Source organism: Larimichthys crocea, chromosome I (genome assembly GCF_000972845.2).
Source record: "Larimichthys crocea isolate SSNF chromosome I, L_crocea_2.0, whole genome shotgun sequence".
NCBI classification, from domain to species: domain Eukaryota; kingdom Metazoa; phylum Chordata; class Actinopteri; family Sciaenidae; genus Larimichthys; species Larimichthys crocea.
The window spans coordinates 21,976-85,926 of NC_040011.1; the positions used below are offsets into that span (position 1 = coordinate 21,976).

A 63,951-nucleotide genomic window follows, 5' to 3' on the forward strand; every position below is an offset into this window, starting at 1 on the left:
ACCTCAGCCTCACAGTGCTCATTCTACCACCAAAGAGAGCGTCGCGGGGGCACAGAGGTTCGGGAGGGAGGAAACTCCCGAGAAAAGCTTTTACACCTGCATGCACATTTTTCAAAGCCGACCATTCATGCTCCCACAGGACAACCGTCTGAACGCCGTAAACAGATTTCAAAGCCTGCATTTTCTCCCCACTAGCCGCATGCAGCTCCTCAAAGGGGACTCGCCTCAGAGGGCAAGTGTCGTGGGGGTTAAAACAAGACGGGCAACCGTGGTAAAAGCACCCCAGAACCTCCCAAGCATAAGCAACACCCTCTATTTTGGCAAAACCGTCAACAAAGTACGGTCCTACCCGTTTCTCCCCCTTGTTTAATGCATGCTGGATAAAAACATTATTGCTGCATGCTACCCACTCCAACCACTGAATGGAGGCGTGGGAGTAGCTTTTGGACTGGCACCTGTAGTTATCCGGCGAAGGTATGGCCAGGGTTTTGGGTGGGAGGAATTTTGTGTGAAACACCTTCATGCATGCGGAGGCGATGGTGATGCAGCTAAAAGGATCTACGCCCGTGTCAGTGAGGAACTGATTTCTGAACAGGACACAGCCCTTAGCAAGAATGTCAACATCATTTTCACAGTACAGCCGAGCTTCCTTCTCAAAGTCAAACGTACCCTGACTCACCTCTCTGTACCAGCCGTAAAACTCTTGCTGCTGAGCACGAGTCATACGTTCCACGCCATAATCATGCGGCGGAGGATAAGCTCCGATATACTGCAAATTCTTCTCTGAACTGAAACCGTGAGGGAAATGACCCTTGGTCTGATCAGAGAAACCCAACGCCTTGGGCATGGCGCTGAGACGCATGGTGAGGAAAGACAGAGAGTCGATGAATTTTAGATTAAAATCAGGGTCTTGGAAACTGGAATTTTACTGCCCTGCATGATGAGAGAAGGTTGCATTCCCATCTCTATCATGGTGTTGAGGATCAAATAGCTGTCAAAACCTTTAGCATTGTAAGCTACAAACACACTGTTTAGGTACACAGGCCTCCTGAAATGCAAGAGAAAGTCCCTGACACAGTTCAAACCATAAGACGCCCACCGCACGCCACTCAGTGTTTTGGTGCAGACAAGAAAAGGTTTGTGCACGTTCTGTTGAACAACGAATGTTTCACAGTCATAAAAAATCAATTTATCTGTATGATCTCTAGTTGGAGGAAAAGGCTGAATAAAGCAGAGGTGATCACCGGCGTCAGAGTCTAATTTCTCTCCGCAGATGTTGCATTTAGGCCGCTGGCATTTGTGATTATGAGATGTGATAATTTTTTGGCAACTCTGACATCTTTTGATTGTGTCGCATATACTGCTATGTGTTTCACCCAAAGGTCTTTCTCTAGGCTCCTTGTGCCTGTCAAAACACAGAGGAGTACGACACGTCCTGTTGCAGTCGCTGCATGCTATGGGTTTGAGCTCCTGCTCAGTGCACTCAGGGTTGTTATACACAAAGCAGTGACCTTTGCATTGGTGGGCGTAGGGGTTCGTGTAGCTTTTGTAGCAGTAATGACAGACGTACCGAACCCCGAGAAAGGCTTTCAGATTTTTTATACCGTAATAATGGTTCTGGAGCAAAAAGAGAAACAGAGGATTTGATCTATCGGAGAATGCCGTCTCAAAATGAGAGAGCGGCTGCTGATCCGGACTTCTGTAAAAAATAACAATTTTGCGGTTCAGAATTTTTTCAAATTTGCACACGTCAGTAAAGGTGACGGGGGTCTGATAGCTCAGACCGACGAGTCTCTGAAACTCTCTCCCTTGTTCTAAGGCCTGATTATCAGTGATTAGAGGGTCGTTTACATGGGCCAAGTTGATGGCAAAGCAGAGGTGATCATTCCTGTTGTCTACAATGTACAGATGTTGTCTTTTAATTCGTATTATTTCACAGTCTAAAGTTTTATCCAGTTTGCGTTTAACACCGCCTCTAGGATCATGCACAACCTGAACCACTAATTCTAACCTAGCATCTGATGCTATCTCGGCGTTAGATTGAACCAAGCGCTCCAGCAAGCCCTCAAAAGCAGGTAAGATAGCATCACCATGTTCATCCTCAACAACCACAGAGACATGATTCTGAACATTCTCACCAATAAGCTCTAGCTGTATTACATCATTACGCCCAACCTGTGCTCTGACAGCGCCAGCCATTTCTCTAAGAATCAACATCACATCGTCATAAAACTGTGCAAGATCCAGTATGTTTCTGGCAGGGGGAACGGTGAACACTCGTCTCAGCTCCAGATTGTTGAACCGGTCGCGGGACACAGTCTCGATGTTGGAGAAGGAGGAGGTGGACGGCCTGGGGGGTGAATCAGCCTGACCTCCACCATGCTGGACATGGACTTGAAATGAAGGAGCAGGTGGGGTAGGAGGAGGAGAAGGAGGGGGGACTTGGTTTTCATTCGACTGTGAGCAGGAGGAGGGGGAGGGAGAAGGGGATGGGGAGGAGGAGGGGGAAGGGGATGAGGAGGAGGAGGGAGAGGTCTGGTCCATCTGATGCATTGCCAGTTCTAAAGGATGGAAATAATTTTCAACATCGGATGAAGATGGGTTTTGATTTAGACGCAGCAGAGCGTCTTCCAATGGTTGGAAATAGTTATTAGCAGTCAATGATGACCGTTCACCCACATTAGCAACGGCTACATCTACAGGAGGAGGTGGGGAGATTTGATTCAATTGCTCAACCATAAACTCTAAATCAGACAGACCAAAAGAAAAGTTTTCTTCATCCATTTTTAGTTTATTTTAAATGTCACACCACACGTTTAGGACTTTTTCCTCCTGAAATCAGCAATTTCACAAAGCACGTCCAACCTTTGCAGTGTCTCACGATCGTCCGGTTTCTTAATGAAATCAGCAATCTCATAAAGCAGGTAAAAGCTTTCAAGTCTCTCACGTTCGTCCGCACTCAGTGGGTGTAAGGCGACTCCCTCCCTCGCAGGCTGCACTGCTGGCTCCACGGATCGTGTTTCACAGCTCTGTGCTTCAGGCTCTGCGGATCCAGTCTCACAGCACCGGCCTTCCCGCGTCGGCTGTACTGCTGGCTCCAGGGTTTCGGTCCCACAGCTCCTTTGTTCCACAACTGGGGACAAAAAACATATTTTAATTCACAAGACAATTAAGAGACAAGACAAAAAAGATCATTTTATATTTAGAAAACATTGCCTACCTTTATAATGGACGTAGGGTTTTTTTGGTCTAGGTAGCTCTGACACAGGACTCCCGAGAGGAGAAACTGAAGGCCTGGGCTCTGTATAAAACATCATTAAAATCCAAACGTGTGTGTGTGTGTGTGTGTGTGTGTTGAAAGTTTTTACGACTTACCCGATGCTCCAGTTGTAGTGGCGGCAGAATTTCCTGCAAAAGTAGGGCGGTTGCGTCGTCCTAATCGCAGACGGTTTGCACGGGGATGAGTCGTTGCTGGAGGAGTGCTCAGAGTGCTTCCTGCATCACCATCTAATAGATAGTTAGATACAGGCGTTCTAACACTCTGCAGCAGCGTCGCTCCGTCTAGAAGATCTATATATGAAAGTCTGGAGACGAGGAAAAAGTTTTAAAAAAAGTTACATCTCATCAGTTTACTGACAAAGTCAGAGAAAATAATAGACCCACCGGGGTCTGTTTGTGTGGAATCGATGCCCTCAAACTCTTCAGGAGTCACTTCAAGAAATGAAAAAGACATTCAGTGTAGAAAACAAAATCCTGGATACAAACAACAACAACCCAAAAAGCACCCAAAATGTCTTATAACACAGAAAAACATGTTAACATTACTGGCTAGTTTCTAAAATGTGTGTAAACTGTATACTAGTGCAGCAATGAACTCTTTCAGAAGTTACTTAAACTCGTCAGAAGTCACTTCAAGAAATGAAAAAGACATTTGTTGCAAAGCAGAATAATAAAAAAAAAGTTAAATCACTTACCGGGAAATAGGACTTGTTGGTCAGAAGGAGAAGTAATAGGCTGAACCTCGGATGAAATGTTATTTTCTAAAATAAAATAAATACTATAGTTCACTTTTTTGGTAGAAAGACAAAAGTCAAAGTTAAAGCTCCATACCATGCTCCATCTTCGTCAACCGTACGTTCCATGCCTTTGTGTCCCGTCAAAGAGGTTTAGGTGTTTTATACCCAGAAAACAAAGAAGATGCTGAAGATGATTTATTACTTTCTCATCCATTTTGGGGAGGGGGTTAGCTCGCATCTATTTACATTACATCTACTATTTTAAAGCTATTTTACAGATTTTATTTTTTATTTTTCTACAACATTGGGGTCGTAGCTGCGTGCGCACATGCGCACTTGCGCGTTCCCAGAACTTTAATTCTAAAACTCCATCTATTGCAATGTCATGCCATATGTGTGTGTGTGTATGTGTGTGTGTGTGTGTGTGTGTGTGTGTGTGTGTGTGTGTGTGTGTGTGTGTGAACCCCTTTCTGGGTTCAAAGTCGTAAAACTTGGGGGCTAGCTTGTGTCTCTCTCTGTAACACTAGATCTTTTGCTGGTTGATTTGTTTTCACAACTGCTGTTGTAGCTGTAGCAGAGCTCACAACTGTTTTCCCGCCGTTTCCCTTCTAGAATATTCTTAAAATTGGTGGCCTTATCGTGTGCGCATGCCCATTCCCCATGCCCATTGTGTGTGTGGAGTGCGTGTGCGTGCGTGCGTGTGTGTGTGTGTGTGTGTGTGTGCGGGTGGGTGTGCTGTCAGCACAGCCAATAGCAGTACAGGGGGCGGGGCTGGGGGGGCTTTCTAGGTAAAAGGTCAAAGTAGTAAAACATAGTAGTCAAAGCGGGGTCAACCAGAGTTTGACGAAAGGTGGTAAGTATATCTCTCTGGTAACATATACTGCAGATGGATGCATGGCACCAAAGACACAACAGCACAGACTAGCTCTTCAGAGAAGATGACAGCGATGAAGAGCACCTAGAAATAGCAGAGGATGGTTTCGATCCATCGACCTCTGGGCTATGGGCCCAGCACGCTTCCGCTGTGCCACTCTGCTCATGTTCTCTAATCCTGGGTTAAAAAACAGCAGCCGGGGCATCAAAACAAGCGGCACTGGCTTTCCTTTTAGTTTGTGCTTGTCCCACAATGCTTGTCGCCATGCGATAGAGAGGTTGAGACAGGGGAATTAGCTCAAATGGGAGAGCGCTCGCTTAGCATGCGAGAGGTAGCGGGATCAATGCCCACATTCTCCACAATGATGTCTGCGCACACTAGCTATATGGTACTTACCTTCTTGCTGTTGAATCTTGTCCATCTGCTGTTGAACCTTTTTACAGCATATACTCATCTCCTTGAAAAGAATCCTGTCTTAATGTCTGAGATGCTGTTTCTTTCTAAAGTGCCCAGTCCAACTACAATTCACTACTGAAGCTGTGTCTGACTGTGTGTTCACTGACTGCAGCCTGTAATATAAGGTTCTGACAAGGTTCTAGAATGATGATGTAACAAAGGTATGGAAGGTTCTACAGAATGCTTTGATGTATATTCTGTCTCACACACACACACACACACACACACACACACAGAAAGACTTGAACATCTTATTGGCATTAAAGAAACCGCACTACGATAGTTTAAGTCTTATTTTTCAGATCGATCTCATTTTGGACATGTTGATGACGAATCCTCCATGTACACCAAAGTTAGTCCTGTCTCAAGTGGATGTAAAAAAACTAGTCCATGCATTTGTTACTTCTAGTTTCGATTATTGTAACTCCTTGTTATCAGGCGGCTCTAGTAAGTCTCCGAGGACTTTGCATCTGATTCAGAATGGTGCTGCACGTGTACTGACAGGAACCAAGAGCAGCGAGGCTACCTTCTTGAGAAGCACGGGGTTTCCCTTTAGTCCATGCTTGTCCAGGAGCACCTTGTGTTCATCCAACGGTTGTTACTCTGCTTTAGACTGGCGTCATGCGCTTCCACAAACATTGGGGATGGGATGTTTCCTTGCACGTGGTCTTATACAATAAGCAGGACCAAGGGAGCTTATTGATGTGGCAGCTTAAAGCGAACGCATCAACGACGAGGATGGGACTCAAACCCACGTGTGCAGAGCACAATGGATTAGCAGTCCATCGCCTTAACCACTGGGCCACCTCATCTGTGAGGTGAAGCTTCCATGGTGACGGCCCGGCGTGGCATCCTACCTGTACCTAGCTCTGAAAATATGAGAGAAAAGTGAAACTTGAAATTATGATTTACAAAGTGGGAAAGGTACTGCCCCTCTCTGAGGCAGTGAGACAACAGTTTCACTTGCTTTGCCAGACAAAGTCTCTACATGGAACACTTGAATTGACTGAGAGGAGCACACACAAGGCCATCACATTGACGTATAGCTAACATTGTCAAGTGGCAGTGGTGGGATTTGAACTCACGCCTCCTGAGAGACTGGAGCCTTAATCCAGCACCTTAGACCGTTCGGCCACACTACCTGAAAAGTTGAGGTTTTCCTCCAGCGTCCACGCTTGACACGTCAAGGACTGAGTGATGATACCTGGAGTATTAGTTAAGTCAAGGGGGGCAGACACAGGAGAACCATACTGCCAGCTGCTTTTTTAAGAACTAAAAACAGAATACATTTTACTTGACAAAACACAAGATCCAAAGTGAAGTACTTGCTTGACTTTGCAGTGAACTTCTTTCTTCTGACTTTTCCCTAATCCCTCAAAGACTCATCAATGCAGGTCTGAAAGTCACTGGCACAGACTAGCTTTTCTAAGAAGAGGCATTCATGGGGCAGTAACATTTGCTGGAGAGGGATGCATGGCACCAAAGACACAACAGCACAGACTAGCTCTTCAGAGAAGATGACAGCAATGAAGAGCACCTAGAAATAGCAGAGGATTTCGATCCATCGACCTCTGGGTTATGGGCCGAGCACGCTTCCGCTGCGCCACTCTGCTCATATTCTCTAACATTACAGAACTTCCAAACATTCTAGAACTTACCAACATTCCAGAACTTGCCACCATTCCAGAACCTAACAACATTCCAGAACTTCCAAACATTCCAGATCTTGCCAAAATTCCAGAACATGACAACATTCTGGAACTTCCAAACTTTCTAGAACAAAAGCCTGATAAGACCAGATAGAACAGATTTAAAAAAAAAAAAAAAAAAAAACATACATCAACAGTGACAATGCATTTAGCAGTCAAATTGCAGCCGTAATTACCCCAGAAATAACAAACATTTTAAGAATAGCACGAGCTTTATTATACAGGAAATGAACCAGTCTTGTAATCAAGGAACAAGACCATACCATCTTTAATGCTAAGTATGCTAACTAGTTTGTAAAAAATAAACAACAAAAAAAAGCAACATAGAAAGCGAGTGAAATTATATTTGTCCACAACTTAAAGGACATCTAAAAAAGTCATTTTTGTGTGACAATATTATGTATTATGAACATTGTACTGAGAGCTCGACTTTAAATTTTCCAACTTTGTTACAAAGGTAACATTTTGAAATATTTTGAAAATCTTCCAGTGAAATTCTTTGACTTCGGACTATCAATTATGAAAAAGTAAAAAAATATAGTCAAACCCAAGTCTGGCATGAGTGCCAGCAACCTCACAAACTTCTACATTTGCACCATCAAGACCTTGCTGACAGGCTGCATCACAGTAACTGTACTGCCCACAAATCACTACAGAGTGGTTGAAGCACATCACTACTAACAGACTTTCGGCCATTCAGGATGTCTTTTACCATTTATGTGTGTATATATTTTTTAGAGACTGTATATATTTGTCACATTTACACACACGTTTTCTGTATTTTATTTTGTCTTTGTTACATATCCTCAAAGGATTCTATCAAACAAATACATATACATATTTTTGTCTTATTATATGGGTCATGGAAAATTCAACAGTAACTATTCACAGACATCTGCATGAGCAGAGATATATTTACTCCTGTGTAGTTTGTTTGTTCATGAAATATGTAGCAGCACATGTTGATGCCTTGCTTGTTGGAATAATCCTTGTCAGAGACTTTTCCTCTGTCTTTTACTTCTTCATTCAGATATTTAACATTCATACATATGTGGCTATTGAATTTGGAACTTTGACAACAATCATTACAATGTCATGATAAATATTACAAATTTTGGACAGTTTGATGTTTTAATGTCATTTATTAATTATTTCATGTGTTACGACCCGGCTCGTTTGGTGAGCCGTAACATAGAAAGGGATAAGTAATAAAAAGAAAAATGACACTTGTTTCAGGTTTGTCCGTTTATTTTCTTACTTTAACAAAAGGTGGTGAGGGAAAATGGAACAAAAAGGGCGCACGAGTGCTGTTTAAAAGAACAAATTAATATAACAAAAAGAGAACTCTAACAGAGCCTCTATACTAAGTCACTTTAAACATAACCAGAAACAAAAACCTCACTATTTAATCTACTTTTATTAATAACCAAAAAACATTGAAAACAGCACCCCTAAATCTAATGAATCTAACAGAAAGTCTTCTCATATGTAATCAGTAATTAAATCAAAACTAAACCTGCCCAGTCCCAGAAATTCCATTGGCCGGTCGGGAGAGGATACAGAGGACCAATCCCAATCCTCTCGGTTTCCAGGAACCAATCCGTTAACGGCCACTGCACACCTGCATTTACCTACTGGGATAGACACACACAAGAGACCTCATGGGGTGAAACAGCAGCGGCCGTAACACATGTGTTGTGTGGCCATTATAAACAAATTTGTGATAACCATCTTGTAATTGGACATTCTTTTTGGTCTTATTTTCAATGTGTCAGACCTGGACTCAAAGAGGACAGATGCAGAGTAATACAAGTTCCGACAGACTTTATTTAAATCTTCCACCTCCCAGACAGAGTGATAACCAAAGCGGCTATCAAATAAACTATGAATTAACTAAAGATCGCTCCACAAGGAGGAAAACAAAAGGCTATGAACTCAAAACTCAAAACACTCTCAAGGGAGGAAAAAACTACTCTGGTATAAATGACAACAAAAGGGGCTCAGCACGACACTACGAAATTTTAACCTAGAACAAAAAAAAAAATCACTCCAAAAGGAGGCTATGAGAAATTACAAAACGTGGATGAAGGGTGGGGTGTATGGCAAGGACGAGACACACAAGACAAAGGGAGACGCAGACTATAAAACACGAGGATAATGGGGAACAGGTGGACACAATCAGGAATCAGGGAAGACACTTGGACCAGTGACACATGAAGAAGGGCATGTGATGTGAAATGAGAGGAAAGTTAATTTTCAAAATAAAACAGGAAGTGTTTTTTTTTCTCAAAATAAAACAAAACAAAAATCCAGGACAAGACAAAACTTTACCACGGTGTGACACAATGATGCTGCTCCTGTTAGTTAATAATAATACAACAACATGATTGAAAACTTTTGTCACTCTAGAAACAAAGGGAAAACAAAACATAAAGGAATGGAAAAAAGTATTTTCTTGCTAGCAACAGATGAGTATGAATGTGGGGATCACTAATTGTGTTTCATTTGATTTAATGATTTTTTTAAATCAGTGAACCATTCATCAGACAAAATCTTTTCCCGTTCCTACTCGTCCATAATGTTCTCAAATGGAAAATAGAGTAGGTCAGGGGGTTTCGGGCTCAGCTTTAGTTGGTTTCAGACCCAGTAGCTGTAACAAAGTGAAATAAGAGTAGATCCACGGTCTGGAGATACCCTGAGTTTTCTCCAGACCTTCAGCTTCCAACACAAGATCTCTTTTGAAAGCCAACCGCTGCTGCAACAGCGCCATCTGTCTGAATGACAAACAGAATGAAAGAGAGAAGAGCTATATAATAGACAATGTATTTCTCATTTATTGTAATTTGCTGAGCTACTGTTTTTCCTCCAAAAACTATAAATAAAAAGAATATTTATGTTACAATTCATTGAGAGAAAACAAGGTGCAATGCTGTTGAAGTATCTGAATGTATATAGATTTATGTGAAATAGCCAAGTGGTTCTTAAATTTCCCTCACCACACCTCACAGTTATTATCAATCATGAACAATGATTACTAATGAAAAAAGAAGATCTAAGTTAAATTTAGGTGAAATATTAGTTTCACTTCATATTTTCCCCAGTTCATGGTTTTATGCCCCCATTTTGAGAACCATACTCAGTGTATACCTGGTGAGCAGTTCCGTCTGCAGCCTGTTCTCCTCTGCGGCCTGTAAGGCAGCCTCCTCTTCTATCCTTTTACGCTCCTCTTCTTTATTCTTCCTATCCTCCTCCTCCTGCTTCTTCCTACAAAGATACTCTATCCTCTCACTCTCATCCATCTCCTGTAGCTTCTTGTTCTCCTCCTCCTGCCTCCTCTCATCTTCCAGGCGCAGACACTCTAATTCATCTGGTGGGGACACATCATTTTCAGCCAACAGGATAATGCAACTGCAGTTTAAAAGTGCCAGTAGCCCTTTATCAAGCCCCACTTGCCTCTCTTTTAAAACTCCCTCTGCGGTTTACTTTTTAGGTATTCATATAGATAAGGGATTAGCTGTTTGTTTGGTCTATATGATTGAACAGCCAATGACATGCAGGGGCTGAGTCTGTTCTATTTGCCTTGATTGACAGATAAAAACTTTGTGATGAAAAGTGACATTATTGAATAAGAAAGTATTTATGTGTATTATAAACATAATGAAGAAACTTCAGTAAAAATGACCTGCAATATAATCTGTTCTTGTGAATATTGAATTATGTAACAAAAAATATATTGTTTGTTTATATCATTATGTATTTCATCATGTCTTCATGATTTATTAAAATTGAAGACCTTAGGTCTTCGAACATTGTATTCTTTCTTTTCCTGTTTTATCCTCTGTTCCTACTCTCCTCAATGTCTTTCTTCCTGTTCTTTTTGCCTCCTCCTCTCACTCTCACCTTTCTTCCTCTGTTCCTCCTCCTCTCTCAACCTCTGGAGTCGCTCCATCTGCCGTCTCTTCTCCTCCTGCCTCCTCCTCTCCCTTTCTCTTTGTGCCTGTTCCCGTCTAGCTCGCTCCTGCAGCTCTTCGTCACGTTTCCTCTGCTCCTCTTCTTCTGCCAGCCTCTTCAGCCTGGAGTTGGAGATTAAGTATTAATGAATTAGATAGTTGAAGCTAGTTTGAATTTTGCGTCCTACAGAGGCTCCTCCTGGTTAATAAAAAGCTGTCTTACAGTTACAGAGGTATGGTAGCTATGTTTCTATCTGAATGTGTTGCAAATTATGAAGAAAATCACCAAAAAGAATTGTGTAAATGCTTGTTTCCATCCAATATAGTTACTGGCAGTCATAATTGTTCCCGTCAAGATAAAGAGATTACATCATTTTTGAAGAACAGGAAGCAAACAAGTCGAATCTGTTCTATGCTACTGTGGAAACCTGATCCTGATCCAGCTCATTGGAAGCTTAAACTATACAACGGAATAAAAGAGATATTGATTTTGATCTTCTTTTTTTTTAACTGTTTCTCACAAAGTCAACCGACTTTGTGGGAGTTTAACACCAAATAACTGGGAAAAGATCCAGTTGCTTTGAATAATCTCATAATCTCAATATCATGTGAAAACAGATGTGCTGTTGTTGTGATCATGATACAGTACGTGCTATGTGATGATGTGAAATGACCCCTGTTTCAGGTCTGTTTTAAGTAATCACTCCTCCCATCCATACTGTTAATTAATTAATAACCTATTATGAGGCTTCCTTAGTCTAATTAATCAAATGAAGTGAACATGCTTTTGTACATAATTCACTCTTTATGTTTTCATGGAGAAATAGTAAATGGTAAATTCAAAGTCTCATTTTAGCTTTATACAAACTTTTGCACAGGTCTGTAGAATAGACCTTTTTCACAGCAGCCATTTTGACATGAAACAGTCAACACAGGTGTTTCCAGTGATACTAAATAAGGTTCTGTTCCAGTTGGTATCATTGGTAACACCTATGTTTACCCTACTATTTCATGTCAAAATGGGTGCTGTAAAGATGTGAAGATTTATTGACCCACTGCAATCCTAAAGCGCTTCACTTACATTGGTAGTGGATTAGGAGGAGATCTTAATGGGCGGTATAAAGCGGGAGTGATTACTCCAAGCAAATCCTGTTTCAATGATCATATAAGCACCTGACATCTACTTCAACTTAATAATTTTGTTTCCTTAAAGAAAATGTATGACCTGAGTTCCTCAGTTCTCTTCATCCTCTCCTCCTCCAGCTCGCTCTTCATCCTTTCCTCTGTCTGCTCCCTCTCCTGCTGCTTCCTCTCCTCTTCCTCCTGCTTGCTCCTCTTCCTCTCCACCTCCTGCCTCCTTTGCTCCTCTCGCTGAGCCAGATGCAGAGCTACGGCCTCCTCCTGTTGCTCCTGACGCTTTCTGTGCCTGGAGGACTAAAACACACAGACACACAGCTTTTGAGTAAAATAAGTGGAATAATTAGTGTTATATCATTAATAATAATCATAACAGACCAAAAAAACATATGTTTATGGAAATTAACAGTTGTTTTCTGTAAAGTTGTGGACATTATCTATAAGGGGGTTAGGGTTAATTACATACAAAATGATATAGAATAACAATAAGGCCCTTTAACCCACTAAGCATAAACACATACATGCCAATGAATAAGACAATAAAGTAAACAAAAAAAATGAGGAAGGTCAGGAAAACAACAAACTGAATTAAAGTGTGGCTGTGGCTTAGGTGATAGAGTGGGTTGTCAAGTTATTCTAGCAGAAGTCTTGAGGAAGATATTGAACCCAGACAGCTTTGGAAAATCTGTAAAATAAAAGTGTTTCACTGGAGAGAAAAAAATCAGTAAATTTGAAGATTTTGACATTTATTTGTGTTATGATATTCTACTTTAATTTTATGGTTTTAATTTGGCAGCTGGTGCTGCAAGCAAGTAAGATTGCTGTGCACTCTGTGTTTGCGTCCTACCAACCTCTGGCTGCACTGGGTTCAGCATCAGCTGTTCCTCTCTTATCATGACAGTTGAACATGATGACAGGCGGCCACATGATGAAGTGAGTCCCATGGCGCTGGTTGGCACTGAACCTTCACAGGAAGAGGCAGCAGACCTCCTTAAGCTCCTGTGATTGAACTGAGATGTAGCAGCAGTAGACCTGAGTGAGCTCACTGATCGGATGCTGCTGTGTTTGTCAGCATTTGTGGAAAGATGGTCTGTGTCTTCCTCTGAATTTGGTTTGGTATTGTCGCTGTGTGTTGTGGACCACCTTTTGGTGGATTTTAGGTGAGACAACTCTTTAATTTCCTGATTAATATCCACCTCCTCTTTCTCAAGGGGTTCCTCAGGGTTTCCTATGAGAAAAGAAAAGGAAAGAAAAATGAAAACAACAACAAAAACAGGACCCATCTTTTCATCCACAAATCTCCAAATGATATTTCATGTTGCGCTCTGGTAGATCTATGCTGGCAACATCTTTGTGGAGACCTTTTATCGTTCTTGTTACCTGGAAGTCGTCTACAGAAAGTTCTTTTGTGCCATCATTTTTGTTTTTCCCTCTCGTCCCTCCAATTGCTGCACATCAACACTTAGTGGTTTACATAATTTTCTGTGTTGGTGTTTGTACTACATGTGTTTTGGATCACAGGGAGGAGGTTTCCATAAACTGCTGCTTTATTTTGTGGTGTCACTGTTGCTATTTAATAAAGTAAAGATAAAACTGCCCTTCTTTGTGTCATTACTTACCTTTCAAGATTTACTTGTTTCTTACCCAGAGCTGCCCGCTGGCATGAGTGAGCTATTCGGTTGCTTAGGGCCACAACTGCAGGGTCACTCGCTCTTCACTTTGTATGGTGTTAAGTTGACTGACTCACTCAGAGGCTGCCAACTCTCACGCAATGACCATGATACCCAGGGAAATTTAATGAAGTTTTTATAAACTGGGTTTGGGAATAAAGGCCACGCCTCGTACTCATTCAATTTCCGTTCTCCACGTACTTAAGCACTCCTTTTCCATCCACTCCTTCTTTGACGCCGCTGTCACATCCCACCCCCCCAAACCCTCTTTATCACTTTGTCTCCCCTTTTCTCGTCTCCATTCTCACACAGGAACCAGGGGCTCTAATCCGTAGAGTCGGTTCCCCCCACTCAGAGTCTCCATCCCCCCCAGGTTCCTTCCAAGATCCCTCCCGTCAACCTCAGGACCACTCTGCCGATAGTCCCGCCTCATCCCTCTCACCTTTCCTCCCCTCATCCCATCATCCCTCCATCCCTCAAACCCTTTAACACCCCCCCCCGCTTTTCCCTAAACCGTCCCCGCAGCATATCACCCATACTTCCCGAACGTCACTTGTAATAAACATGTTTAAATTTCATCTGTGCGGGCGTGGTCCTTAGTAAAGCCTTTTTATATGGTCTTACGCCACACGTCCATTAACATTTGAAAATGTTTTATGTCATAAATGTATTAGTGGTGTATATATAAAGAATCCTGTGACAATTTCAAACAAATGTGTCAGTGTCAGAGTCATGTCTTACCAACAACCAAATCTTTGTGTTTCAGCCTTCCTTTCCGCCTCCTCCCTCCTGCAGACTCTTCCCTTTGGCTCGCCACTTTAGCTCGCTCTTCTTTCTTCTCCTCATTTATCTTCACTTCTCCTTTCACTCCTTCCCTGTCTGTCACCTTCTTTTTCTAAAAGAAAGAAAATTAACTGTAAACCTGAATTAAGTCTTAATGTATGCATTGTCTTAGGTAGATGGAGGTATTCTATTTTCTTGCTATTTCAGAGTGTATTTAAAACTTTTACAGCAATATTTTGCTTTAGAAACATGTTAGGTGGTGTTTATTGCTTTTTTGGATATACTAAGAATTTTTTATGATCCCTTCATGCTGTGCTTGATTGATATGCTCTCCTCAAGCTGACTAGAAGCAATGAACATAGCTACCTCACTGCAGTACACTGTATGAATGTCATTAGTAAAATATTCAGTAATAATTAATTACCACAGAATGGAGAACAGCATTGTCCTGGCCCTCCTCTGCTTCTCTGTCAGTCTTCTCTTGTTTCTGTTTCCTGGTTGATTGAGTATCACTTCCAGTCTTTTGTCTCTGTGATCTTCCTTCCTTCCTCATCCTGGATGTCTGTCCGTCTGACTCTGCACTTGTTTTCAGATCCTTTTTCCTAAATAAATGGAGTGTGTGAATGTATGCAGCTTGTTACTCAGTGCATAAAAAAATAAAGGGCTTACAAACCAAAGTGTCTACAGTGTTTTAATCTTTTTGTGAGTATTCATAGTTCACCCTGTAGTTTTTGCAGCTTCCTCAGCATCTTTCCTCTTAGTATTCGTGCTCTTTTTGTCCACAGCATCCTTTGTTGTTTCTTCATTTGGATTGATTTTCTGCTCACTACATGATGAATTGTCTTTAAACTGGAGCTTTCTGGACAAACAGACAAGCTCTAAATGTTTAACATTTTAACACCAAACATTTTTTGGACCAAGACCTTTGGCAACACAGTTCTGCTAAGCACAGGCAGAATGAAATGATTGTCAGACTCAACATTCACATTCAAAGTTCAAAGTGAAGTACACGAACCCTGGCTGATCTGATCCAGACGAATGGCTGGTCCGTCCATCTCTGCCCAGCTCTTCCTCTTCGTCCTCCTCCTCTGCCTCAGTGTTGCCTCTGCTTCGCTCCTCCTTCCCTACACACTCCCTGAGTGGAGGCATCCTAATGTTGTTTTTGGCATCTCTTTTAGGCCTCTTCCATGTTTTCGTCACTGTCTCTGTAGTCTTTGTTTTTTTCTTGGTCACAGCCACTGGAGGTTTACCTGGGTCTGTGTGGCTGCTGGGTGAGCATGCATTAGTCTTTGTTGATCTATGAGGATCCAAGAGCTGGTTGGAGACCACAATTGAAACAAATAGTGACAGAGGTTAAGACAAAGAATGCTTAATGTCTAAATACCACAATCAAATCTTGGATTTTTGTGTGTTCTTGTGTTTGTTTTGTTCAGCTCCATTAGACTGTACTGGTGAGCAAAACATCTGCAAATGAAAGAGAACTAAAATGAGAAAAAAAACACCAGTTCACCTTATGTATAGACTGATCATGCTGGTCATTCACAGGAACATCTGTGTTCAGGTCCACTCCTCCCTCTGCACACATGTAGAATGAATAGGCAGACAGATTTTTGAGCAGGTTTAATGCTGACTTTCGAACTGGGAAACCACACCGGGCACGGTGCATCCCCTGTTTTGATCTGCTCTCCCCTTCAAACCCCACCAGGAGCATTGTAGCACCTGCCAGACTTTGTTAACTTTTTTCTTTGCTACATGTGCTTCTTAATATGCTTCTAAATATATATAAATGTCCTACATAGTTTCCCTTTTTTTTAAATCTGAATTTTTCACAAGGTGTTTTATTTTGAAGATTGACCGGATTCCTTGTGTCTGACTTCGGGCCATGTCAGGCTGCTCTTGGAATATTCCCAAGATAAAATAATAACGTGTGTGTGTGTGTGTGTGTGTGTGTGTGTGTGTGTGTGTGTGTGTGTGTGTGTGTGTGTAGACCTGTATGTGTATGTTCAGGCTGCAGGACAATGACCCAGGGTAACTTCTCTCCTTCTGCGGACAAAACCTGGAGAGCTGAGAGGCAGACAGAGAGACTTAGTGATAATTACTGCAGCTCTTTACATTCCCTAACGTTGTCTGTGAGTCTCTCTTCCAGATAAGTGTGCAGATTTTGTATTTCTTGAACATCACGCATCATTGGAGTACCTTGCTGCTGTGTGTCACTATCACCCTGTGGTGGCTCCTGGCTGTTGTCGTGCAGTGACAGCTGTATGATCTCCCCATCAGGACCTAGGATCAGGCTGCCAACAGATTTGTCATTCTGCAAATCTGACAAAACAGAACAAATGTGAGAAACAAAGACATATTGTCTTTGACAGGTGAACGGAACTCTAACATCATCTCTCATCCATATATTTATTTCAGAAAGGAGGTGAACTTGTCCAAGAAGTTGTGTAACCACATAGTAAAACATTTTATTTACAGTATAGACACTGTTGTAAGTCACTTTCCTAGTTTATCTTTCTATCTTAATTCTGTAGCTTCTATTTCACTGACCATTACTAATCATAAAATGGAAGGAAGTAGAAAACCCAAATGATAAAGATATGCATTAGGATTTTTTCATTTCCTTTAAACTCCAAAGTCATTCAGATTAAGTGTCGCCCTGTGAACAAGTTAGAGCTATCTGTGTTTAAGGATTGGAGGGCATTGAATGCTATGCAGATTGTAAAGCCCTGTGAGACAAATTTGTGATATAAATAAAACTGACTTAACCTGACTATCTGTACAAAAAAATTGGCACACGCGGCCCATTGGACAGAAATAGTAGTAAGAGTAATTCTGTTACAGTTCCTCATACCTCTCAGCTCCAGAGGCAGAATGCCCCTAACCACACCTCTGTTGGCCTCAGTGGATTCACAGGGGTCTTTGAGGTCAAGTAGTTGGTTCTGTAAGAAAGCCAAAGAGGTCTGCTTCCCCGGGCCTTTCCGTCCTGCAACACAACCCAACACTCCTACTGGAGGTGGAGGCTCTGAAGGAGATGACACATGTGAGTGTATCACTTGGGATGTAGTTTGTAGCCTTTCCACGTCCTTAGAAGTAACAGATGTCATCCCAACAGAGTGAAATGAAATGCATAGTGTTGCATGTTCTTGCATATATGAGATCTTCACCACCACCCAAACTTCTAAAATAAGATCTTTAGAGAGGTGCCCTGGTAGCTCACCTAATAGAACATTGACCACATTCTTACCACACCAGCCCACAACCCTTTGCAGCATAACCTGTTGCCCTCTTCCCTATTCCTGTCTCTCTTAAGCTGTCATCATCAAAATCTAGCTCAAAAAAGTCCAAAAAATAAGATTAAAAAAAATAAATTATTTTATTAATCTGAATGGGAAATTGCAGCACTCTAGTATTGAAAGTAAGACCAGGATCTGTTATACATCCATCTATCAGACTGAATTCACAATTTCACATAAATATGTCAGCTTGGTAAGTGTATGCGTGTGCTATACCTTCTCCTGGCTCCATCTGAATTATAGAGCCTTTCTCAGAGGGAAGCCTTGCTCCTCCTCCACCTCCTCCCTGCCCCACTTTTTTAGAGTATCGTCTCTCTATTTTTTCTCCTCCTCGTTGCTTCCCATTGATCTCTTCTGAAAGACAGAGAAGGATCAGAGTATAACACAATATAGTTCAAGTTATCACTTTACAAATGGAGAGATTAGGCTTGACTAAACAAGAATAATTGAGAATAGTTTCAGTTACATTACAAATTAACAAAACATTATACCTATACTGAAAATGCATATTGGTTAGAATAATATATCCCTCTGACATATCATAAAAATATAAATATCAAACATATTTAATATACAACTAAAATACACAAAATAAAATGGTGTACAGTAAATGAAGAGTGATTTCGGACACAGCCCAGGTGAATAATTCTTTATAACTAGCTGTTTAAATAACTCAGAGATTGTAAAATGCTGGAATATTCCCAAGATAAAATAATAACTTGAATTTAAAAATGTCAAAATATTTCTCCTGAGCTCTACAGTGTCTTCCTCGCTAATTTTATTTAAAAAAAACAAATGCCTGTGGCATCAGTACCAACATTTATTGCTGGATTTGGTCTTTTCAAGAATATACTGACTTAGTGTGTGTAGTTTTCCTCTGTGTATTACCCTCCTTCCCAGGAAACACCATAGGAAGCTGATGGAGTTGTGACGACACTCGATTCAGATTTTCTTGGCATTGATATCCAACTGTTTCTGCCTTTGGCTGGGCATCCTTTTGAGTCTGAGACTGGATAGCCCGGCCCGGGATAACAATACGACTCTCTTCTATGGGAGGTAGGTGGTGTTCATGGTGTTCATCATTGCTGGGGCCCTCCCACCTTGTCTGAAACATTTAACAGACACATGTCTGCTATTTGGATGTTTAACTCTCAGGAAATGTAATGCCACATTAAGAAAAATTAAGAATTTCATCAGTATTTCAAATAGACATATTAAAAAAAAATGCATGTGCATATTTGTATATTTCTAATTTTGCAGTGAGTATTCTACTCTGATATTTAAAGGAGCAGTGTTTGGAATTTAGTGGAATCTAGAAGTGTAGCTGATTGTAACCCTCTCATTTCACCCTCTCCTTCTTAGTGTGAAGGTGAAGCTATGGTGACTCTGAAACATGTTAAAAAATTTAAAAAAAAAACACAAAAGGCCTCTGTGTTTAGTTTGTCCATTCTGGGTTACTGTAGAAACAAATTCCTAATCCTAAACCTTGCAAAAAAAGTGTTTCAATCAAGGTAGTACAATAAATTGTTAATTAATTCATTCAAACGTTTTACGTCACACATGCGGTCCCTCTATGTAGAGCTCTAACAAGAAAAAACAAGTCATACACAAGTGCACATTTATGTATCATTTTTAGGTTAAAACCTACTAAATCATATATTTGCAAACTGCATATACAGTACTGAGCTACTGTGAATGCTTATCTTTCTATCTTTGCTTACGGTTGTCTATTGTGATAAATAACACTGTAACATATTTTGGCCCTATTCTTACTGTCTCACCCTGTCTGTCTTCTCAGAGAGTCCATGACAGACTGAATGTGCCACTGTCAGAGGAGGAAGGAGGCCTGTGCAGAGGAAAGCAATCAGAGCATCAGGGTTACCAGCATATACTGAAAAGTTGTAAAAGGTAAAGGTTTGGTTTTAAAAATTTGCCGTTACTACTACTACTACTTTTTTTAGTAGTCCATCTCCTGCTGTAACATCTGTTCCACATATTTTGACTAGAGAGCAGTCAGAAAATACGGTTTTTAATCCAAATACTAAAGTGGAAGGTAGACACATGATGACTGCTTGTATCTCAGGACAGCTAACTGACTCACTGTACATTCATTACACATGTTCCAAGCTCATTTTTGCCTATTATGACAGACACACACCTGTCCTCCCATGTCTGTTTACACTCATAGATGTTTCATAGTTGCCTTCATCACTGGTCGTTTCACCATCTTGAATGGAACAACCTTGATCTTCTGCGGCGCCACGGACACAGATCACATTTGGATGATGGTGCTCCGCTTCCATATCTTGATGGCTTATTTCAATTTGTCCTGAATTTTTAGTATGTTGCTGACTCGCGTCTAAATACGCCTGCAGTTAGTAGAAAAGACATTTGGCTAATGGATTAAACAACATCAAAATAGCATTGTTGCAATAACTCACACTTCCTAAGATAAAGGAGATGAAGCTAAAGATAAAGCTCTTTAGATGTAACCTCAGACAATAGCATGTCACCTGAGGTTCTTCTTCAGGGGAGACTGCTACGTAGTGTAACCAGGGTTGAGGCTCCATCTGTGGAGGAGGCGTCATGGAGGTACTGGGTATTTGGAGAAATAGATCCAGCCTTACTCTCTTCTTGTTGCACACGTCTCCCTTTTTATCTACAGAGAGGCTAAATATTAGGATTCAATCATAGTGTGTTGGTTTCAATAGGTTTGTGAGAATGAACTTGGTTGCATTCTTCCACTTTGTTCCAGTTTAATTTCAGTGGGAAGCAAAGCAGTAAAACAGTAAACAGATTTACACTAATTAATAATAAATTATGTTATTCAGCTTGCATAGTCGGTTGTTTTTAAATCAGATTTGTTCCATTTTCCTCGATCACAACAGCATACTATAAAAAAGTGATTGGATCAGGGTTTCCAGTGTCACAACATATCTACACAGGCTCATGCATATTTTGCCCCACACTTAATGTTGTGGCTTCCAGGCTTTGTTTTGGACTTTGAATGTCCACCTGTACCAGTTTATCAGAATCAGGTTTATTGCTAACCAGTTTTTCACATACAAGGTATTTGTCTTGGTGTTTTTGTATCATTTTTTACCTTCAGGTTGATTCTTAAGTTGTTCAGTGTTTCTCTCAGCAGCAACCCACTGGGGATTCAACTGTACAAGCAACTCTGGGCTGGACTGTTCTTGTGTGGTGTGAATTAATGGAGGATTGGGATGATGAAGGTCTGGAGCAAGAGGGAGATGAAAAGGAGGAAAGGAGGTTGCACCAAGTCTGGAGGATGTGAACTGGAGGGAAGACAAACATTAGATTTGTAATATACTTCTAGCAAAAGATGGACAAGGCTGTAAAATGACTGAAAGCCTGACTTCTTCACGTAGGGGAAATGTTTATCTTGTTTGCTAAACAGAGATGATGAGAATTCCAAGCTTGAAAACAATAAAGGACACTGGTGGGCATTAAATAAACTGCAGTCAGCAGTGTTGTTGTTTGTTCTGGTGTGCACACTTGGTCTCCATCGACTCTATTTCTCAGCTCAACCTCGCCAGTGTCATACACACTGGTGCTGTAGGGGAAATAAAGAGAGGCAAGGCACTCGGGATCTGGCTTACAGGTCACCTCCATTTTATTTTTCATTTCACAGCCTGTTACTGAAACCAAGAAAGTCAGAAAGATCTAATTGTTTAAAGTTATATTATGCAAAGCAATCTATACATGTAATTACTTCACATAGTACCTTTAAATAAATATATCAAATTGATGAAGTCAGTAAATAATGTTGACATTGGTCCTATCAACAGCAATTGTCTTACATGAACATACATATACATACTATATATATATATAATAATAATAATAATCATAATAATAATAACAATAATAATAATAATAATAATAATAATAATAATAATAATATAATATATATATACAGTACTTGCACAACATACAGACATAGTTACCTATAATTATTCCTGGTCTATTGCACCTACCTGAGTGCTGTAATTCAAAATGGCTGCTGTTAGCTCTTTGAGGGTGCTAAGCTGCTGTTCCACTTGTTGAGTGTACCTCTGAACAGCACACTTCTTTCTGTCTCTGGTGTCTGAGTGACAACTAGTTTCCATAGTAACAAGGTCCTGGAAACAGAGGAAGGTGAATAAAAAAATTTAAGAATAAAATTCTTGGTTTTCTGTATGTGAAAGGTCTATGTATCTCATTAAAAAGTTTCCAGTAGAAATTTGGCAGTTGTGTCTTGTTTACTGTCCCTTGCCAAATGTCCGTTGTTACTTTAAGTCTATAACTGTAGTTGCTTGCATACATGCACAGAGTTACCTTGGAGTACAGCAGAAGCGGGCCCCTACGAGTGCTGTAAGTCTTTGGGAGGGTTGATTCTGTCTCCACACGTAGATGACCACTGTTGGACAGTTGCAAGAAAGAGTCCTGGGATTTCCAGATGTAGTAATCCTATTGGTCAAAAGATGGATTATATTTATTCTATGATAAATGGAATGGTTGTTTAATGAATGTCTGGATTGATTAATTGGTTTACTAATTCATTTATGGATTAATTGCTGATATAAGTGAAGGATGGTTTAATGCAGATATAGTAGATATATAAAGACAGTAATCCAAGAACAATATGACCAATATGCAACTTAAAGCAAGATTACATAGAAACTGATATTTTGTAATTTAGCACGCCATGTTTCAGAGTGTAATATTTCACAATTTTTACTTTCCATCAGGAAATTCTGTAAATTATGTTGTGGAGAAAACTCCCTAAAACTTAATGAAATAACAACACAGAGACAACTGCTTGCGAATCCGAACATAATTTTACTTCACCTCTTCACAACCTTTTATAGCCATTCTTATGTCACTGTTACATAGTCAAATCACCAGATCTGGACCCAACCATCCTGTACTTTCTTATAATCATGTAGTCAGTGTTGTGAGCTTCACGCGAACGTAGTACTGTCTGTGTGTTTCTCATAAGCATGTATGGTGTGTGTGTGCTTGACTCCCTAATCTGGTGAAGGCCGACCTGAAAACAGACTGACTGAATGTTATCTGGTGGCACAGGAACATTTAATGCTGTCCTAGCTGTGTCATCTGTGTGTCTATAGGTTTGTGTGTTTTGTGTGCTTTTATTATATTCCATTTAAAAGTATATATGTGTCACTCAGAATACTACAGAGACTTGATGCGGAGATGGTGGAGGATATCAGAGAATAAAAACATTTTTTCATAAAATATGATCAGTTTCACTAAAATTTTGCAGTAGAAGGTATCCAGAGCACAAAGTTACATAGTGCAAAAATAGTTATATGGGGCGCAAAGCAGGAATGACAGACACCATTCATCCGACAAGTCAGTGTAGCATCAGAATAATTTATAATCTCTTATTTTATTGTAGAAAAGTTATATAATTTTGTGCATTAAAAATTTCGATGCTGATACTAATATGTATACCAAAATTAGAAACAGTACTATTATAGGCTTTGTGCGTGTGTGAGAACCTGCGGTGTGAAGCAGACATCCAGCCGTCCATCATATCTCCCTGTCTTTCTGTTGGACGAGACGAATCGACCACACCCCCGACTCAGCAGGGACAAAGACAAATCCTTCATGATGTCGCTTCGTCCTGGAGAACAAGACTGAGGTTATTCCATAGATTCCAAAGTAAGCAAGGTAACAATGCTGACTTGTTTTGGTACTGTTATATAAAATTTTGATTATCAAGTTTATGTCGATGTTAAATTGTCGAGTTCTCTTTTTCAGTCAGTCAGTCAGCCAGTTTTGATATGCAGTTGTTTTAACAAATCTTGCCCGCAGTTGTGAACCTAAGTGTGAACATATCTTTTGTTGTATGTGTTGTAATGTGAAAGACTGGCAACAAATTCATGCGTTCCCTGCCAATATGTGCTGGGACAGACTCCATGCCCTGCAACCGTATATAGGAATAAGGGTATAGCAATCATTATTTTCTAAGCTATGTGGCAAATCTCTCCAATTGTCCAATTGAGGAAGGCCCTGTACAGACACTTAAAAGAAGGTTTACCAGATTTTTTTTTCCAGAATCACAACAAAGTTCTTAGAGAAGCTCAGTGAAAATGCTGGAGATGGTCATATCTACATACATACAGCCTAGAGTTTACTGTAGAATAAAATAAAGTCTACTTTGAACTGTTACTTATAATGATGATGATTTTGAAAAAGAGTGATAACTCTCTATATATCAAATAATTTCCAGATTTCATACTTCATAAGTCATTGTAGACACTATGTTATTTGTTTGTATTTGCATTATTTGTATTTCTGCCTTACTATACTATAATTGGGACAATATTGCCTTTAATGCAACAATACAAGCAGATAGCAGATAGGGAAAAAAAGAAGCAAACATGCAAGAAAAGTCATGAATCATCCAACTTTCCAGTCCTCACTCCAACAAAGTGAATAAACAACAAGATGTATTTAGTGAATCAGCTCCTTGTCGCATCTTCTTGCTTTGTATTGTGTTTTATAGCAGAAATACACATTAAAAGACAAAACACTGGACGTACCTGCTGTCTCCCTGACAAAGACTGCCCTGCATGTGTGCGTATGTGTTCAGTCCCTGTTGCTAGGCTGTCCAGAGTTGGTACTTTGTGTTTCTGTTGCCATGGCTGCAGTAACATACGTTGGAGACACACATGATTTGGACTTTCTTTTGTTAAGTCAAGTTTTACTTTCCTCACATAATCCTTTCCAGCCCACAACAGAATATCCCACAAACATAGTCAGCATAAATAAACATGTCCCTGATGAGGATAGCAGTTACAGATAATAGATGGATGGATGATTTAAAAACAGCCCACAAAATGAGTGCTACTAAACATTTTAATATCCTAAAAACCTTACCAGTGATTTGGACTTTCTTGTTAAGTCACAGCAAATGCTTTCTTCCCTGTTGTTTCCTCGTGTCTATTTATACAGTCGTTCTTCCTAAATGACAGTCAGTATCTATCCAACTGCAGCATATCACAGCATTTTAGTGCTGTTTGGTTGTTCACCAACAAAAAATGAATACATTTACATCAGTAAAAAAAGGTGGATTACAGATACAAAAACAACATATTTCTTCTTTTATATTTATATGTGGACAGTTTCTGACCTATCTAGCTGATTATATCAGTAAAAAAACAAACAGTGCTGATGCCTTCAAACTCTTTTCATATTCAGACTGAGAATGTTTTAGTGGAAACATCAATGCCAAGAATGTTCATGTTCAACTTCTGTGATAAATTCAGTTGTTTGGGGCACATTGACGATTACAGTTCTAACTTTAAAAAGACAATCATTTTTATATATTAAAGCATCACAAATGTGATGTTAAGAATTTGAAGTTTTTCATTGAGCTTCAGATTACTTAAAGCTTAAAACATACTTCTGTATTAAAGTGCACAGTGCAGCAGGTTATCAACAGTTCTGTCTCACTCCAACCTGTAACCTGTTCAAGCTCAGCCACAACATTAGATGGCAGTGTTGACCATTATTGCCGTGAAAACTGAGCGGGATATAAAGAGTTATTATTTTATGCAAATGACAACCTGCTTTTATTTAAATCCTGAAAATCATTTTTATTATTTAGATTTTTCTTCTGATATTAAACATTTGTAGGTACAAATGAACTACATATAAACATAACACATGGATCTTCTTCAAGGGCAGACATGAGTAATAGCTTTTTCAAATCATTACAATTGAAACACTTTTTATTGCTACTGAAATGCTCTTAGCATCGTTACCGAGGGTAATTGATATAGATCAAAATAGATCGACTATAGATGAAATTCAATCAATCAAATGAATTAGTCTAAAGCAGGCTTCACACAGGGGACGTAAGCGCCGTGGTTTAGCTGCGTCCTCTGCCCGGCATCAACTCACACCTGGTGCGTGTTGGCAGTGTAACGGCAGCGGAGCGAGTCAGGCTTTAAACCATTAAAAAGTCAGTGGACATTACTGTACTGTAATCTGACTAATGTTCCTAAAAGAAAGGACATCAAAACACATCATCATATACATATTGAAATCTTTATTGTTTTAAAATGTTGAAGCCAAGAAGACGTTAATGTTAAAATGTCATGACATAAAGATAGAAACAAAGAGAGAAACAGAGAGAGAGAGAGAGAGCAGACTGAGAGCAGTATCAGAGTAAATGCGGTATCAGAGTCCCAGTGAGTCAGGTCAGGACTGGGAACACTGGTCTCTCCTCAGTGTCTGTGAGAGTGAAGTCTGGGAGCCCTGGGTGGCCTCACAGGTCACAGAGTCCACCTTCCTCCACTGGTCTGCATCGAGCCTCAGGGTGCTGCTCCAGCTGTAGAGGCCGTCCTTCTCCAGCACCACGGGGCTCCTGCTCTCCTCCCAGCTGATGCTGCTGCTGCTGTCCACCTTCCAGGCCAGACTCCAGTCTGAGGGGAAGCCCTTGTTGGCCAGACGCATGAGCGTGGCCTTCCCCTGCTGCAGCTGCTCACTAGAGGGGGGCAGCACCGTCAGGGTGGGGGCGGTATCACCTAGGAGACATCAATCAGATTAGAGGACAGCTGTCAATCAAGCAGCAGACACTTGGACACCTTTACTGTGTGAGAGTTGGTTTTGCCCTTTAAGGAGTTTCTGTCAGATGATTTTTCTGCTCCACCAGTCACTCACTCACACATTGTTTCACTTCCCTTCAAGAAGCCTGTCATGCACGTCAGCACAGAGAGAATCATCATACACAATGACCTGAAATATATCTAACTACACTGGAAATGAAAAAATCAATCAATCATATTTAAAAGAACAAAAATAATAATAATAATAAAACCTCTGTATTTGGTTTATACTATTACACCACTATTTCTACAGACATGTATTATTTTATAGTCCTGGTACATTTGTACAAAATGATTTCCTGTCAAAACTCTCAAAAGGACAAAAGTTAATCATATCCACTGACATAATCAGCCAAAAATAACTGACAACCATGTTTACAGGGTTCATACGACAGATTTGAAAAACAAACAGTTTCAGAAAACTGTCGAAATTATTTCTAACTGAGGTCAAAAGACCATCAGAGACATTATATCAGTGATTTGATCGCATTTTTAACAATTTCATCTTCATTCTTTCTTTAAAAAACTTTGAACTCAACTTCCAAACAGTTTTAAACAGAGAATTAAAAGCTGGATTTAAAATTTGTAAAGTACACGCTATAATTTTTCTTACAGTTCAAGCTGTTCACATTTCACAAATTAGACTGATCATGAGAAGTTGAGTGAAGCTGCTTTGAGTTCAACTTCGAGGTTAAACAGGAGAAACAAATAATAAAATTGAGTCTTTAAAGTGATTCAAATTAGTCTAATGAAAATTTAAAATTACTGCAAATGTTTATACACATAAATTAAAACCTTAACTGATGATATCATATTTAATATTTGAGCAGAAACTTACTTCCAACATTCAGTCTGGTTCCTGCACCGAAAGTCCACCACAGTGATGCAAACTGGTTCAGTCGCCGTACAAAAACCTCTCAATGTAGAGAGACACGGCTCTCTGACTGTGACACAAACAAACTCAACATCAACACTTCCTGTTTCTAAAAGAATGAAATATTTCATATTATACTGATCAAACAGAGACACAGCTGTTCAGAATTAGTCACATTTTGACAGATAGAAGTTTACATATGTCTAAAAGTCAAAGTGAAGTTGTTCTGGCATTAAATGAAACAAGACAGAAGACGTTCTTAAAGAAAATGTATCCACAGTCATCAAACCAAATCCACCTTAAAATAATGACTGACTGTTAATCAATACTCTGATAAAGTGATTGATCCATTGATAAACAGCATGATCAGAGTAATCCAAGTCCCTGTTGGAGTCAGTCAGAGCATTTCCATAGAGAGCCACTTTGCATCAGCAGCACCATGCTCCAGTGCTCTGGGAGACTTTATAGCCCTGAGAGTTGAACACTGGATGACTGACAGCTGTCCTTCATGACAACAGAAGCCACAGAAATCCTCCTCATCAAAAACATGACTTTGACCTCCGTCCTCATCTGGACTCTCCTCTGCTGCTGCTTCACAGGTAAAGTCCAGAGAATCAAACTCCTCTCCTCTATGAACATCCGTCCCTCTGAAATGAAGCCCACAAAACCATGACGCTGCTTTATGTTTTTGTGTCTGTATCCTCAGAGTCCAGAGGCCAGGTCACAGTGACTCAGCCTGGAGCAGTGAGCTCTGCTGTGGGGGGCTCCGTCACCATCAGCTGTAGGACCAGTCAGAATGTTTATAAGAATTACCTATCCTGGTACCAACAGAGAGATGGAGAAACTCCTAAACTCATTATTAAGTATCCTAATCAGGTAGTATCAGGGATTCCAGATCGTTTTTCAGGCAGTGGATCAAACTCTGACTTCACTCTGACCATCAGTGGAGTTCAGACTGAAGATGTAGCAGTTTACTACTGTATGGGTGAATTTTCCGTCTCTTCACACAGTGAAAAAGCGCCGTACAAAAACCTCCCTCAGTCAGACTGAACAGGAACTGAACTGACTGCTGCAGCTGGAAGCTACTGCAGAGACTGATACACTTCACTGAGGACACACACACACACACACACACACACACACACACACACACACACACACACACACGTTATATATGCTGTACAGATGTGATTTACTGTCATTGTGAAAGGTATGGCATATCCAAGAATATTTTTTTGTTAAGTTAACTCTAGTCATACTCCCTGAATATGGAAATCCTCTCATGTGGTACCAGGTCTAAAGTAAGTACCTAACCCTAAACAAATTAAGAAGCAGAGACCAGTCAATCTCACATCACTTGTTATGAAGAATTTTGAAAAGATTATCAAAAACTTTGTGATCACAGCTATTGATGTAGAAGAAGCTTATCGTCAATACTGCACACAACTATGTTGAGAAGATGAGGGTACATGCTAGGCCTTAGTTTGCTGACTTTTCTTTCAGCAACAGACAGCACACTCTCTCTCTCTCTGAAGTTAATTTCCTTGTTCATAATGTGACCACTGGTACAGTGTGCTGTCAGTAGTAAGATCTGTCGATATCTGGCAGTGAAATTTCCGATTAAAGTACAAGTTACAGTAGTGATGGTTATTTTACTGGTCATTCTATTTCTACAGTCTACTTTCTACATTTAGGGAAATATTGTACTCTTTACCTTTACTGTATCTGACAGCTGGACTTTGATCTTCACTAAAGCTGACCAGATTATAAAATCCAGTGGATTGTTAAAAATGTATCCAGTAGTTTCAGACCTTTTCGTCTTGCAACTCCTAAAAATATAAAAATGCAGTATTTAGTCTGGGCTCCTTGTCACATATCATGTTGATGAGTGGTTTGCAGTTCTGCTCTAAACCTCTGTGTTTAATTTGAATAAAACTGTTTGACGGTCAAAGAAGTAAAATTATCCAATACTTTACAAATAAGCAGATCAGCAAAATCTCAAATTATTGTATCAGTCACATGTGGAACAATGTTTTTATGCTCATTACAGAACAACAACAAAAACACATTTTGCTTACAGTGTCGTCAAGGTGGGGGCTCATTTTATTTGGGTCAGATCTCATTTATTAGTTTAGTTGGTTACATTTAGTGTTCAGAGAACATATGCAATAAGACATTAGACTTAGACAGACTTTATTGCCATTCAGCTGTACATTCACAGTATACATTTGAGCGAAATTACATTGCATAGGATCAGCATAAAAAGAGAAGACAGAGATGCATTGGACCAAATAATAATGTTGTCATAATGCGAAAATGAATGACAGTTCTCCATTATTTAACAGTGTACAACACAAAGAAATACAGAGAGAAGCACAGACTGAAATAATCAAAGAAAGAAAGAAAGAAATCCAGACTCAGGTCCAGGTCAAGTCAAGGTGGAGGAGGTGGTTGAATGTGGAGCAGAAAGAATGGAGTCAGTGTATCTGCAGAGACTGTGTAGAAGGACAGAGCAGCAGCAGAGCAGTGAAGATCCACTGATGATACACCAGGAGGGACGTCAGTCCTGTTCAGACCTGCAGCTGTGTACGGTAGTGTAGCTAGTGTCCTCTCAGCTCTCATGTTAACGTGTTGGAGTGAAGCTTCACAGACCTGCAGAGACTTTGGTCATCAAGTCTGTTGACTTGACAGATTTCACTTAAGTACACAGGTGAAGTAAAGTACTGAGAGTCCCTGAACACACCATTACCGCAGAAACTGACAGACATTCACTGCTCACTTTAACTTTCAGCTTTGATCACTGGACTTACTGGAGCAGAGGTTCTGCTCTGTACAAAGACCACATGGTCACTAAATGTAATGATGGTTCTTTGCAGGCTTCAGTCAGACTGATCTGAGAGCTGTGACAAAGATGACCTGATCAGTTCTTTAGTGTTGAAATGAGAGAACAAACACGAGATCAGATTTGATGGTCCAACAGAGTCTCTGTTTACAGGAAAGACTGGATCTATGCTTTGATACTAACCGTGTTTAGTACAATACTGCTGAAGCCAACATGGACTGACTCCAACCCTGTACTTACCTCAGAGTCTTCAGTCTGCAGTGTGGACTCTCCACAAGATCAGACAGCAGCTTCACTCCTGAAACCTGTAGGTTGTTGTAGTCCAGGTCCAGCTCTGTCAGATGGGAGGGGTTGGACTTCAGAGCTGAGGCCAGAAAAGCACAGCTGATCTCTGACAAACTGCAGCTCCTCAATCTGAATAAAGAATAAAGGGTGTGGTTAAAAATCCATTCATAATCCAATCAGATGTGTTCAGGTTTAAAATGTATAGCTCAACATTACTATGTCTACTACAACTACTATGTGCAATAAATTTATAGAGAATATAGAAAAAAATATTGAAGAGGTTCAGAGTGAATTATCCAGATAACTCTTTCTTGTTATATTCAGGTTTTAAATAATGAACTCAACATTTCTCTGCCACAGTCAATGGACTAAACCACAGAAGAAGAAAATAGACTTTAGCATCCAGATGCTCATTGTGGATCAGTATAATATCAGCTTGATAACTGCAGTTTATTGTCACCACAACTATCTCATCATATTGATCTCAGCACAGAAGTAAAAAAAAATCTTTCTAACCTCAGAGTCTTCAGTGTGCAGTGTGGACTCTCCAGAAAATCACACAGCAGCTTCACTCCTGAATCCTGCAGGATGTTGTAGTTCAGGTCCAGCTCTGTCAGATGGGAGGGGTTGGACTTCAGAGCTGAGGCTAGAGAAGCACAGCTGATCTCTGACAAACTGCAGCTCCACAGTCTGAATAAAGAATAAATGATGAAGATAAAGAAAGAAAGATAAAGAAAGAATAATATAGAAATATTTCCACTTTTTTGTCCACCAATTTAGGTTCAGTTCAGAAGATATTCTGTAAAGAGATGTGATGATTTACCAAAAACTATAAACATGAACTTTAACTAACAGATGACATTTTCTACATTTTGTCACAATGGCAGTCATTGTTGATTTCCTGTGTTCCCCCTTGTCTAACCGCTGATCCTCTTATGCTCAGGTCCCTTCACCTCCTGCCACCTGCTTGCCTGCTCTCCATCAACCATCTCCAGACAGTCCACACTCCGTGCCTCTCCCATCCGTTTTACCACTGCTTCACCTCAGCCATTCCCTCCACCTCGTCATCGGACCCTCTCCTTCCCCTTTTCTCTCACATCACAATAAATCCCCTTCTCTTACCAACCATTGTCTGAGCCTGTATTTTGGGTCAGTACCTGTGTAACCATGACACATTTCCTTTAAGAAACAGAAGTATTTGTGACTGCAAACTAAATTTTATACAAAGAACATGAAAATAGTGTTTGAACAAAAGGAAACTTTATGTAAGTTGTGTATGAAATATAAACTAACTTCAACTGTTAATTAAACATCAGATCTACAATAGTAACAGAGTCAGTGAATTGACCTCAGAGTCTGCAATCTGCAGTGTGGACTCTCCAGAAGATCAGACAGCAGCTTCACTCCTGAATCCTGCAGCTTGTTGTCACTCAGGTCCAGCTCTGTCAGATAGGAGGGGTTGGACTTCAGAGCTGAGGCCAGAGAAGCACAGCTGATCTCTGACAAACTGCAGCTCCTCAATCTGAATAAAGAATTAGTGATGTAGAAAATGAAAATAATGTATTATTACAATACCTTCTTACCGTATTTGGTGTCTTAGTAGGTATATGTCATTAAAATGAGAGGTCTACATTTGTACTGTCTTCAAACAGCAGCCACATGAACATTAAAAGAGTTATTGGTAGAAGTTCTCATTCCTCTGTCCATACTGAGTGTGAAGTGGTCTCTTCCTAACACAACTACACTGTCAGAAATTACTTCATAAGTTCGGCTGAAAGCAATATTAAGCTTCAGCAGTCTGAGTTGGATACATCAAGTAGGTGTCTACCAACAATAAAGACTATTGTAGAGCAAACACCCTCTTTGAGTTACTATTCCCTAACTGCAGCTCAACAAGGAAACAAAAGTCAAATTCACAGACTTCCAAAGATCTCAAGGACGTGTGGGAACCATTTTAACCAACAGAGAGTCTTTTTTTTTCTTTCTTTTTTTTAAATCCCCATGTAACCAGCAGGAAGCTTTGTGTACTTTGTTGTTGTTGTTTTTTAATTTGTGAAAACTGATAAAGCTTGGTAACCTGGATACAGTGTAAGGATATCCTGGTAGAAGTGAATGCAGTAGTTGTGTATCTGAGGTAGATTACATCACATGGCTTGTTGATTTTATTAGATTTGCATGTTTTATGTATGTTCTGTGTTTGTGTTATTTGATCAGTTTTAAGTGCTTTGCTAAGTTTTAACTTTGCCACTTGGATGTAGTCCCTATATTGTCTAAATTTGCCTGCAAGACTCTCATGCCCAGCCAGTTTCCATCTTAAAATTCATGTTTTTAATTCTTTAAGGTTGTTTATTGATTGGTGTTTCTTTTATTCTCACTTGTTTTAGGGACATTTGTTTTAATTTTCTGTAATAAATAAATAATATTTATTTCATAGAACATCACTTCTCTGATTTTTACTTTTATGGGCTCTGTACTGGTGGAAACCCCCTTGAATATTTTAAGACTGATTTATAAGCTTAAAATTTACTTTGGGTGAAAGTCACACTCATATAGCCCTTGAATCTTACTTTGTTATCAATCAAGGATTTGAATTGAATATGTAGAAAACAAACTACATGCACTAGAGCCAGTGAACTGACCTAAGACTCTCCAGTCTACAGTTTGAACTCTCCAGTCCAGCAGACAGTGTCTTCACTCCTGAATCCTGCAGCCCGTTGTAGCTCAGGTCCAGCTCTCTCAGATGGGAGGGGTTAGACTTCAGAGCTGAGGCCACAACCTCACAGTGAGTCTCTGAGAGTCCACAGCTAGAAAGTCTGTCATGACATAAAGATTACAAAATATGTCATTATGAAAAAGGACACTTCCTATTTACTTCATGTGTTTGTTGTCAGAAAAGGTTGACATATTCTGCTTGATGAACATTTTTTATACACATCAGTGGTTCAGCTCATTTTATCTTACTGTGTTTGATATGAAACCATAATTCTCATCACTCTCTCATACCTACAGACTTTTAATCTTTATTTTGCTTCAATCTTACAGATGACTTCAAATATCACTGGCTGGATTTGGACCACAGTTTTGGGGACCCAGTTGCTGGTCCATTCCAGCATTTTCAAATTCATGTTACCACGCACAAGGCAGTAACTGTAAAGTTACTTTGTGTTAACTTTAACATGAACACTCAAACACGGTGGACACCACTGCTACAGACCAAAGAATCTTTAAAATAGCAAGACCTTCTGAGAGGTTTATTAGTCAGTTACAAAACATGACTAAATCTTCATATCTTTAGAGGATGACTTGTTCAGTACAGATACAAAATAAGATAAGTATTGTACAATTAAAAAAAAGATTTCATGGTGAAGAATTAAAAAAATATATAAAGAATTAAAACTACTGAATCTATCTATCTATCTATCTATCTATCTATCTATCTATCTATCTAGACCAAGAGTTTGGTCTAGACCTCCATATGGTAAGTGTCATGAGATAACTCCTGTTATGATTTGACGCTATTAGATTGGATTGAATTTACTGCACTCTTGGACTCCTGCCACCACCAGTCATGCACCACCCCAGACACCCCCTCTTCTGTAACACCTACTCACCTGCACGTTCTCTGTGGTGTTTTACAATAAACTGTCTTAAACTGATTCAGTCTTGGTTTGTGTTTGCAACATGAGTCTGAGCTTGTTCAGTTTAACAATATGTAAATGGTAACATGGTGTTTTGTGTGGCATCCCTAAAATCCCCCTATCGCTATGAACTGGCTCAAAAACCAATAAATAGAATAACTGTGTTGTTGAACTGCTATGAACACAACCACTGAAAAATCTACATTTCTGCGCCCACATTTGAAATGGCTCAAGAACGTCTCTGACAAAATACAACTGACATATAATGTTTGCAACACAAGTGCGGCACAATTCTAATAAGAAGAAGAATTTTATAGTGTGTATATCTGAGGAACTAAACTACTAATCTACATTGATATGTTAATCACATTTGGACTTACACAGCCTTTCTGCAGTTCCTCACAGCTGGAAGCAGTCTCTGTCGTCCCTGGTCTGATGTTTTGTACTTCTGCAGGTCTAACTCATCCAGAACCTCCTCTGACATCTGCATCACATAGGCCAGAGCTGAGCAGTGGATCTCAGAGAGTTTCTTCTCTAATCTGTTCTTTGACTTTAGGAACTCTTGGACCTCCTGATGGACTGAGTGGTCATTAATCTCCATCAGACAGTGGAAGATGTTGATGCTTCTGTCAGGAGAGATATTACCACTGTTCATCTCCTTCAGGTTGTTGATGGCTCTCTGAATGATTTCTGGACTGTTGTCTGTCTTACCCAGCAGGCCTCTTAAGAGTCTCTGGTTGGACTCCAGAGAGAGGCCATGAAGGAAGCGAACAAACAGGTCCAGGTGACCGTTTTTACTTTCAAGAGATTTTTCCATAGCTTTCCTCAGGAACACATCCAGGGATGAGTCACAGCTATCATTGTTTCCGAAAGACTCTGGTTTTGAGTCACTGTATTTGTTGTCTTTTAGGAAGTCATTCAGTACCTTTGTGTTCTTGTTGATGTAACAGTGGAGCATGTAGACTGCAGCCAGAAACTCTTGAATGCTCAGATGAACAAAGCAGTAGACTGTTTTCTGGAAGATCACACTCTCTCTTTTGAAGATCTCTGTACAAACTCCTGAGTACACCAAGGCCTCTGTGACATCCAGACCACACTGCTCCAGGTCTTCTTGGTAGAACATGATGTTTCCTTTCTCCAGCTGTTCAAACGCCAGCCTCCCCAGCTTCAGAAGAACTTCCCTGTCAGCCTTCGTCAAATTCTGTTGACGCTTCTGTCGATTCTTCTTGTGTGCCCCATTGTACTTCTGCTTCTTCCTCTTTGTCTGAACCAGCAGGAAGTGTGAGTACAGGTCAGTCAGGGTCTTGGGCAGCTCTTCTTTCTGGTCTGTGGTCAACATGTGGTCCAGAACTGTAGCAGTGATCCAGCAGAAGACTGGGATCAGACACATGATGTGGAGGCTCCTGGAGGTCTTGATGTGTGAGATGATTCTGCTGGACAGATCTTCATCACTGACTCTCCTCCTGAAGTACTCGTCCTTCTGAGCATCAGTGAAGCCTCGTACTTCTGTTACCCTGTCAACACATGAAGGAGGGATCTGATTGGCTGCAGCAGGTCGAGAAGTTATCCAGATGAGAGCCGAGGGAAGCAGATTCCCCTTGATGAGGCTTGTCAACAGCACGTTGACTGATGACTCCTGTGTGACATCAGACACGATCTCTTTGTTGTTGAAATCCAATGAAAGTCTGCTTTCATCCAGGCCGTCAAAGATGAACAGAAGTTTACAGACAACGAGCTTCTCTGCTGTGACCTTCTGTAATGTTGGATGGAAAACATGGATCAGCGAGAGAAGACTGTACTGCTCATCTTTGATCAGGTTCAGCTCCCTGAACGAGAGCAGAACCACCAGACTGACATCTTGGTTCTCCGAGCCCTCTGCCCAGTCCAGAGTGAACTTCAGCACTGAGAAGGTTTTTCCAACACCAGCGACGCCGTTCGTCAGAACGACTCTGATGCGTCTCTGTTGGTCAGGTAAGGCTTTAAAGATGTCGTGGCACTTGATCGGAGTGTCATGGAGGGTCTCCATCTTAGAAGCTGTCTCAAGCTGCCTCACCTCATGTTGGGTGTTAACCTCTTCACTCTGTCCCTCTGTGATGTATAGCTCAGTGTAGATCCTGTTGAGGAGGGTTCCACCTCCTGTTTCATCTGTTCCTTCATTCACACATTCATATCTCGTCTTCAGACTGACCTTATGTTCATCTAGAACCTCCTGCAGACCATCACTCACTAAAAAAAGAAAAAAAAAGATGTCAATCTGCTGATTATTTTACCATTACATAAATAAATGTAATGGAATGAAATGCAGCAGGTTACATTTTTAAGGTGTACAGTCTTACTTTGTACAGCGGTGGTCTGGCTGGCTGTCTGCAGTCCTGGTCTCGTTTTAGATAAAGATCTACACTGGGGACAGGAAGAGTCTCCTGATGAAGCAGACTGGTCCCAGGTGATGCACTGTCTGCAGAACCAGTGTCCACAGCTGGTAGAGACCAGATCCTTCTGGACGTCCTGACACAAAGCACAGCAGGACAGCTGCTCCTCCACAGGAACATGACCCCTCCTCCTCTCTCTGTGAAGACATTTGTTCTTTTATTCAACTCTCCTTCTTTCATAAACATTGATTAACATCTAAACATTTAGTGATCTGCCTGCAGTTTGTTACTAATACAGATTCAGCCATGCTTAATGGCACTATGCTCTAGCACTTCTTAGCAGTGGATTTACCAACACATCAGTCTTTCTTCCTTCAGCAGATACTGGACTGAATCACCCACATTCCAAACTGATTTACTGACTTTAACCACATTAAATGTTATGCTGCCATGCTGATTTCATGATGTTTTGATATATTTATTCAAAATATTTGAATATATACAGCCTGCCAAACTGCAAACTGCATCTTTGTTTTGTTTTTGTTTGTTTTTTTCTGGGGAAGGAGCCCCATGCCCACTGCTCAAATGATGTCCCCCCAGAACTTACAGGTATTACACCGCTGTCCCCTGTCCATGGATGTTTGTTTATGCTCAAATATCAACTTTATAATAATTTAAAGCTTTTAACTGCAAACTCCAAATCAATAGTGAGAGAATCTTGGAGCTTAAATTTTCTTCATCATATTTTACATAAGTAGTCAGTTAGAGACTCAAACCATAAACACACAGAATCAAGGTGAGCATAGTTTTTCTACAAATGTCTTTTTCATCAACTGTTGCACAATTATGATATGAACTGATTCAAGTTATGTTGGACTGGAACAGCTGATTTGGAGAACAAAACTAAGAACATGACTTACAGAGTTAAAACAGATTCTTATACTGTATATTTTGAATAGTTACAAATCCACACAGACAGAGTAAAAATATCTAAATATTTTCTTCAAGTGTCAATTCTAAAATTCTCAGGTGTTTTACAAAATAAAGAAATAAGATCCATTTTAGTCTGCAACATAAATATACAATTATTAGCATCTTGTTTTCATCTTTAATGTGTTATCTTCATCAGGTCAGTTTACAGTAAAAACTGTTTCTTACTTTGTGTCAGAGGGTCCAGGTTGATTACTGAAGGTCAGAGGATGAGATTTGGAGCAATCACTCTTTAGAGACAAACAGCTAGATCCTGGAGAATCGGCTCTCTGTTTGTTGTACTGAAGGCTGAAAACACCAACATGTTTTTATTCAGATTACACAAATTGATAAATTATTTGATGAAGCTCTAAATACACAAACTGCTATCAATAATTAGGAGGTTTATACATATTAGTCCTCTTAGATCAGATTGCAGTTTTCCAGCTGTCAGATACTGATCACAGATACTGAGAGAAAGAGATCACAAATGATTTGTCTTGTTCTTTAAAATCTACACAAAACAAACTTCAAGGACTGCCATTTATCACCTACATAACACCACAAAAACTAGAAGCCTCAAAACCACAAACACATGCATAAAAACTAGTCCATGCATTTGTTATTTCTAGACTAGATTATTGCATTTATCATCAGGCTTTAGACTCCTGTTGAATGTTGCAGCTTGTACTGTATATTGACAGGACCATGGATCAGAGATTCTACTGGTCATTGAAAATGAGTTAATAGCAGCTCTCTTACTTTGTGTCAGAGGGTCCAGCTTGATTACTGAAGGTCAGAGGATGAGATTTGGAGCAATCACTCTTTAGAGACAGACAGCTAGATCCTGGAGAATCGGCTCTCTGTTTGTTGTACTGAAATCTGCAAACACCAACATGTTTTTGTTCTGTTTACATGAATTCTTTATAAATTAATAATGGCACAGAAGTTGACAGAGAATTCTAAGAAGAGAAAAGGAGAGAGTGAGTGAGAGGGAAGCCATCGGACAAGAGGGAGTTGATAGAGGAAGAGAGAGAGAGACAAAGAATTCCATAAAATGTTCCTAAAAATATCAGGAAAACTAATTTCTGATGAAATATTCGGAGGAAATAATCAAATCAAATCAAATCAGATTTTATTTGTATAGCCTAAAGTCACAAAGTACATTTGCCTCGGAGGGCTTTACAATCTGTACAGGGACCCTCTGTCCTTAGACCCTCGGTTCGAGTGAGGAAAAACTTGCCCACAAAAAAACATTTTAACAGGGAAAAACGGTGGAAGAAACCTCAGGAAGAGCCACAAAATTCATCCAAACTTCCTGCAGTTATTGTTTCACTGTTTGGGTTCATTGTTCAATTCATCAGCTGTTCTGTTATTGTTATTTATTGAATATAATATGAAATACCCATAAAGTATGTCACTTTAGTGGATTCAGAAAAGGATCCCTTCAGGAAAAATGCCTGTAAACAAACATAAACTCTTAAAATCAGTGTAAACTAAAAATAAATTTGTGTTTTGAGTTTGTCAGACTAAAGAAGAAAGTGTTATTAACCACCCAGCCAAATTTGAATGATTAAAAATATCGTGACGTTTATGAAATTAGGTGTCAAAATCTAGTAAAAATGAGCAGTATTCTCAGCTCCATGACTATGTGGGCGTTAAAACAGATTCTTATACTGTATATTTTGAATAGTTACAAATCCTTACAGTAAAAATATCTCAATATTTTCTTCAAAAAAATCTAAAAAAAAGTCTAAAATTCTCAGGTGTTTTGCAAAAGAAAGAAATAAGATCCATTTTAGTGCATCAGGTCAGTTTACAGTAAAAACTGTTTCTTACTTTGTGTCAGAGGGTCCAGGTTGATTACTGAAGGTCAGAGGATGAGATTTGGAGCAATCACTCTTTAGAGACAGACAGCTAGATCCTGGAGAATCGGCTCTCTGTTTGTTGTACTGAAGGCTGCAAACACCAACATGTTTTTATTCAGATTACATGAATTATTGATAAATTATTTGATGAAGCTCTAAATACACAAACTGCTATCAATAATTAGGAGGTTTAAATACATTAGAAGCCTCAAAACTACAAACACATGCATAAAAACTAGTCTATGTTACTTCTAGACTGGATTATTGCATTTATCATCAGTCTACCCAAAGAAGTCCCTTTAGACTCTGCTGCTGAATGTTGCAGCTTGTACTGTATATTGACAGGACCAAGGATCAGAGATTCTATTGGCCATTGAAAATGAGTTAAATGAGTTAATAGCAGCTCTCTTACTTTGTGTCAGAGGGTCCAGCTTGATTACTGAAGGTCAGAGGGTGAGATTTGGAACAATCACTCTTCATAGACAGACAGCTGGATCCTGGAGACTCCGCTCTGCCCTCCGCTTCCTTCACACGAACACTCATCTTTGAACTTCAGTCAGTCTGAGAGGTAAAACATTAACACTGACTGTGAGCTCTGAATACAAGAATGAAGAAAAGTGTCACAAAGACTGAGAAAGAGGAAGTAGCGCACACAGTTTGTGTCGAGAGATGCATCAAACTGTTCATTCAAACATTTCCATCGTTTACAGTCCATAGAGAGAAGACTGACTCAGAGACTTTGAAAGTAAAATGGTGGAGGGGAAATGAAGTCAAATGGTGAAAATGTTGGATTAACACTCACCCTGCCTCAGCCTTCAGTTTTCCGACTCAAAATGGAGTCTGACAAAGTGACTGAACACAGGGTGCGGCCCAATGGTCAGATTTGCTCAGGAAGGAAGTATTAACAGCTGCCAAGATATGAGAGAGAGAGAGAGAGAGAGAGAGAGAGAGAGAGAGAGAGAATATGAACATATGTGATGTCAAAACTTCATGAAGTGTGTTCTTGACAAGGGGGTAACTCAAAACAGAGGACTCAAACGCAGAGTACGGGATGAAGCAGATGACTTTATTTCGACACACCGGGAAAACAAAAAGCGCCTCACAATGAGGGGTGATCAAAAGCACAAGCTAAAACTACAAAAAGGCAGAGCCAACAAAAATAAATAAATAAATAAATAACTATATCGAGGAACTAGATGAAAACAGCAACAAAAGCTACACTACAAGATAGACTACAGAAGGGCAGAGCAAAAAAACAAAACAAAAAAACACTCTTTCGAGGAACTAGAAGACAGAACAAAAACTTAACTACAAGATAACTTCTGACTAGACTATGACGAGTGCTGGTGATCAGTACAATGGACATGACACACTGGCACAGGACAAAGGGCGACGCAGACTATATGAACACATGGAGGTAATGGGGAACAGGTGGACACAATCAGGAATCAGGGAAGACAATCAGACTGGTGACACATGAGGAAGGGCAAGTGACCTGAAACGAGAGGAGAGTCATTTCCAAAATAAAACAGGAAGTCACAAGACAAACATGGAGACAGGACAAAAACTCAACTTGACATACCGGTGTGACAGTTCTGTTGTTGACTGTGGAGCTGCGTTCACACACACAATAAAAACTGTAACTGTGCCATCCAGTGTCCTGCAGATCATCATGAAGTTACCACTGATTATTAATCATATATCTTTGCCAGGGCCGGCCGCTGGCATAAACACTCTATGCGGTTGTTTAGGGCCACAACCACTAGAGGGGCCCACACGATCAGTGTGTTATTAGATTTTTTGACCCTCTCTTTATTTCAACATATACTACAATGACATCTCAATTTAAACAGATGTATTAATACAGGGGTGAAAATTTAACCAGTAAAGTTAGTTTGTGACCGCTCCCTCCTCCGTGCGTAACCATGGTGACAACGCAGCCGCAGCGGTCGGCAAACGCGGCATTGTGGGTATCGTTATTAACAACACTACAATGTTCCTAAAAGAAAGTTTATGAGTGGTGCGGAAGGACGAATAAAAAAGGAAAATCGAGACGGAAAGACGATCACAAGATAAAAGTATGTTAAAATGTGACTGTTTGATTAATTTAATTTCAATCCGATTAAATAATCTGCAGCGCAGCATAGCATGAGAGCATAATGAGAGCAGCAGGGGGTTATTGAACCTAATAATAAACTAGCTGGTAAGCTAGTCAGGCTCTCTGGCTGCATGTCATGTCAGAGAAATGTGAAAAGTAGACAGCGAAAACAGCTTTGAATGAAGAATAGACCATGAACAGACTTCCAAGCAGTTCAAAAACAGTTTGTTTCAAATAAGCACAAATCCTTTGTGATATTATATAGTCAATCAATCCATTTTATTTTAGGATGCAGAAGCACTCTGTTATGTATTATTTAGCCCTCACTACACTTGATATGAGAAAAGATGAACTATAACAGTATTTAACATCTGTGTATAATGTAAATGTTTCTTTTGCCTTGTTGGTATACTCATTCACACATCACATCAATAGTTTTCATTTTTCTATGTGTTGAAGCAACAATACCAGAGGCCAATCAATAACATGAGTAGGGGTCTAGTTTTACTTGTTAACTAGCTACTAATGTTTTATTGCAACAATTAAATTTTTGTTTTGATATATTATTTTAATACAGAACATATTAAATGTCCAAATTGGCCCAAATAGTTTCAGGCTATCCATTTGCTTTCCAAGCTATGTTAAATTGTATTTTTGTATCTCATACAAACATACATCTCATTTAGACAATCAGCTAATTTGTATATTTCACTGAGAAAATTGCATTTGTTGTGTGGTTAATAAATACATATGGAAGATACATATGACATACCTATGTAATATCTTCCAGCCTATATGTAAAAATAATAATAATCTAATGTATTATCTTTTCAGGGGCATTATTGAAATACTTTGGACAGACCTCTGCTACACCAGCTCCATCTACCTTATTGAGTGACATGACTGCTGCTGAAGGGACATCATCTTTATTATTTAGAATATGTTCAATTGTCTTAGCCTCTCAAAATTGTAATACATGATACATTGTTCTAAAATAAAGTTTGTTGTTAATTCAAGTGCATGTGTGTTTTCATTTAGTTACGAGCAGTGTGTGTGATTTGGTGGTTGCCCTCTGAGTGTTTTGGGGCCACACACAAAATGTTGCTTAGGGCCACCAAAATCCTAGGGCCGGCCCTGATCTTTGCCATAACTTGCTAATATATTTCTATATGAGTGGACAGGAGGGTGAGTAACAAACACTTCATCTGACCTCTGTGACAGGTGGACAATATTCATTTATTATTTGTATCCTGAAGTTAAACATGTCCACGTTTATATTTCCTACATGACACAACACGGTCAGAGCGCACGGGGAGAAGGATCGAAGATGCGCGTTTTGTAGTCCGTCTTATGAACTTTGTAGTTTTACCACAGATCACGTCAATAACGTTCGCCGTCGCACAATGACGTAGTACACCGTGGTCATCTTCTCCTACCTCCTTAGGAAGTCTCCTTCACTCCTTTCCTCGAGGCCAGTGAAAAGTGTTTAGGAGGACTTAGAGGTAGTTGTTGGGTTTTTTTACTATTCGACCCGACACCGCCACTTCTTCCCTCACAGAACCCTGCTGCAGCATGACGAGCGTCGGACAGAGGCATGCCAGATGCTTCGTGGTGGGCTGTAAGAACCAGCACAGGTCTCTGTATCGAACCCCAGCTTCAGAGGTGTTACGAGCCGAGTGGATCAAGTTTATTTACGATGGAAAGGTCCCAGCCACAGTCAACAAACACTTATATGTGTGTGCTCACCACTTCGAGCCTTTCTACTTTCACAACCTGGGACAGTACAAGGTGGGACTGTCACGAAAACTGTTCATTAAAGAGCAGGCCGTACCGACACTGCGCGGCGAGGCTCCGGGGGACGTGAAGCAGGTACGCGCGTGTGCTGTGTGTGTTCGAGCCGGTAAACACGAGCTGGGTGTGACGCACACTAACTAACCACTGGTCAGCTGGTTGGATGTCTGTAACATAAACAGCGTAGGTGTTTGTTACTGCTCATCATATGGAGACACAGACACTCCCACCTCCGTCCAGCTTACAGGTGTGCTTCACCTGCGGCAACCGTGTGTTAGCATGGTGTGTGTGTGGGTGTGTGTGGTGCAGCAGTACACACACACAGTGTGTTGTGTATTGGCGTCGCGGTGATTACAGCCATGAAACAGTCAGAGCAGAACTTTGTTCACATTGTTTGTTGACAGTCTGCAGCTCGGCCACACAGTGCACTTACACACGTCATTATGCGACGGCGGATGTTAATGACGTAGGTCTGTGGTAGAACTACAAAGTTCAGAGGATGGACTACAAGACGCGCATCCGAGATTCTAAGTGTTTTTTTTTTATATGCAGGCTGCATAAACGTGGACAACCCGGTGAAAAATATGATAAACATATTCATTATCAACGACAAAGAAACATTTAAATTTAATATGATGTAATAAAGGAATACATTTCACTAACTGAAAACAAAGTGTTTGTCTCAGTGAGAATGATCACTCACCCTCTTGAGTATAATGGTAAGTTCTGGCAAAAGATGGATCATTAATAATCATCAGTACCATGCATGATACTCTGCAGGGTCACTGTCACAGTTAGAGCGGATACTGATGTCATGTTTCATGTTTTCTACATTGAATTGAATGGCCAGAATAACAGCAAACATTGATCTCCAGTCTATCCAGTATAAGTATTTATATATGCAGTGTTTTCTTGATTTTTGTGACATTAGAAAAAAGAAAACATGCATTAAATATTGCTGCCCTTGGTGTTTAGGTTATCACATCTGTACTGTCGCTAAATCCTGCACAGTCTGCACTGCTGGATATGCCACGTGATGTGGCCTGCCAGACGGACCCACCAAAGAGATGCAACGTTGGCACACAGCTGTCCTTGAAGACTCTCAGAAGTCACGTCAGAAGTAGAGGTTTGTCTACCAACACTTTTTAAATTCTGTGACATGATTCCATACTTCATCTAAACTGCTTTTCGTCTTTGCATCACGTGTGACTGATTGGATACGCTGTCTGCTTCTATGTATCACAGCCACGCAGGCAAGAGTGCCCCACACTGAAATTGGTGTTGGCACCACAAGCGAACCACTCACAGCATCACAGAGACCAAGTAAGAGACCTCGCTTCGAAATGGAGGAGGGAGAAGTGGAGGAGGAGGAGGAGGAGGAGGAGGAGGAGGAGGATGAAAGCAGCTTATCTATGGACAAGGAGGAAGCACTGGATGCTACATATGATCCCGCAGACTCCGTCACATCCTCAGAGTCAGAATCAGATACCTCGTGAGTTACTCGAGTTCATCCTAAAAGTTCTGGATTCAACTCCTCTACTTATTATTTGTCTCTCAGATAGGAAGTTCAAACTTTCTTTGTTTTGCTTTTGTCTCTCTAACAGAATGGAAGAGTCAGTTCCTGTCCACAAGACACCGACTTACATCGTCTATGAGAGCTGCCTGCTGGAGCTGTTTGAGACGTGCCCCGTGTGTAAGCGGCCTTCAGACGTGCAGCCAAGGACGATAGGCACATTCCTCAGTGTAGAGCAGAAGTGCCAACATTGTCAGTACACTAGAAAGTGGAATAGTCAGCCTATGCTTGAAAACACTCCTGCTGGGAACCTCCAACTTTCAGCTGCAATGTATGCCACTGGTGCGTCTTTCCTTAATGTAGAAAAGGTAATGGATGATGACTTTATTTATGTTGTACACAATTTAAGATAGCATGCCATGCTGGTAATATTACAGGGGAGAGGAATACGCCCCAGAGCTATTACTGAAACAATAGAAGTAGTGGAGAACTAACATGTCTATCTTGTCTATTCATCCCTCTCAGATCTTCAGGGCAATGCAGTTGAAGATGTTCCAGTATGACACCTTTCGAAGGCATGCCCAGGCGTACATCGAACCGGCCATCGTGCACAAGTGGAAGACAGTGCAGGATCAAATGTTGGAGCAGCTAACTCAAGAGTCCAGTGTTGTCCTACGTGGTGCCATGAGGGTGGACTTAATAGGTACATAATTCTGTCAGCTACATTTAATGTTTTTTTAGAGTAAGGTTACTGGGGAAAAAATACATATGATAACTATAACTCTGTAGGCTATTCTGACAAGGTTGGCAGTTATGCAATGATGGACATGAACAGCAACACTATTGTTGATCTGCAGCTGGTTCAGGTGAGTGATATGATTTGATCTGTGATCAGTTTAACTGTGATGGATAGATAGAAAAGCTGACATGGTTAATCATGCTGCCATCTGTTTTTGTCCTAATCAGAGCAATGAAGTAGGTGGAGGAGACAACATGGAGAAAGAGGGGCTGAAGCGCAGCCTCCATCTCTTGGAGGCATGCGGTGTGAGTCTTGACAGTGTTGTCACAGACTGTGACTCACAAGTCCAGGAATTCCTGAGTGAGGCCAATGTCACACACTACTGCGATGTCCGTCACATGGAAAAAAGTATTGTTTCCCCACACATCGCTTATCTCCAGTATCATAGTGTAAACATGTACATGTACATAAACATATACATACAACTATTTCCATCCTATTTTAAATGCACTGTTATTGTTATCAGGACTGTCCAAAGAACTGGAGAAAGTTTCTCAGGATGGTGATTGCGATGAACTGAAGAACTGGCTTCCCGCTATAAAAAAGCACATTTACTGGACTGCATTGACATCTACGTCAGGGCCAGAGAGGGTGGCTAAGTGGACCTCAATTCTGAATCACGTCCAAGACATCCACACTCACAAAAGCCCTCATTTCCCCCAGTGTGCGCACACACCACACACGTCTGGAGACCAGAGCGAATGGTTGACAGCAGGTGAGTACAGATCATCTGTTACACATCTATTGGATTTTTTAAAACACTTTAAGTGACGACAACTTTTTTTTTTTACTTTTCACAGGAACTCCAGCCCTCTGCAGTCTGGAGAAAGTGTTGACTGGTGAGAAGGTACTGAAGGACGTGGAGAGGCTGAGCGTTCACAACCACATCTCATTGCAGGAGGTTTTTCATAAAGTCAGTCTGCATTTCGTGCCCAAGGACGTCATCTTTCCTTTTGTTGGAATGTTATGCAGGTACATAAATGCATGTATATTGTGACAAAAAAATGAGCAAATCATTAAATAAATAAATAAGCAGCTCGAGCACTGTCAGGCTTCAGTGTCCACAAACAAATAACAGCAAGGTGATGGGTGAAGTAGACAATGGGACCCTGCGGTGTGAGCTATATATTTGTTTATTTCAAAATAAACCATCACTGTCTCAACACTTAGTGAATGTGTACAGTGTATTTATATAAATGCTCTCCACCATAATCCTCATATCTCTATTTCTTCTTCTTATTCTTCTTCTCAAGGTTCTACCTGGCAGAAACAAATATACAAGGAAAGTAAAGGCTAAATTCCACCGGGTACGTGACGTTCTGTGTGCCACCAGAGCTAATCGTGGTTGTTGTAGTCAATCTAGTCAATGAAGGTCAGTCGTCCATTTCAGAAGTGTCCCACAAAGTCAAACAGTGTTTATAGACATGGAAAAAATAAATATATGTGGCCTTTGCTTCAGATCAAATCATGAAAACATGTAAATAACATTTAGTTGTAAAATAGATGTGCAACGCTTCAGCGGGGCTAATAAGTTGGACAATTTCACAATGTATGTCTCTTTGTTTCTTTTTGTCTTACAGATTATGTGGATGAACTGTTGGACCTCTTATTTGAAAAGGTTTTCCCAGATCCTGCACCATATGCAGATGAGCTGCTGAAAATCCCCGTCCCTGAGGATGGCACTGCCAGGGAAGCAGGAAGTGTTAGCAAGCAACATGTTGAAGGTCGATCAAGCACTGATGTGGACCTCTCATAGCTTCTTTAAGCGTCTGAGATCTCTGTCTGTATCCACCTTTTATAGTGCCTGTGTCCATCTTTTTGTTTTATGTATATAAAATGGCTTCTGTGAAGCTAAATAAAATTTTGTATTTTTGCCTACGTGCAGGACTGCTGTACTACATATGTGCAATACATTTTCTGGACATACAACTGTTCACAAAGACACTTACAAACATCACATGCTGCACTACAAGGACTGTATCACCCAAACAAAATACAGTTACTACACCGATTTAATCTGTTCACATGAAGGTAACACCAAGTCCCTGTTTTTATTATATAAGAATATTATCCAAGCCCCGGACTCTCTACCATCCCATCTGTGCTCCATTGCATCCTGTAACTCCCTCATGTCATTTTTTGATGGAAAAAATTAGAAGCTCCATCAACATCTCAGTTCACAACCCCCAGTTTTCCTCCTTCCAGCTCCCCACCACCTCAGAAATTTCAGATCTCATCCATAAGTCTAAGCCATCAACCTGTCAGCTGGACCCTCTCCCCACAGTTCTAGTTAAAGCCCGTCTCCCTTCTCTGGTCCCTCTCATCTCTGCCGTCATCCACTCCTCTCTCACCACTGGAACTGTTCCTACCCGATTTAAAACTGCTGCAATGAGCCCAATTCTGAAAAAACCTGGCGCTGACCCCACCAATTTAAATAATCTACGTCCAATCTGCCTTTCATTTCCAAAATAGTCGCAAGATGGTCGCAACTCAACTCAACACTCATCTATCCAACAACGACCTGTATGAACGGTTCCAATCTGGTTTCCGCTCCCTCCATAGTACAGAAACGGCCCTCATTAAATTCACCAACGACATCCTCATGGCAGCTGATTCCAGGGTTTCCGCGGAGTCATAAAAAGTCATAAATTTCATAACGAGAATTTTAGGCCATAAAAGGTCATAAAAACATTCGGATTTTTCATTCAAGGTCATAAATTACACGTCTTAAATTTATCTGCTTTATCTGCTTTGGTAGACTACTAAAACTACGAAGAAAATACGCTGCGAAGCATTTCAGCCAATCAAAAACATTTTCGTATGCAGATCGCTTATCCTGACAATTTCGCCTGTAGTTCTATCTGAGGAAATCTGGCTGGTAACATACTATTCCAGAACTACAAGGTCCATTAATGCGGCAGTGCATCGTAACAGACGTCAGTCGTCGTAAGGACTTTCGCATAACTCGCGCGCGAGAAGAGCCCTACTTCATGTTCTCTGGTGGCAAACGGTTATCGGTCTCCCTACCTCATCGCATTTATGTAGGTCGTGGGTCTGATTAATTGACTTTGAACAATGGGAAAGTGTACGTTTAACTTGGCATGGCTCGACGATGATGAGATGAAGAGATGGCTAAAGCCCGTCGCGAACAACAAATACCAAGCATTTTGCACCCTCTGTAAGAAGACGTTGGAGCTCGCCAGTTTAGGCTTAAAAGCCTTGCATTCACACGCGAAATCGGAGCGGCATCAGTTATCGGTAAAAGGTCTTCAGCGGGTGCAGGCAATCACTCAGTTTTGTTCTCCATCACTGCCTGGTTCAAGCTCATCGCGTGATTCCGGTTGTCCCACTCCCGCTACATCCAGTCGGCCTTCCACATCCAGTGCCACTGGGACTTTCGGATCAACCGCCACCTTGAAAGCTGAGGTCCTGTGGGTGTTGAACACCATTACGAAACACCAGTCGTACCGAGGGAACGAAGACATTTCCGAACTATTCCAAACGATGTTCCCAGACTCGGACATCGCCAAGACCTTTACATGTGGTAAAGATAAAACCTCATACATTGCACGGTTTGGCTTGGCAGAATTCATTAAACAAGACCTCGTCTCCAAAGTAACGGGGCCTTACGTTATCATGTTTCAAGCTTCAGTTGAGAGGGGGTTCTCCGTTAACAAGGAGGTTGAGACGGATAACATGCACGAGGAGACCATGGTTGCACACAGGCTTGTGTGCGATTATGTGGATTTGCATGGCGGGGTGACCAAAGTTCCCCTCACAAAGGAACTGCTGGTCTCGGTGGGGGCAGCCAGGTCAAGATACCGTGTCTTTCTTGATCAGCAGCGTGCAAGGAAGGAGGGTGAGGCACGAACACAGAAAAGGAAGCTGGCAGAGGACTATTTGACTGACCTCAAGAAAAAGAGAACCACTGTCCAAGAGGTTTGCACCTGCCTCACCACAGAGGCTGACAAGCTGGCCGAGGAAGCAGAGGGCAAATCAGGGTCAAAGATGGCCCAGCTACTTTCAAAATCAAATGCCCTCAGACGGGCAAGCAAGGACAAAATGACTGAGTTAAAAAAGGTTGAGGAGGAGATCACCATTAAGGCGGAAGAACTGAGGTACATGTAGACTGACTGACTGACTGACTGACTGACGACTTGTTAGTGTGAAAGGTACTGGTCAATATACAATTTGTTGATATACAATTTGAAAAATATACAATTAACTGATGAACGGACAGACGGACTGACTTGACTGACGAACTGATGGACGGACAGACGGACAACTTGTTAGTGTGGAAGGTACTTTGGCGATATACAATTTGTTGATGTACAATTTGAAAAATATACAATTTGTTGCTGTCAATAAAAAAACTTGTTGCTGTAAATAAAAAAAAACTAGAAAGGAATTTTAATGACTAATATGTTTTTTTAATAGTTCGTGTAGGTCATAAAATTAAATCAAAATGGTCATAAAAAGGTCTTAAAAAGTCATAAATTTGACTGACTAAACCCTGCAGACACCCTGTGATTCTGGTTTACTCTCCATCCTCATCCTCCTCGACCTGACTGCAGCATTTGACACCATCTGTCACACCACCCTCATCAATAGACTTTCTTCCATTGGTATCACTCAGGCTCCTCTAAACTGGTTCAAATCTTACCTTACCATGCCGCACCCAGTTCATTCAGCTTAAAACTTTCACATCTCAGCCTTCCTCTGTTCTTCGGGTTCTGTCCTGGGGCCACTCCTCTTCATCATTTATCTCCTCCCCCTTTGTAATATCTTACACAAATATAACGTAAGTTTCTACTGCTACGTGGATGACACCCAGCTCTACCTCGCCAGTAAACCCACCTCAAACCTCCCGCCCTCCTCCCTTACTGACTGCTTGACAGAAATAAAATCCTGGTTCACCTCAAATCTACATTGAACAGTGACAAAACTGCGGTCCTCCTCATTGGCTCCAAATTAACATTATCCAAAACTGGCATCAACCCCCTCCATCCCTCCCTTACTCCTCATACCACTGCCATCCAGCCTCACCCACAAATCTCTCCATAAGCTCCAAGTGGTCCAGAATTTTTAAATTGTTAAATGTCCCAAAGGCTACTCCGACTGACGAGTAGGTGGGCAGTCACCTCCTTTCGGTGTCTGAGTTAACGCCCCAATTGGTTGTCAGGTATGGAAGCTAATTTAAATATCCCATCTTAAAATCAGCCTAAAATGTTCCAGCATAAAATGTAATATTATAACATTTAAAGCATTCAGTTCATACCATTTATGTCATAAAGTGTCATATCCTATGATAGGTGTTGTTTCTCAACACTTTTGATGGTCATTTTTAGTTTTTATAGATTAATTAAGTGAAAATAAATGACCCCACGAGCAACACAAAACACTGCACTTTTCAATGAACTTTTTATTCAGGGTTAAACATTCCATTCTCCAAAGTGTCAGGAAAAACACAAATCTAGCAACCATTCAAATATTTATTCTTCAAATTAACAATGTGTTCCACACTTTATTTAGTTGCCTACCTCACACAGACATACACGCACAGCGGCAGGTCAGTGGCAGCTGTGCCACACAGTGGCAGTGGTTGAGAGATTATTTAAGAAGACCTCGCAAATGAATGCCTCGACAGGTCAGTGGCAGCTGCCTCAGATACTGGCAGCTGCTGCTGCCACGAATTGAGCCAGCCCTTGCTGCATATCCTTGCACCACCATATCTCTCAGATCTTCTCCATGTTGCTGCTCCCCCTCGCTCCCTCAGATCTTCCTCTTCCATTCACCTGACTGTCCCCTCTGCCCGTCTCACCACCATGGTGAGCAGAGCTCTGGAACTCTTTACCCCCATAAAGAACATGAACTCACTCTCACAATTCAAGTCCGCACTCAAAACCCACCTGTTTAAAATTGCCTTTTCCATCTGACTGAGTCAATTGCATTGTCCTATTGTAAGCTGTTTTTAATGTTGTATTCTTGTAATTTGGTATACTTCTATGGTTCTTTTTGTTTGTTATTTGGTGTCTACTTTTATTTATTGTAAGGTGTCCTTAGGTGACAGAAAGGTTCCAATAATACAATGTATTATTATTCTTATTATTATTATTATATTATTTTATCCTATTATTATATATTATTATTATATATTATTATTACACTTTTCAGAAGTGTTGGTGTTTGTTGTAAGAGTCATGACAATAAAAAATGACTGTGTGTGTGATTTTTTTTGTTAACTGTACATGTTAACAAGTAACAAATATGACCAATGTAAGATAGAACAGTATTTTATTATATTTTAATCCTTGCTCTTCTTTTTTATTATAACAGTGGACCATCTATTTGCATAAAGAACTTACTGCTCTGTTCCCCTTCTCTGTAGATACTGAATACTTTCTGTAGGGAGAACACATTAAAACAGGTTCAACGGCATGTTGATCCACCATGCATACTGTAGGTTCTGAACCTGATGTTGCCCCGTAACCTAAATTAGAAAAGGTAAATCGCGTCGGTTTAAAGAGATTATAACAGCATAATTACAACTTTATTCACCATGGATTTATTCTTCCTGTAGCAGATATTCTTGGGTTGTGTTTACATTGTTGCACAACTCCCACAAATCCACCTGTGCCAGGACAGTTGGGTGTAGTTTATTTTGAATGAGGTTATCAAATTGTTTTTGATAACCTGCATACACACATATACACATCCAGTGGTCCACCTGTAAAATCGAATGCAATCCAGGACAGCGATTAAGCCATGAAGCCCCTCACGTTTGTAAATGGGGAAGACAAAACATTGAACTCCAGTTTGAGACCACTGCAAACTATGACAATTATAATAAACATATAGTTTAATACCTCTCTGACAGTGACATTATTATCTGTGTGAAGGCAGAATTTATGGCTGAGCTGTCCTAACGCAGTGGGCACTGAGCGTATTTTGACTCTCAGACATAAAGACAGAATAACTAAATAAAGAATAAAATGAGTTCACATGTACAGATGTTGCCATCGTAGAAGCCTTTACTGAATTTGACCAAATCTTAGACTCTGTTTGGTGACTCCACATTACATTTAAACAGGATATGAAAGAACATTTTGATGGCTGTGACTGTATAAATACACCAAATAGATTGAATTATCACATCAGACATATAATATCAAAAGTAACAAAAATTCCCAGTGTAATTTTCATGTCGCTGAAGCTCAACGCAGCTACTGATTTAAAAAAGGAGTGTTGAACATCACTGTACAACTTCACACGCACAATGAATGAAACACTGATGTGAACAGCACACACACTGTAACAGTAAACACATTAAAGGTCTTTGTTTGTGGACGGAGTGCATAAACCAGCAGAGTTAGAAGGTGCTGCTCTGCCGAGCCAGAATGTAATCCATCTTCTTTTTCCTTTTAGGCTTGAAGAGTACGTAGAAGAAGATAGAGACCACAGTTAGGAAGAAGCACACGGCCACCGCAGCTACCACCAGCCATGTAGACGAAGAGTCTGTGGAGGGAAGAGAGGGACAAAGGTAAATGCATGTTTTGATGTTTTAATAGAGACCATACTGTTGTCTTTTATCGTGGATATGTGTATTATAGCTTGGACTGGCTTTGGTAATGATAACATTTAGTTACTGGCTGAGATCTCGTGAACCGTGAAGATTTTTTGTCTCGCATCCAAAAAGCTTCTTCAGTTCTGACTGACTGTGTGTTTCAAGAATTTAAATCATAAGTATTTTATGTGTCTGACCTGATTTAAGGAAGATTTACATGCTTAACTAAAGTTACACACACACACACACACACACACACACACACACACACACAACTCACCCTCTAGCTGAAGCTGTACGATGACTTCCTGCATCCCTCCTTGGTTCTGAGCGACACACTTCAGCTCTGTCTTCACATCTTCTTCAGTCACCGATACAAAAATTAGCCTCATCTCAATCTGGCAGCTTTCAGACACCCTGGTTACCCTGGAAACAATGAGATGAACAAGTCACGTGGCTATATACGATATACCTCAAGGCTGAAATGAGGAAAGACGTTGATGTAATAATACTCTTTAATCACAGGTTGAGAGGGGACAAAATGAAGAAGGTTATGGGGTTGTGTTATAGCAGTATAGTCACACTGGATAAATGGGAAAATTAAGCTGACTACTTCTTTGAAAGTTTTTGAATTTGAGTGTAACATCTGACACCTTTCAGCTTCAGAAAAGTAGTCTGTGCTCTTTATACGAGGCAAAAACAAATCAGCATTTACCTCCTTCCCCCCTGTAGAGCCCGGTCATCAAGGTATGATGACGCCACCGATTGGCCATCGACCAGCCATGTGACCACAGTGGAATCGACCATTTCACACTCAGTGAGCACCGTGCAAAACAGCTCCAGTCCTGAACCTGAACGAAGCCAGAGATGAATGGACATTACACTTCTATATGTAAGATAGTCCATCTGCTCACTAAAGCATTAAGCATGAGAATTAATATCCATTATATTATCACTCACCATGAGAACTTTCAAATATGGTTCCATTGTTTGGCGACATGATCACAGGTGGTAGAATTATTGGAGCTAAGACAAAAAGAAATGATTGTGTACAGGGGAGAATCGCAGAATCCACAAGTAAAAAAATAAACACAAACAGATCCCAAAAACTCACTGTGAACAGTGCTGCTGCTGCTCGTGGAGGGGTCAGGGTCAGTGGTAGCAATTGTAGGGTCAACACCTTAATACATACACACACATTTAGACAAGTGCAAACACATCTCACACAAACAACTCTTCAAATGACTTATTTCACACAAGAATAACAATAACCGGTGGCAGGTATCTGAGTTTTCTGCATCTTGCGTGAGCTTCAGCAAAGTCAGTGTGTTGCACCTGTTCGGCCAGTAGAGGGCAGGGCATGCCAAAGATTTATGCTGTGATTGCGAGGAAGTAAACTAACAAAGTCTCCAGTTAATCACTTTATATGGTTATTACTTATCTGACCATTACTGACTTCGCTTGTTCAGTTCTTCAGTTATTTTTTGCATTTTTATCATTGAAGGAAGCAGAAATTCAACATTATTGGAGGGATACTGGCATGTGTAGATAATAAACACTACTGTAGATAACAAATCATCTGATTTGATTATTCATAATTAGGTTTCAAAATGAAACCTGCACTAGAAAAGTCTCTCAGAGAAAACTCTTAGCGATAAGGTCTGGTTTAACCTTCACGCATGACATCACCCACCTTGCACGTGGAGACGGATGACTCTGCTCACTTTGTACTGTTGGCTGTTGATGAGCACTCTGAGCTGGCAGGTGTAGATACCTGCATGGTATCGCCTCACAGCAGGGATCATTAGGTCACCTGTATCCCGGCAGAATGAGCCCCCTCTGCCCAGCTTCAAGCCAGCAGGGCGGGAGTCCTGTCAGGAAATAACATACTGCATCACTCACAGTGATGGAGGAAGACACTGACAGGGTGGAGATCTAGCTGGGCCCTCCCTTACATGAGTTTTTGGTTCAGTTTCAACAACATGGAAAGATGTCATCACTGTGGCAACAACATATTAACTCTGTTGTAGTAACACCTCTCCTACAGTGTCCAGTAACATACTTCACTGTGTCGCACTAAATATATAAAATGTAGATCATGTACTGTAAATAAACCTTAAACAGCTTTAAACATGTTATCACAGCAGCCATTTAGACGAACTAGGAGGGTCAACACAGTGTTACCAATGAGACTAATTAAGGTTCTGTCCATTCATTGCAGATCTTTTCTAATTCCTAAATTATTTCTACAAGTGTTATTTTTTATGTTGTGTCTAAATACCTTCAAAAAGAAGAAAATGTTTCTGCACTAAATCAACAAAATGTTTTTACAAAGACCTTGAAAAAAGTTGATTTCTACCGGAGATTGGTTCAAAGTTCAAAAGTTTGTAACAAGGCTCTGGTTCAAACACACGTTGAATTCTAGTCAGCCTGTTGATGAAATGATTGAAGCGTGTAACAGAGTAAAGGATAGAAAACATATCTGCTGTAAGAGTTTACAGCGTGCTGGTCCTCTCACCTTGTACCACTCTATCAGGCTGTCTGTCTTGTTGAAGTCATCTAGAGATGGACACGTTAACTTCTCATTCTTTCCCACAGTGGCTGACATCGGATAGGACAGTTTCTCCATGTCAACAGAGCTGGACTCATACACATGCAGCGTGATACTCCCAGTTACACAGTATGTTTCATTTCTGGAGAAGTGAGCAAACAGATATTCAACCAAAGGTGACAGGAAGGTGTTTCTTCAACTATAAGGTTTGAATGCTGGCTCTATGATGGCAGGCCACTGGCCACTGAAGTGGGATTAACCGAAACGTTTCAAAGATGCTGTTTGGTAGCTCACATTGAAATGGAGGCAAGAGGAGAGACACTGCCTTTGCCTACCTGTAGGTGCAGATGTATTCCCCAGAGTCTGAAGCCTCAGCTGGAAGGAACCACAGCTGTTTGTTACTCTGCTGGACTCGCCCCTCGCCCTGATAGCTCACACCGTCTGTCCCATTGTCCTTGGTGATGATGTACTTGGCTGCTGGGGGAGCGATGTTGCGTACTTCAAGCACTCTAATGAATATTGGGAAGGAGAGGATGATTGCTTCACCCTCCACTCTGAATATCTCCACCTCTGGAGACACCAGGTAGCAGCCATCTGTAGAGGACACAGCACTCCAAAACTAAATTCTTCTACACATACACATATAACAGACATATATACATATATGCCTGTAAAAAAGTATATCTTTATACATAAATGCTCACCTTTCATAGGAAGAGGAGGTAATGAAGGTCTTCCATAAACATATTGGATGATGACTACAGCAAAGATTAGTACCAAGTGGACCATGATGCCAGTCTGCAGTGACACAAAAATAATAATATAATAAAATAAAAGATCCGCTGACAAAATGTAGTGATGTCTCACTTGTGGCCTCCTGACAGAGCAGGGTTTGTTCTGTTGCTTTTAGTGGCAATTATTGAGTTTAATACCAGCAAATAGAAGCTAAAGTGTTGGTAACAAACCTCAGCAACCATAACAGAAGGCCACTTATCTCAGACACCTAAAGGAGGAAACAAAGCGAGAGTCACGCCTAGCACTTCGATTTTGCTGATGTTTCCTTAAGTGCCTTTGAGGTTTAATCAGGTTTTAGCTTCTATTTAAACTCTTGTGTAGATTAAAACTTGTGACATCACGAGTCGTCATTGAAATCCGGCACTCCCCCCATGCTCAGCAGCCAAATTTAACCGCAGGGGTTTACCAACAGCAACGCGTGAGGTGAGTCACTTAATGTGGCTAATATATATCAAAGGTCAGCAAAAATGACACTCCCAACAATAATAGAATAAAAAAATGCATTTTTTTTGTTTTTAAATACTTAATATAATAATAATTAAACATAAAAACTTGTCAACACACTTTTCAGAAAATATGAAACTGAATAGATTCATAGTTTGTCTCTGTATTAAAGAACTGACTGTTGATTTTAGGAGTAATAAATACAAATGTAATGGTGCTACAGATCTAGCAATTATATATGATAGACAAGACTACTAATACTCTATTAGCAGTAATAGACAATATATTTACTGTTGCAATATATTCTATTCTAACATCTTAATTTAATACATTCTATAGAGTATTTGGTTTCTGCTCCACATTAATCTTCTCTCTCACTTAATCCTGGATTTGTCAGACAGGAAGGTAAACTCTTGTGCTGGTCATTTTTGCTGCAGTTAAACTATCATTTCCATGGAAACAAGCTGATTTTCACTTCTGCTTCTGTCTCTTCACATGTTCTTACAGAGACCAGCTAACAGAAGGCATTTTCCTGGGAAGTCTTTGGGTCAGTGTGTCATCACAGGGCAATCCCATTACAACGACGACATCTGTGGGAGTGTCGTCATTGTAATGGAATATGTATACACATGAGTCAAAAGCGAGACATTGCCTTGGATCAAATGGAAACTTGTCGCATGGATCAATCAAAGTCATACCTGACTTTATTTTTTATGACTTCATTAATGACATTCAGTCATATTGTACTGTTTCCACATTATATAATCCAAAGACAATACTGTATGTGAGGGTTTAACTCTCTGTCTAATAAGATAATGAGCCAGGTTCAACAGTCATGCTGCAGTTAATTAACTGCCTTTGCATTTACTGTCAGTATTATGTTGTGTTTCTATTATAAACCAAGTACATGTCCACAAAGAATATTTTCTGTATATCTACTTTCATTTTGTCGAAAGTATATATGCATTTTTGAATAAATCTCAAGCTGTTGTAAAAGACTGTATACAGTCGTAGTAGTGCCAACAATATTTAAAAGTATCAATGTACTACAATGTAAAAATACTGCATTCATATCAGCATGTATAGAAATAGAAATATGTAGGCCCTATAAATAAACTGTATACAGTATAATACATAAAAGTAATACTATTTAACATATTACCATATAATGCTAAATCATATAAATACACACATTTAGTAAATATACTACATTTCAAAAACATGAATGCATTGTATATCATTTCAATATAATATTTACATACATCTATACTTAATGTATCTCTCTCTCTCTCTCTCTCTCAGACATGTGCACAGACATGTGCATATATGAATGTATGCATATGATTATACACACAGCAGTGTATACTCACTGTGTACAGGTGAGCGCGGTGGCCCCGGCAGTGTGACGGTGATGACAGGCAGATGTGGTGACAGCGTGGACTGTGGCAGCATGTGGTCAGCTTCCTGTCAGTTCAGGGGGAACCTTCGCTCTCTTTTCAAGGTTCCCACCCCCCTCAGATGGAAATTTCTCAGGTTTCCCAATGTAACGCAGTGTACTGTACAGCTCACCACTCATGCCTGCTGACTCCTCAGCCGACACATACACACTATACACACACACACACACACTGTGTATTTGGGGCTTTGGGGCGTTTTTTGCCACTGCAGATTTGCAGTTGGTCTGCAAAATGCAGTTGTCTAGTTTGACAAGTGTTTAACTGTTGCTGTTCCTCTGGCATCATCTGCCTCTTGCGTCAGCAGTGGACATGTCTATGTTTGTTTGAGCACAAAGAGCCCATAAATACATGCCTGTTACACACACACATACTCCAACTATCCACCCATGAGATGTGTAATTGTTTTTGGTTCTGAAAACTACTGAAATGGTCATCAGTTTAACTTTGATCAAATCTTTTTTGCTATCTTATTATTTAATTAGCAAGTGATTACCCCTTTTATCAGTCTTTATGCTAAGCTAATCGCCTCCTGGCTCCAGGTCCATTCTTGACACAAAGACATGAGTGTGCTGTTAGTGTTGGTTTGGGTTACCTGGGGTTACTTTTTTGTTGTCTTCTGAAAAAGCTAATTATTATGTGGCTATCTTTCTCTATGTTTAAAAAAAGTATTTATATTATCAATTGTGTTATTTCATTATTATTGTTTCTAAACTTCTTTGTTTCCATAATTTAGCACATTACTTAAGACTGTACATTTCTGGCATTCTGATGAGTTTTCATTTTTAAGCGAATATTTGACAAAGACAGCATTCACCACATGCCTCTTACTTCACAAAAGCATCTGTTTCTGTTGCATGTGCTGATCATTTGATGCAGTTGATCATTTGATGTGGGCCTACTAGCTCCAGAGTTGTTGAGTCATGTAACTAGAGTGCTAACTATTTCTTTGGATGAGTAGCACAGCTCACAGCCTGTTTCTTAAGCCTTAATACCTCATGATAGGTGAATAACAAGCAAGCCATACAGTAATGAAATGTGCGACACTCCCTATTTTTTTGGCTTGTGGAGCAGAGTGTGATCATGTGCACGTTGACCAGTTTAAATGACATTTGATATTGCGTTAAGGGGAAACTCGAGTGGGTGGCAGGGTGGAGAAGTTTTAAGTAACGGTTGCTCCCAGCCTTGCCTTGAGAAAAGGTTTAAACTTGCTCAGAGTTCAGGTTTGGTTATTTTTAATTCATTATGAATCATCATGAATTTGATATAATTTTCTATCTGACTGACTGCATCAGTGCATGTTGTGTTGCAAGGAGGGTAGATCAACAATCCCCAGTGGGAAAATATACATGGACAAGCTAGTTAGTTGGGTTAGCCTGGCAAGCTAACAGACTGTTATGCATAAGATACATATACTGTAAACAGGTTTAATGTGGATGCAAAAATAAAAAAAATATATATATATATATATATATATATATATAATTATATCTTATTATATATCTATATATATATATATATAAAATAATATATATTCATAACATTAATGTAGAGAAATGCTTGGTTTACATAATACACATTGAGTGGATAGATTGCAGACTGTGGCTCAGCAGGTCGTCCACTAATCAGATGATCGGCGGTTCGATCCCTGGCTCCTCCAGTCTATGTCGAAGTGTCCTTGGGGAGAATACTGTGTGAATGTGTATGAATGGTTAGCTCCTAAAACTGATGAGGCAGCATGGCATGGCAGTTAATGCCACCAGTGTGTGAATGTGTGTGAATGGGTGAATGAGATATGTAGTGTAAAGCGCTTTGAGTAATACTAGAAAAGAGATATATAAGTACAGTCCATTTACCATTTCTGGCTCTTTATTTAAATAAATGATTTGTTTTAAATAATAGTCAGGGATTTTCAGAAAATGAAAGCTTAGCAGTATGAGTCAAAGAAAGATGAGCGGGACAAACTGTGGAGAGCCTTGTAGTATGTTGGTACTTTTTTTTAAAAGTCAGCAATTAAGTTTTTACTCAAATAGCATCCTGTAAAAAATGGCATAATAGACCTTTTTCAGAGCAGCACCCTGACTCTGTCTGACCTGAATGGACTTAAACCTTCATTAGTATCAGTGGTAACACCTCATGTTAAAATTATGGGAATTTTAAAGAAAACCCCTTAAATAAGGAGGAGCGGATTCAAAGTATCAAAGTTTAAGATGAATTTATTGTTCTTCTTCAAGAGGAGCTTTCACAGTGCAACACACTAAATTGGTTACAGAGAAAAAGGCTCCCTGAGGAGCTCTGACAGTTGGTATATCCCCAGACAGCATATCCCCAATCTAGATGTCACCTCTGTGACCTGTCCCTGGCCCTCATTCTATTCTGGAATTCCTCTATTTATACATTAACCTGAACTTTACCTTACCCTGCCAGTCTCAGTAAAACATTATTAAAGGGAGGTACCCTCAAGACATGTAATAAATAGGAACAAACACTGTATAAGTTAAAAACATCTAAATAACAGTGTAACCCTAATTTTTATAACAAAAATGGCTGCTGTGAAAAAGGTCTGAAAAAGTGGCTCCATCTTAATGACATACTGAATTTGTACTGAAATTTCTTTTTTACATAAAAAGAACTTTGTCTTATTTAGTGTACATATTTGATTCCATCTGTTCTAATAAGAGAACCAATAAGTTACGTTGGTGAGTGTGCGTACTGTAGCAGGCTATTGCTAAACAGTCAAATTCTTGGATACTCGATGTAATGGACTGTGAAACAAACTGTACCAGAAGAAGACAAACTTGCTGCTCAGCTAACCATCCTTATATAAACAGATGTTTAGAGGCAGCTGTGTGAGTCACTGTCTTGTTATCTCCGTGCGTAGAAACTAGTATGTCCACCATTGTGCCTTCTTGCATTACTCACTGGGATGCACATATCGATCATGACTTAGCATGTTTCATTGCGGACCTACTCATGCAGATGACATAAGCTCTCTATGGTGATGAAAGCTGTACAGTATTGTGGCTGTCATGGAAATCCCATCAGAGGGGTTGCTGGTTGGATCGTGGATCTTGTTGAAGTGATGCTGTATCCCGTTTTATTCATTATTCTGTGTTAACATAGATGTTTACTCTGTTTAGGTTTGCATTCAGTCTGTTTGGGTTCACAGTGATCAGACACAAGCAGAACCAGCACTTATAAACCAAAGAGGTCACATGACTAATAACTTTCTGCTTTAGAGGACAGAGTTTTAGTAAAATGTCAGCTTCTCTGGGTGGCCACATTGTGATCCGATGTGTGTGTGTGTGTGTGTGTGAGACGGTCTTTTGTGTGTTTAGCAAAAACTTGTTGGTTTTCATGCATAAGGAGCTGCAACCTTTACCTTTTGCACTTTTTTCTCAAAACAACCTGCTTTGCTGACTTTGACTTTTACTCTACATTCAGGCATTGTGGTGTCACGGGTATGAATGACACTGCTTACCTGACCAAATTATCCTAACCTGTGAAAGAAACACAGATGAGTCTTATGGAATAGTATAGAATAGTATAGAGTACTCCACAGATTTAGCATTGTACTCCTATGCCACGATCTAACTAACCCACACCGACTGTTTGCTCAGAGATTCGGGCGTGTTCAGTGGACATTTGTAGCTAATATTTCCTGAGTGACTCATCAACAGTTGTTTAAAGTTGACCTGAAACTATAGAAAACCAGAACACCACCACCAACAACAAAGATATTCATCCTTTGGTCCATGCAGTTTTACCTCTCATATTTTGATGGTGATAAAATGTAATCATGTCATTTATTCAAAACAAAGTAGACAAGAGAAACTTTCACCTCTGGGAAGCATCTTCAGCTGCAGAGCACCTGTTTTATCATTTATTGGAATTGATGCGTTTCTTATCGTCTTTCGACACAATACTCAGTAAGAAATGACCAAAAACAGGCCTGTCACACGCAGCAGCAGTGTTCTGTCCGCATCTTTACCACATGCAGGTTAAAAGGTGAAAGACAGGACACGTTCATTAAACTTGAATGACTGGCTGTTGAGAAAACAGTAGAGGTTGCATGGTTTGGGAATTCTCCAGATCGCCTCATTGGTATCCGTGATATCCTGATACTCGATAACTCAGGATAGATGACTAAACCATTTCACAGACCTGGGTTGTTTTTCATCTGCTGGAGGAAGTAGCAGTATCATATCAGCACACACTGTATTTGAACATCTTTAAACAATGATTTAAACAGAAGACTGCCCTCAAAGGAAACTACACAATGCAATTGCCTAGCTGGAAACTGAGATTAAAAAGGTGCGGCAGCATTATCAACATTTGTGTTGATCTACTTTTATAGAGCCTGAGCCCAACATGTGCACCACCATTAAATCAACATTGCGTAGAAATTGATAATTTTGTGATTTAGCATCCCAGTTTCATTGTGCATCACCACTGTGGTAAATATGGACAGCTGTGTATGTGTACTTGCTCCGATTATATTTCTTATGATCAAAAACTAGCAAGTTGACGACCTGACAAACATGAAGCAAGTGCAGCGACACAGCAAAAGACATAGCAGCTAACCAAGATTTACTCACGTCCGGTGGCTTCTTGGTTGGTCACTCTCTCCTTCTTTGCTTCCTCCATCAGTATCTTCTGTGGTCTCTTCACCACATTAGCTATGTCGAGAGAAGCGGTTAACCCTGCTTACACTGCCCGCTCATCTAGCTCTGGTTCTGGCACAACACCAGCTCTACTCCCTGACTCGTGCTGAAAACCTCCTCTTGCTGGTGGTACAAACACAAACACTCCCCCTGGTGCTCTGAGCTCATAGTCCAGGTGGCCTGGCTAACAAACTGAGCTAGGATTAGCTAACGTTACCTAACAGCAGCAGATCACAGTTTGCAGAATAGTTGCAGAGTGTCGCTTTAATGTTAACCAAAGTTTGGAGAAACAAGCGCCTCCTCTCCCTACCATGACAACAGCTGGTCAAAGCTCATCACATCTCCACATTGCTGCAATCACTGGGGAGAATTCGTCAAAATAACATCTTATTTTCTGACCAACTTGTCTTCACACTTACAAAAACAAATCTAATTGCTTTCCGCCACTTTCAGGCACCAAATTGCAAAATCACGACATTAAATCACTTTTATACATTACAAACAAAATGAGTTCTAAATATGTGTTAATCATTTCACTTTAGCCTCAAGTGAATGCTTCTGTGTTCTTAGCCCATTGAAGATGGACGCTGTTGATGAGACGGCTACATCAACTCCAGTAAGTGTTGCGTATGCGAAAATGTATGTTGTGTCAAAAAAATTACCCGTGTCCTTATAACTTCTCTTTTCATCAGCCCACTCACACAGAAACCAGACAAACAAACACCACAGAATGGACTCAAGTCATGTCAAAATGTACAACACACTGCTACTATTTACATCGGAGTGACTCTTCTCATGAATGGCCAGATCAACATTGCTGCACTTGTGAATGGCCGTTGAACAGTCATTCACAGATTGTGTGTTTATGTGAAAACAAACAAGTGGAAATATGGAGCAGTGGTT

At 40.3% G+C, this 63,951-nt stretch overlaps 4 protein-coding genes, 2 long non-coding RNA genes, 3 other non-coding genes and 2 gene segments (V, D, J or C); 2 read left to right on the forward strand and 9 right to left on the reverse strand.

Annotated features, from left to right (window-relative positions):
• Positions 1-2,675: 2,675 nt before the first annotated feature.
• On the reverse strand, positions 2,676-4,727 carry LOC113746923 (uncharacterized). Its single transcript, XR_003463224.1, has 5 exons — positions 3,975-4,727; positions 3,664-3,711; positions 3,376-3,584; positions 3,221-3,301; positions 2,676-3,133 (listed from the first exon to the last, which is right to left on the reverse strand). It is a non-coding gene; the product is annotated as an uncharacterized LOC113746923 (long non-coding RNA).
• A 254-nt stretch (positions 4,728-4,981) lies between these two features.
• Positions 4,982-5,053, reverse strand: trnam-cau (transfer RNA methionine (anticodon CAU)). Its single transcript has one exon. It is a non-coding gene; the product is annotated as a tRNA-Met (tRNA).
• A 1,023-nt stretch (positions 5,054-6,076) lies between these two features.
• On the reverse strand, positions 6,077-6,158 carry trnas-gcu (transfer RNA serine (anticodon GCU)). The gene has a single exon. It is a non-coding gene; the product is annotated as a tRNA-Ser (tRNA).
• Positions 6,159-6,406: 248 nt separating this feature from the next.
• On the reverse strand, positions 6,407-6,488 carry trnal-aag (transfer RNA leucine (anticodon AAG)). The gene has a single exon. It is a non-coding gene; the product is annotated as a tRNA-Leu (tRNA).
• A 1,780-nt stretch (positions 6,489-8,268) lies between these two features.
• kiaa2012 (KIAA2012 ortholog) lies at positions 8,269-24,553 on the reverse strand. 4 transcript variants are annotated; one of them, XM_027289601.1, is made up of 23 exons: positions 24,461-24,553; positions 23,414-23,538; positions 22,227-22,358; positions 21,887-22,030; positions 20,992-21,184; positions 20,402-20,547; positions 20,047-20,257; positions 19,670-19,734; positions 18,777-18,993; positions 18,105-18,239; positions 17,447-17,617; positions 16,792-16,914; positions 16,585-16,659; positions 16,106-16,170; positions 15,611-15,909; positions 15,317-15,454; positions 15,020-15,197; positions 14,554-14,707; positions 12,994-13,370; positions 12,231-12,439; positions 10,956-11,128; positions 10,203-10,422; positions 8,269-9,829 (listed from the first exon to the last, which is right to left on the reverse strand). In XM_027289601.1, exons 2-23 carry the CDS (start codon positions 23,522-23,524, stop codon positions 9,661-9,663), a joined length of 3,705 nt encoding a protein of 1,234 aa, XP_027145402.1. In that variant the 5' UTR covers positions 23,525-23,538; positions 24,461-24,553; the 3' UTR covers positions 8,269-9,660. The 4 variants fall into 4 exon arrangements, with proteins under 4 accessions (XP_027145402.1, XP_027145430.1, XP_027145366.1 ...); XM_027289629.1 differs by having other exon boundaries at positions 8,269-8,689; positions 18,105-18,242; XM_027289565.1 differs by having other exon boundaries at positions 18,105-18,242.
• A 1,560-nt stretch (positions 24,554-26,113) lies between these two features.
• Positions 26,114-27,914, reverse strand: LOC104936271 (Ig kappa-b4 chain C region-like). The segment is given in 3 exon segments: positions 26,114-26,449; positions 27,369-27,444; positions 27,888-27,914. Coding segments are annotated over 3 exon segments (429 nt in total).
• LOC109136774 (Ig kappa chain V region K16-167-like) lies at positions 27,373-31,983 on the forward strand. The segment is given in 3 exon segments: positions 27,373-28,003; positions 28,111-28,389; positions 31,475-31,983. Coding segments are annotated over 3 exon segments (534 nt in total).
• LOC109136775 (uncharacterized) lies at positions 29,490-31,087 on the reverse strand. The gene is made up of 2 exons (XR_003462284.1): positions 31,048-31,087; positions 29,490-30,660 (listed from the first exon to the last, which is right to left on the reverse strand). It is a non-coding gene; the product is annotated as an uncharacterized LOC109136775 (long non-coding RNA).
• A 2,562-nt stretch (positions 31,984-34,545) lies between the features above and the next one.
• On the reverse strand, positions 34,546-40,298 carry LOC104918243 (NLR family CARD domain-containing protein 3-like). Its single transcript, XM_027277887.1, has 7 exons — positions 40,178-40,298; positions 39,788-39,936; positions 39,347-39,466; positions 38,270-38,389; positions 37,697-37,816; positions 36,506-36,735; positions 34,546-36,395 (listed from the first exon to the last, which is right to left on the reverse strand). Exons 2-7 carry the CDS (start codon positions 39,916-39,918, stop codon positions 34,546-34,548), a joined length of 2,571 nt encoding a protein of 856 aa, XP_027133688.1. The 5' UTR covers positions 39,919-39,936; positions 40,178-40,298.
• Positions 40,299-42,800: 2,502 nt separating this feature from the next.
• On the forward strand, positions 42,801-47,452 carry LOC104918240 (uncharacterized). Of its 5 annotated transcripts, none has more exons than XR_003462278.1 (11): positions 42,801-43,342; positions 44,240-44,390; positions 44,510-44,756; positions 44,869-45,145; positions 45,303-45,480; positions 45,567-45,643; positions 45,744-45,876; positions 46,043-46,291; positions 46,377-46,548; positions 46,830-46,948; positions 47,157-47,452. XR_003462278.1 is itself a non-coding variant. In XM_027277897.1 (11 exons), exons 1-10 carry the CDS (start codon positions 43,046-43,048, stop codon positions 46,864-46,866), a joined length of 1,866 nt encoding a protein of 621 aa, XP_027133698.1. In that variant the 5' UTR covers positions 42,802-43,045; the 3' UTR covers positions 46,867-46,883; positions 47,157-47,452. The 5 variants fall into 5 exon arrangements, 1 of the variants encoding a protein (XP_027133698.1); XM_027277897.1 differs by having other exon boundaries at positions 42,802-43,342; positions 45,744-45,924; positions 46,830-46,883; XR_003462277.1 differs by having other exon boundaries at positions 42,803-43,342; positions 45,744-45,924.
• A 4,655-nt stretch (positions 47,453-52,107) lies between these two features.
• LOC104918238 (interleukin-1 receptor type 2) lies at positions 52,108-58,456 on the reverse strand. Of its 2 annotated transcripts, XM_010729914.3 has the most exons (11): positions 58,301-58,415; positions 56,657-56,694; positions 56,396-56,489; positions 56,027-56,285; positions 55,659-55,833; positions 54,834-55,011; positions 54,255-54,320; positions 54,101-54,166; positions 53,856-53,991; positions 53,421-53,566; positions 52,108-53,091 (listed from the first exon to the last, which is right to left on the reverse strand). In XM_010729914.3, the coding sequence occupies exons 2-11, from the start codon at positions 56,666-56,668 to the stop codon at positions 52,946-52,948; spliced, it is 1,278 nt and encodes a 425-aa protein (XP_010728216.1). In that variant the 5' UTR covers positions 56,669-56,694; positions 58,301-58,415; the 3' UTR covers positions 52,108-52,945. The 2 variants fall into 2 exon arrangements, with proteins under 2 accessions (XP_010728216.1, XP_010728217.1); XM_010729915.3 differs by lacking the exon at positions 56,657-56,694 and having other exon boundaries at positions 58,301-58,456.
• Between the last annotated feature and the right edge of the window lie 5,495 nt (positions 58,457-63,951).

Coding starts and splice junctions, on each gene's coding strand:
- LOC104918240 (XM_027277897.1), top strand. CDS start 43,046: ATGACGAGCGTCGGACAGAGGCATGCCAGATGCTTCGTGGTGGGCTGT. Junction 43,343..44,239: donor CTCCGGGGGACGTGAAGCAG/GTACGCGCGTGT, acceptor CTTGGTGTTTAG/GTTATCACATCTGTACTGTC. Junction 46,549..46,829: donor TTTGTTGGAATGTTATGCAG/GTACATAAATGC, acceptor CTTCTTCTCAAG/GTTCTACCTGGCAGAAACAA.
- kiaa2012 (XM_027289565.1), bottom strand. CDS start 23,524: ATGAAGGATTTGTCTTTGTCCCTGCTGAGTCGGGGGTGTGGTCGATTC. Junction 16,660..16,791: donor TAGTGACACACAGCAGCAAG/GTACTCCAATGA, acceptor TCTGCCTCTCAG/CTCTCCAGGTTTTGTCCGCA. Junction 15,910..16,105: donor ATGATCAGTCTATACATAAG/GTGAACTGGTGT, acceptor GTCTCCAACCAG/CTCTTGGATCCTCATAGATC.
- LOC104918243 (XM_027277887.1), bottom strand. CDS start 39,918: ATGAGTGTTCGTGTGAAGGAAGCGGAGGGCAGAGCGGAGTCTCCAGGA. Junction 39,467..39,787: donor GCTGGACCCTCTGACACAAA/GTAAGAGAGCTG, acceptor TGGTGTTTGCAG/CCTTCAGTACAACAAACAGA. Junction 36,396..36,505: donor CCAGACCACCGCTGTACAAA/GTAAGACTGTAC, acceptor TTCTTTTTTTAG/TGAGTGATGGTCTGCAGGAG.
- LOC104918238 (XM_010729914.3), bottom strand. Junction 56,286..56,395: donor ACCTCCTCTTCCTATGAAAG/GTGAGCATTTAT, acceptor TGTCCTCTACAG/ATGGCTGCTACCTGGTGTCT. Junction 53,992..54,100: donor CATATTTGAAAGTTCTCATG/GTGAGTGATAAT, acceptor GGCTTCGTTCAG/GTTCAGGACTGGAGCTGTTT.